General features: G+C 35.5%; 4 protein-coding genes and 1 long non-coding RNA gene across 10 annotated transcripts; 2 read left to right on the top strand and 3 right to left on the bottom strand.

The window, feature by feature from the left end:
* The first annotated feature begins 2,562 nt into the window (after positions 1-2,562).
* LOC133880822 (serine/threonine-protein kinase SRK2E) lies at positions 2,563-9,368 on the top strand. Of its 2 annotated transcripts, XM_062319789.1 has the most exons (9): positions 2,565-3,187; positions 6,051-6,125; positions 6,217-6,318; positions 6,399-6,452; positions 6,546-6,638; positions 6,949-7,041; positions 7,995-8,099; positions 8,179-8,277; positions 8,731-9,368. In XM_062319789.1, the coding sequence occupies exons 1-9, from the start codon at positions 3,011-3,013 to the stop codon at positions 9,022-9,024; spliced, it is 1,092 nt and encodes a 363-aa protein (XP_062175773.1). In that variant the 5' UTR covers positions 2,565-3,010; the 3' UTR covers positions 9,025-9,368. The 2 variants fall into 2 exon arrangements, with proteins under 2 accessions (XP_062175772.1, XP_062175773.1); XM_062319788.1 differs by having other exon boundaries at positions 2,563-3,187; positions 6,399-6,638.
* A 3,971-nt stretch (positions 9,369-13,339) lies between these two features.
* Positions 13,340-15,869, bottom strand: LOC133880910 (uncharacterized). 3 transcript variants are annotated; one of them, XM_062319868.1, is made up of 4 exons: positions 15,629-15,869; positions 14,491-14,919; positions 13,938-14,201; positions 13,340-13,358 (listed from the first exon to the last, which is right to left on the bottom strand). In XM_062319868.1, exons 1-3 carry the CDS (start codon positions 15,731-15,733, stop codon positions 13,965-13,967), a joined length of 771 nt encoding a protein of 256 aa, XP_062175852.1. In that variant the 5' UTR covers positions 15,734-15,869; the 3' UTR covers positions 13,340-13,358; positions 13,938-13,964. The 3 variants fall into 3 exon arrangements, with proteins under 3 accessions (XP_062175852.1, XP_062175853.1, XP_062175851.1); XM_062319869.1 differs by having other exon boundaries at positions 13,358-13,479; XM_062319867.1 differs by lacking the exon at positions 13,340-13,358 and having other exon boundaries at positions 13,610-14,201.
* Positions 15,870-17,676: 1,807 nt separating this feature from the next.
* Positions 17,677-25,305, bottom strand: LOC133882605 (probable N-acetyl-gamma-glutamyl-phosphate reductase, chloroplastic). 2 transcript variants are annotated; one of them, XM_062321811.1, is made up of 16 exons: positions 25,200-25,305; positions 24,929-25,068; positions 24,748-24,851; positions 24,243-24,383; positions 23,518-23,625; positions 23,238-23,324; positions 23,070-23,120; positions 22,877-22,948; positions 21,396-21,515; positions 20,617-20,677; positions 20,440-20,520; positions 18,984-19,063; positions 18,814-18,903; positions 18,500-18,628; positions 18,252-18,397; positions 17,677-17,949 (listed from the first exon to the last, which is right to left on the bottom strand). In XM_062321811.1, the coding sequence occupies exons 3-15, from the start codon at positions 24,799-24,801 to the stop codon at positions 18,290-18,292; spliced, it is 1,182 nt and encodes a 393-aa protein (XP_062177795.1). In that variant the 5' UTR covers positions 24,802-24,851; positions 24,929-25,068; positions 25,200-25,305; the 3' UTR covers positions 17,677-17,949; positions 18,252-18,289. The 2 variants fall into 2 exon arrangements, with proteins under 2 accessions (XP_062177795.1, XP_062177794.1); XM_062321810.1 differs by having other exon boundaries at positions 24,748-24,804; positions 25,200-25,304.
* A 593-nt stretch (positions 25,306-25,898) lies between these two features.
* LOC133881726 (kinesin-like protein KIN-12D) lies at positions 25,899-42,511 on the bottom strand. The gene is made up of 38 exons (XM_062320741.1): positions 42,318-42,511; positions 41,550-42,240; positions 41,174-41,329; positions 40,990-41,073; positions 39,270-39,389; positions 39,059-39,172; positions 38,878-38,970; positions 38,546-38,706; positions 38,375-38,449; positions 38,205-38,292; positions 38,066-38,124; positions 37,884-37,947; positions 37,718-37,783; positions 37,447-37,635; positions 36,627-36,731; positions 36,321-36,556; positions 36,045-36,114; positions 35,905-35,970; positions 35,632-35,676; positions 35,472-35,551; positions 35,248-35,329; positions 33,278-34,975; positions 32,705-33,160; positions 29,531-32,293; positions 29,338-29,445; positions 29,143-29,264; positions 28,966-29,053; positions 28,738-28,812; positions 28,320-28,562; positions 28,092-28,190; positions 27,694-27,768; positions 27,547-27,605; positions 27,349-27,460; positions 27,136-27,246; positions 26,840-27,010; positions 26,670-26,735; positions 26,384-26,494; positions 25,899-26,200 (listed from the first exon to the last, which is right to left on the bottom strand). The coding sequence occupies exons 2-38, from the start codon at positions 42,237-42,239 to the stop codon at positions 26,063-26,065; spliced, it is 9,138 nt and encodes a 3,045-aa protein (XP_062176725.1). The 5' UTR covers position 42,240; positions 42,318-42,511; the 3' UTR covers positions 25,899-26,062.
* Positions 26,866-29,519, top strand: LOC133881727 (uncharacterized). Of its 2 annotated transcripts, none has more exons than XR_009902584.1 (2): positions 26,866-26,974; positions 29,195-29,519. It is a non-coding gene; the product is annotated as an uncharacterized LOC133881727 (long non-coding RNA). The 2 variants fall into 2 exon arrangements; XR_009902583.1 differs by lacking the exon at positions 29,195-29,519 and adding an exon at positions 27,067-27,137 and having other exon boundaries at positions 26,888-26,974.
* Positions 42,512-60,948: the final 18,437 nt, after the last annotated feature.

Below are 60,948 nucleotides of genomic sequence, written 5' to 3'. Positions count from 1 at the left end.
AAGAAACAAAAAAACACAGAAACAAGCCACCATAGCCTAACAAGGCTAGGGGAACAACAGCTCCACAACCATAATGGTTGGGAGAAAGCTAGCCTCCACTGAGAAAAACTCAGGAGGAAACAAAACCTTAGTCCAAGAGGACTAAGGGGCAAGACCAAAGACGGGGGGAAGGAGGCTGGCCTCCCTCCCCCAGCAATGACGAGTTCTCTCTGTTGTCTGCAAGTTACGAGACAGAGAGAGAGAGAGAGAAAAATGTTTATTCCATTGGGTTTGTTAAGTGTTTAATCTCCACTTAACTATGAGCCATTACATAATTTTTAGTCGTACTACCTCCTCTAGCACTGAATTTTTTGTGTGTATATGTAATTTGATTCTATTAACAAAGAAAAGACTAATAACATTTCTAAGGAGTTGGAGCTCCAAATTCGTGGATCTTTAGAAAAAAAACTTTCTAAATGAGTGTACACCACAAGAAGAATGTGCTAAGTAATTATCTTAAGGGAAAAATACATGTATGATATACCCCTCTAACTACTATGCCATGCACCCCTCTCGTCCCCTCGAATTTTCAATTGCTATAATGTTTAACCAAACTATCATTAAGTTGCAATGTATCCCTCCACTAAGAAAAAAAAATTTAAAAAAATACAATTGATAAAAGATTTAGAAAAAATGAAAAAAAAAATATATATTTTTCCTAATATATTTTTGTCTTTTATTATTTTTTTTAATTTTTTATCGCGGGTATTTTGTCATTTTCTTTTTGTACGAAAGGGGTACATTGCAACCTAATGGTAGTTTGGAGGAACATTGTAGCAATTGAAAGGTTGGAAAATATTGCAAATTACATAATAGTTAGAGAAAGTATGCGTACTTTTTCCTAATTTTAAGTAGTTCAAAAAATGATGGAAAAAAAAACAAAACAAAAAACTTGTGAACCTTTGGTGGAGCAAGGGTGTAACACATCTATCCCATATTAGGAAAATAAGTAGTTCACATTGAAAGTAGATAGTTTGTAAGAGATGCTCATAGGTGCCAAGTCCCACGTTATATATATACTTACTTGGTGAAACTGGGCTTAATAAGTGATTCCAGAAAAACTTCAAATTGACTAATCCTTATGGGGTGATAACGTAGATGTAGCTAACATTTTTTTTTTTTTTTTTTTTTTTCTGAATCATTATAAATGGGGTTGGCACCACTAGGTTCACCACTGCCTATTGGTCCATATTTTGGGGGCTCGATCCATAGACGTGGAAAGAGAACTCTTTCTCAACTCGATTGGACTATAGTTTTTCGAATAATGCTAGAAACTACATGTTTATCCTACAACAAGTTCATAATGCACATGTGGCTATCCCAACCAACCCTCATTTTTCTTATCTTTTTTTCTTTAAAAAAAAAGAATGACGGATCTTAGAATTGGTTGGGACTATCGCATTAACATTGTGGGATAAAAATATAATTTCTAACATTACTTTTTTTTTTCTTTTTTTTTTTTATGGCTCAATTAACCTAAAAACTTATTTTGACATAAACAATACTCAAGGATCTTTGGATGTTTTAGAACGAAACAATGAATAGTTTTGCAGAGAATCAACCACTCCTAAAATATAAAAATAACTGAATAATTGGTCTCCACCCTATTAATTCCAACCTTGTAATACACACGATATCAAAGTCAAGATTTTGAATATCATGAATGAAAAACGACAGAATATTTTATGCACTAAACTAACCCAACAATAAAAATAAACCCTCTCTTCCTAACGGTCAAGTCTAGAATGAGTAACTCTTTTTTTTTTTGTTTTACAAATTATGTACTAAATAGTAAATTCCCCTACTATTACCAAACTTTCTCTTCCTCACCGCCAAATTATGGAATGGGCGACTATTTGGTAGACGTTGGAGTTATAAACTACCGGTGAACCCTACTCAATCGGCCTCTACACGAAAGATAATTCGGCTATCAAAATAAAACAATCTTAAACAGAGTAAATTACTTTTTAATCCTCTCTTTTCTCCTATACATTCGTTTTATATTACGTATTTTCATCTCCTTCTTGACCGTTGCTACTATTTGCAACTGACCGATAAAGTTTTTTTTGTTTGTATTTACATATTTACTAAGAGTGAAAAAAGGAATTATCTTCTTATCCAGAAGGAAACTTTATTTAAAGCTATTTCGTGACCTGTGAAGCTTATCCACAGCAAAGCCTGTGGTGCCTTTTGGCAGTAACCTTTTTTCCCCCAAAGATTCACATCCCCCCCAGTATCCACGCTTCTGATTATAATAAGCATAAAAAGAGATCAGGGTGGAGCTCTGTTCTGTTGCTCCTACGCAACGCAAACAGGGACGTTGCCGAACGTGGACGCATTATTATTTCGGTTAAAAAAAAAAAAAAGGATACGGGTGACACGTGAGCACATTCCACGTGTCTTGTTAGCAGAGGAGAACGACACCAAAAAACCATAGAACCTCCTGTGTTTCGCCAAAAGTGCCGGGCTGTTTCAGTCATTTCCACCAACAATTTCACTGACTTTAAGACGATAAAGTAGATCATTGTCCAATGTCCACCCACATACTCCCCCCGGGCAGCTTTCCCACTAGACCGGCAAGTTTCAGAGAGACTCATCAGAGAGAAAGAGAAGGGGGGATCACGAGCCATCTCTCTTTCTGAGCACCCCAACAAGTGTGGTGTTGTGTGGTGTGGTGTGGGGTGGGTGAAGTTTCACGGGCTACAACCTAACTCCCAGTCTCTTTCTTCACCCACCAGCTTTCTCTTCAATCCAGCGGCCCACGTCCAGCCACGTCGCCAGCTCCACCGCCCATCTTCCAGCTCGATCTTCGATCAGGGTTTTGGGGGGTGTCTCTGAACCACTGGTGTTGCATATCTTACATTCCCGGAAGAATAATATAATGCGTGAAAGAGAGCTTGAGCTTGAGCTTTTGCTTTAGTTCGGAGTTGTGCTTTTGGGTACAAAGGGTTTGAGAGAGAGAGAGAGAGAGATGGATAGGTCGGCTGTCACGGTGGGGCCGGGCATGGACATGCCGATCATGCACGATAGTGATCGGTACGAGCTGGTTCGAGATATCGGGTCGGGAAATTTCGGGGTGGCAAGGCTGATGAGGGACAAGCAGACCGAAGAGCTGGTCGCCGTGAAGTACATCGAGAGAGGTGAGAAGGTTAGTGTCCAAAAGTTACTTTCCTTTTTTTTTTTTTTTTTTTTTTTTTTTGTTCTTTTAGTTTATTTGTGTTGGCATTTGAGTTCAGTTTTGATTTGTCTAATAGAAAATGTAAGGGTTCGAAAGCTTTATTGGGTGTTTGGTGCTTGGGGATCAGTTTGTTCTCAGCCTATCATTCCATTACTGGTCTTTTGGTGGTGGGAATTTTTTTGAGCTCTGTTCCATGTGTTTTCTCGTGGTAATTGAGTGGATTATGGGGTTTTTGGGGCTTGAGCATCAATGAGATTTGTAGTGGGCGTTTGATTTTGTTTAATTCGATATTTACGTGTTCACTTTTGAAAGAATTGAGTGCTTTATTGGGGTTTTTGTGTGTGTGTGTATCTTTGAGGGTCTATAGGATTTCAGTATAGCGCCTGATTTCCTGGTTTTTTGTTTGTGGGTCGTTAAATTGAGCAGCTTTGTTTTTGTTTCTTTGGTTTTTTATGGGAATTGTGTGGCTATTGGATTCTTCATATTTTGGGATTGGCGGCTTTCAGTTTATATTCCAATTACTTGATTTTCCTTGAAATTATGTCAATTTGGTTTCGGTTGCATTCTAGCGGTTTATCAAATATTTGGTTTTGAAGATTAATGGGTCCTCTATTAGTGGTGCATGCTTTATGGATAAGATGAAAAGAAAATATATTTATATATGTAACATTTTTAAATTAGCACTGGTTGTCTAACATCTGAATTGATGTAGGACAGTCTGAGCCTGACCTCGAGCTTACAGCTCGGTCATCCCGAGCCATATAGCTGGTCGATTTTCTGACGTAGCTGGCAGATTTTCTGATTTAGCAGTTATTTTCCTTTATCGTCAAGATTTAATTTTGGTATTATTTTTTTTCCTAAAATGGGTTTCCTTTGGCACCAAGTATTTCCATTAATTTGGAAATATCCTTTGGCACCAAATATTTCCCTATTATGTTTATTTCCAGTCTCATAGATTTTATTCTTTTGTAGCCGTAGGGTTTTTACTATAAGTTTGGAATAATTGTATTGGAATAAGGAGTTTTGATGATCAATCCTATTTTTAGACCTTTACTTAGCAAAATAAAATAAGGAGTTTTGATGATCAATAAGAATACAGTTTTCTCTTTCAACGTGTTGTTGAAGTGTGTGCATTGAGAACACAGTTTTTCAATCACGTCTATCGTTTCTCACTACATCAATTGGTATTAGAGCCTTGACTACCCTGGTCTGATGGCAAACGACGAAAACGATGGCAACCACTCTGGCGGCGAAGAATGTGGAGTGCAGGCCCTTCGGGCAGAAGTCTATGCTCATGACCAGTGGTTTGATGGTGTTGAACGCTTATTGCGGGAGATGCAGCAAACTATTGTTAAACTTGGGATTGACGGCAACAACATAATCGCAACCGGGATCGCGCCCACGAAGAGGCTCGTGGCCATCCGGGTGGAGATCGTGGCCTTGAACATCGACGGAGGCACCAAGCTTTCGAAGAGGTATCTAGTGAAGACAAAGATGACCACTTTTAGGAGGAAGTTGACGGCAGAAGGAGACGGGAGAATACCCATAGCTTTCGGGTCAAGATTGATCTTCCATGTTTTAACACGCGTGTGATGAACCAGGTCTTGAAGCCCTTTATCGGTAAGTTTGTCGTGGTATATTTTGATGATATCCCAATTTACAATCAGAGAACAGAAGAGCATATGGAGCAGTTGCGGGAAGTCTTATTGGTTTTACGGGCCAACAAGTTGTATGTCAACCTGAAGAAATGTACTTTTCTAGCAGACAAGTTGTTGTTCCTCGGTTTTATTGTGGGTGTCGAGGTCATTCATGTGGATGAGGAGAAGGTCTGAGCATTCGAGAATGGCCGACCTCAACAACGGTTGGACACGTCCGAAGCTTCCACGGGTTAGCAACCTTCTACTGAGGGTTCATCAAGAATTTCAGTCGATTGTGGCTCCAATCACCGAGTGCATAAAGAAAGGGCAATTCCGATTGGGGGATGAACAAGAGGCTAGTTTCGCAGTGATTAAAGAACGGCTATCCTCGGCACCTGTCCTGGCATTACCCAACTTTGATAAATTGTTTGAGGTGGATTGTGATGCCTCCATCGTGGGAATAGGGGTTGTGTTGTCACAGGAAGGTCGGCCTGTCCAAATAATTAAACGTCAAGGACCTTCAAGGAATACAGTTTCTCAATCACGTCTATCGCTTCTCGCTACATCATGAATAAAAGAGCTGTTGTTATTATCAAACAGAAAGCAATTTGAAAAATTCCAGTACCTTATTTTTGAGTTTCAATTCTGCAAACCTACTTAGACAGTGTTATACAAGGTTGCATAAATTATGACCCCGTTACATTTCAATGTGTTCCCAATTGAACTGGCCATGTCCAAATAATTAAACGTCAAGGACCTTCAAGCTGATCTTATTTAGTAAATTAGTGGGATAAAATGAATTAATATTTTCTTGCATTTGATGAGTCTTAACCATCTCATGTTTATATTCTTCTGTAGATCAGTCTTGGAAGTTTCAACCATCTGATTTGAGCATTATTTTTTATTAAAAGATTGATGAACTTCTAAAACTATCTCCTTAATAGTACATACAGTAGGAATGTAATTGGTCAAGATCTTATTGTTTATATTGTCATGGAATCTGAGGCCAGATTTCTATCCTTTAATTAGACTGCTGGTTGAAACTCTGAGTCAGTCCCTTTTCTATAGGCTACAGACCATCTTAATATGCTTTACAAAGATAGGGACTTGTCATGCTTGACGTCTTGGACCTCTCGTGCTTTTGTGGATCCCTGTTTTGTATTGTTGTTTACCCAACATTTATATTGCGTCAACAGATAGATGAGAATGTACAAAGGGAAATTATAAACCACAGGTCATTGAGGCATCCCAACATTGTCAGATTCAAAGAGGTATGTTGGATCCCAATGGATTCAATGTTTTATCATATTTTCTTCCATATGGACTATTCTGAAATTTGGTAACATTATCATGTGACCATAGGTCATATTAACACCGACACATCTAGCTATTGTGATGGAATATGCATCTGGAGGGGAACTCTTTGAACGGATATGCAATGCTGGCCGGTTCAGTGAGGATGAGGTTCTTATCCAACGTGTTGATTTCATTGATGATGGTGCCACTGTATTTTTCTTTTAATATACCCTTCTGTTGTGTTGCAGGCACGCTTCTTCTTCCAGCAACTTATATCAGGAGTTAGCTACTGTCATGCAATGGTATGTGAATTAAGTTTTCTATTTGTAATTTACGTCGTAAAACATACCACTCTATGTCTGACTTGGATTTCTTTCTCTGTATCTCTTATGAAGCAAGTATGCCATCGTGACTTGAAACTAGAGAACACATTGTTGGATGGAAGTCAGGCTCCTCGTTTAAAGATTTGTGATTTTGGGTACTCCAAGGTACTAATTTTCTTTCCTTGTTTTTACCTGTATTTTGTATGATGCTGGCACCTATTTATTATTGGGAAGTGCTTGTTGCGTTTGAAACTGGACGCTTCCAGAAATACACCATAGGCGGGTAACTTGAATGTTTATATGCGTATTGATAGGCATTTCTTGTGGTATTTTCCTGCTAGTGAGTAGTAAGTCATTAAAATATATTTGCCTCTTTTTTTAGTACATAGCATTTTTCTTTTGGTAGTATCTCTTTGTTCGTTCCATCCTTGGTTGTCAATATCCACTATTTAAGACTCTTGTCTTTTTTTCTCAGTCTTCGGTACTGCATTCACAACCAAAATCAACTGTTGGCACACCTGCATATATTGCCCCTGAAGTGTTGCTTAAGAAAGAATATGATGGCAAGGTAATATTATTTCTTATGGACACGGCCTCTTTAAACTGTGAAATTCAATTCTTTCCAACTAAAATGTTTAATGATCTCAACGTTCTATTATTATATTGTTTGTCAGGTATCTCTAGCTCTTTCCAAATGCAACCATTTATGAAGCTTTATAACTTCATTATCATAGCTTATCCAAATTTGCGTTGTTATTGTTACTATTATCTTAGCTTACAACTTGTATGTTGGTTTCTGCAACCATACATCTTTGCGTCATGCTGCAATGACAGCATAAGGTTAACTTGTTTGTATCTCAGTCTTCACCATTAGTAAATTCAAAGTTTTGAGTTACTTCAACAACCCTATAATGAGTTTCATTTATGTAGTATCGAATTCCTACTCGGACAGCCATGACATCTCCGCTTGCATTTATAGAGATTACAACTAGGTTCACCTTGGCGAAGATTTTATTGGTTATTAGGCCATCTTTCAGATGGGAGTTTGGCCTTAGATTTGGCAATTAACTGCCTTTTTCTTTCCAAGAAAGTGTTTTTGATTGTTAAGTAACAAAGCGGACTATCAGGCTTTCTAAAGTTCAACTTTTTCACTATCTAATGCAGCCAGGCATACAGGGAAGTAAATCCGAATTGTTTTTATTACCATCCTAAGAACTGGTATCTATCACTGACTTTCATACAAACATTCAGTAACAAATAACCTTAAACCAGAAAAGAAATAAATCATTTTGCTTTGAAATTGTTTTCCTCAAATTTGCTGATTGATTTGCATGTTTGCTCAATATATAGTTTCTGCTGTCCCCAGAGTTGGGGTAGGGGGCTGATGGCGTGGTTAAAGTAAAATGCTAAAGTAATGTGCCATAATAAAACTGGATGAAGTATATAATTTTTATTCTACATTTTGTGTGTTCAAACTATCAATTTAATATATTTACTAATTTGCTACTTAAATAAAAACAGATTGCAGACGTGTGGTCTTGTGGGGTGACCTTATATGTCATGTTGGTGGGCGCATACCCTTTCGAGGATCCTGAGGAGCCTAAAAACTTCCGCAAAACAATTCAGGTAATCTATTGGACCTAATTATAAGTGAATGTATTAGCTCCACTCAAATGCTTGACTACATAATTGGATGTGTTTGCAGCGAATTTTGAATGTCCAGTACTCAATTCCTGACTATGTTCATATATCTCCCGAGTGTCACCATTTGATCTCAAGGATATTTGTAGCTGACCCTGCAAAGGTGAGTTCACTAAATACATGAGTTTGTGTGCATCTTTTTTTTTTTATAAGTAAGAAGAACTTTATTAAAGAAAGCGTAAGGCGCTCCTAAATACACAGGAGGTATACACAGGAATAACCAAAGCTAACCCAAAAAAACCACAACACCAAGGCCCCAGAACACAAAAGAACCAAGAATAAGACATGCAGTTTCAATATTACACTGAGATCTCTAAAAGCTTTTGTATGTATGTATATGGGGAGAGCAGGTTGGAGGAGGGTATTGTGGGTTTTACTAGGCTTGTCTCATCTGAAATTATGTAGAAGTATAGGCTGATTTCCTGTGTAAACAATATAATTTTTCTGCTTTGTTAATCTTGGTGCTTTCTGTTCCATACCTTGCTTTGTTAATTAAGGCTTGAGAAGAGAAATATTGACTTCTAAGTTACGTTCCCATGAATTCACTTGGCAACAGAGGATAACCATTCCTGAGATAAGGAACCATGAGTGGTTTTTGAGGAACCTTCCAGCAGATCTCATGGATGAAAAAACAATGAACACTCAGTTTGAAGAGCCTGATCAACCCATGCAAAGTAATGATGAAATCATGCGGATAATTGCTGAGGCTACCATTCCTGCAGCAGGGAGTCACAGCCTCAACCAGTATCTGACTGGCAGCATGGAGTTTGATTGTGAGATGGATGAGGAGCTGGAATCTGATCCTGACCTTGACATTGATAGCAGCGGAGAGATAGTGTATGCAATGTAATGCTGACTGCTGCCTGCCAAGAGTTGAATAGACCCATCTCCTGGGTTTTCTTTGTTGGGGGTGTGGAAGATTAGAGGAAAAGCTTTTTTCATTTTCTCTGCAATGGAGGATTATGGGTTTGAAATTTGTACATGTCAATGAGGATCTCTTCTTATCACTCCTCCTTTTGCTCTATGTATCATCTTTTCCAGGGATGTGCTACTATTCATCTGTATTTTTATGCTTCGCCACTTTCATATATATGTATTGCCCGTGTAACTGTAATTGTCATGTTTGTGGCTTTGGCTGTCTAGTAGTGTCAAACTCATGCTATTTCTTATTGTGTTTATTGGGTGATTGGCTAATTCTTTTTTCCCTTTGAGCTTAAGTGAGTTACATGCTTGTAAGGACTCCATCACTACTTTTCCTTTGGTCATCTGTACAGGAAAAAAGAAAAGGAAAAGGATGAACCAAATAACACCAACGCCCTCAAACAAATTCCAATCGAGACATGGAGAAAACAAAAACACATGCAGAGATCGTAGAGATCCCCCAAATTTAGAGTTTTTGATTCCTGGATGTGGAAAAGAACCTCGTCAGGTCGGATGTGGAAAAGCAGGTAGCAAATTCAAGAAGACCCCAAAACCATGACCAAAGGCTTCAGAAATCTCAAGAAGTAAAGAACACCGTTTTCTTTGTTCCCTAAGCTCAAGCTTGAATTCCCATTTCTGAAGCCTGGACCAAAGGCAGAGGTTGGTGTTGTTAAAGAGCAAGTGAAAGAGAGAAATAGTGGTTGGTGAGAATAAAGGAGACGAAGACAGTGACGAGGGAGAAGACGGAAGAAGGGAGAAGAGAGAGAGATTGTGAGAAAAGAGAAGAAATGAATAAAGAAAAAAAATATGTAAAAAGTAAAAATAATATTTTAATGATATAGAAAAAGATTACGAAAATTTATTGCCAAGTAAAAAGTAGATTCATTTAGCACGTAGTTTAAGAGCAATTGTGGCATGCAACAGACGTGCATGGTGAATCACCATATAGTAGTAATCGAAAGCACATCCAGCCAAGTGAAATGTTTGGAGATTGGGAGCTGAAATTTTCAGTGATCTACTGCCAGAGGATTTGGCAGTCCAGACTAGAAAAAGGTCGTAGAGTTTGTCCATGCCAGCGCGCTGCTGAATGTAAATATCGCAGAGGTCACGATCACTACCTATAATCGATCGCTAAAATTTCAATAGACGAGCTGGTGATGGTCATCCTCTTTATCCCCCTTATTTTCTCAAGCCTCAAATATATCTTGAGAGAGTTGAAAGATGAAAGCAATTATCCAATATTATTGCACTCGTTTTCGATTCCAACGGAGACTAATCTAAGTTCTGGAGCTTTGTAGAAAAATATATGAGGAGGCCAGGTAATTTGAGAAAGCCATTGGCGACATCGGCGCCCTTGAGGAACCTTAGGGAATCACAACCCAGAAGAGAAAGTGGCAAGGCAAAGGGTTCTCCCGGGTGAATGATTTTAAGGCAAACTTAATTGTATAAGTTGGAGACAATATTTATCTAAGAGATAGATTAATATTCGCCTTACCAACAAAGAGTTCAGTGATAGTGGTGCTGGGTGCAAGGCTGGATTTGCCGGAAAAGGTCACCAAATCTGAGACGGCAGATTTGTGGCGGCACTTTCTGGAGGTGGTTGGTGGAGAGAGTCTGAGCGGTTAGTCGAAGAGCTCGGTATGACAAAGATCGGCATGGCAGATAGACCAAGGCCGGTTGTGAGGGGCGGAACTCGTCTGGGTCTATCGTAGATTGGAGCCGTGGACAGCTGGAGGCCAAAGGAAGGAAGACGGTGGCGGAGGCAGAGAAGGTTTCGGAGAAAATGAGGTTGAAAGCCACGACAAACCAAAAAACTGAATGGAAAAATAAAGACAAATAGCAGAATAATAAAATAAAAACACAATGAATTTTACGTAGTTCGGTTTATGACCTACGTCCACAAGGTAAAGCCAAAATGGCTACATTGTTGCTCTTATTCCTCGATATTTTCACAATACATTAGACTCCTATTTATAGAAGAATTTGGATAGATAAGTATGGTAATCAATCAATGTGATTTGATTTGATTACCATCGAATAATTACAATAAATTTCTAAAATCAAATATCCTAACATACACAGAATATATTCTAACATTATGGTCCTTTTTTATCTCCAGCAGATTAGCTCCTCATGAGGTAAAACATTTTTTTTTGCTATAGTGAATAGCATCTTCTTGTTATTTACTGTAGCACAATGTTCAAGTTTTTTTTTTAATTATTTCTCTTTCATCTTTTCTCTCTCCCTTGATCGCTCAGCCTCCAAGCAGCCAACCAACTAGCCATGACCACCCTCCAAAACACTCAATCTGCCTCCACGCTCCCTTCTCTCTCCCTTCCTTAAAAAACGAGTCTCTCGATCTCACGGTGGCAAACCAATATTATTTAGGGGAATGATTGATGCACTACTAGTAACAACGTATGCACTACCTCGAGATATATTGGAGTGGACCTACACATTGGGTCCCACCCCAATGTGATTTGAAGTAGTGCAGAAGTTATGCACAGGAACGGAGGGAGGGGGGCTGGCAGGGGCAATGCCCACCCCCCAAATTTCCTAAAAAAAAAAAAAATTAAAGGTGAGGAAAAAAAATAATCTAAAAAATTAAAAAATATAAGGTAAAAATAAAAATTTAGCTTATTTGGCCCCTACCAAATTATTTTTTTTCGACCATTGGCCCCTGCCCATAAAAATTTCTAGCTCCATCCCTGATTGTGCACTAGTTGTATTTCTAGCATTTTCCTATTATTTATTAAAATAAAGAGTAGAATAGAAAATTTCTTAGAGTATATATAAAAGGAAAATGCTCAAATTACAACAAGTGCACTACAAGTGCACAACGTACACCAAGGCACACTAAGGGGGACTCACATGTGTGAGCCTCACCCCAATGTGCCTTGGTGTTGTGCACTTGTAGTACATGTATCATCTCCCTATATAAAAATAGCAATAGCTAAAATAGAAATGTGTACTTTTTTAGTAGCTATTTTGGCTACTACTTCTAGAAATGCTATGAGAAAAGTCTTGGACAACACACTGGCAGTAACTTCTTTAAAATTAGTGTCACCTTACTACCTTAGAGCCAATAAAACTAGGATATATATCTTGAAAAAATATAAAAATGAAAAAAAAATTAAATGTATAAAATAATTCTATGGATGATGCTGTTGTTAGATTCTGCCATCTTCCGAACCAAGTCGTTCACCACACTTTTTTTCCTCTGGATGAGGGACCTTGCGAGATTAATGATCAATTTGGTTTTGCGATTTTAAAATGAGTGATTCTCAAAAGTAATTTTTAAAAACGCAGTTATATGTTTGGTAAAATCGTAATTTAGCATTTAAAATCTCAATTTAGCCTTTAAAATTATACGTTTTCAAAAAAACATTTCATTACCTGTAATTTGAAAATGCACATTTTCTTCATTTTCATATCGCAATTTTTTAAAAATACAATCACAAACGATCCATTTTTTACAATTTAGTTTAAAATAACACTTTTATCTATGAAATCGCAATGTCAAACACACCCTAAGACAGACATGTGTTGGGCTAAATGACTCTGGATAAAAAAAAAAAAAAAAAAAATGCCGAAGCCTTTTTTCTTTGATGCCTTTCTGCCTGAAACCATTGGAGGAAAAGATGAGTTTGAAATCTTGTGAACTCGGCCAATTCTATTCTACACAAATTTTCACGCCAGCAAACGTCACTTCTTTTATTTTTATAAGCAAAAGTGTCGAATTTGTATACGAAAGAATGGTGCTTCTTGTATACTAATATCATAAATTTACAACGGCATTGGATATGCATTCAGGGAAAGATTTTTGGCATTCTTGTCAATTAAAAGAACAAAACAAAAAACCAAATTCCGAAGCCAAGGAAATGTGAATTCCAAACACTGTAGAAGAGAATCCACATTTCAAATAAATGGCACTTGGGAGGAAATGTGGATTCCCACAGCTTAAATGCAAACAAACAAGATAAATCTTTTAGAATTCTTCATTCAGGCACAGCATCATTACTTTGTTGGCCCCCCAAGCAGGCTCTAGGCAGAAGAGTAAACAAATATAAAGCTTGAGCCAAGTATGGGTTCAGTTAGTGACAAAAGAGCCTCAAAAAAATTGACATGTAATCTGTTATTATATATGATTACATTATTTATTATGAAAATCTGGTTATGTCAATGTGATTACATTATGAATTATGAAATGCAACATCATAACAAGAACAAGATTCACTTCTTCTACTCCGCAACAGAAGCCTCCTGCAAGAATTGAATCACACATAAAGGTACACTCAGAAACCCTGTCGGCTCAGCCAACATATCTTGTAATCATCAAGACCACCCTAAGCACCATCGATCTTCAAATCGAAGCTGCTTCCGACTTAATTGGTTTTTTGTGAGAGAGAGAGAGCAAGCTTACATCAGCACAAATAAAAACATGAATCGTCATCCAAAGTTAAATCACGTGATATGTATACCATCTCAATTCTTGCCAGAACTTGAATCATAAATTTTGTCCAAGCATATTTGCATTATAAGATTATAAGGTATAACATGTGCTAGCATAAAAATGTTCTTCATGTATTATGTGAAAACAGCTGGATTGTAAAGTGAATATAGCTTAGTTTTATCACAAATAAACATTTCTATGACAATAATAAAACCATTTTCCTTTGTAGCTAGTTAAAAAACATTTCCCCTCTCAGATGAGGAGGCATGGGGTTTTACCCCATGTGTGTTTTGAGGGCAGAACCACTGCATCATGTTGTGGGATATAAGGCATGTTGAAACACCATAAACATACTCGCTCCATCTTTTGTCTGTCCAAGTAACAGATACCTGATCCATATATTCTGCCTGCAAGAATTAAAGCTTATTTGGTTCAGAGTGACTGCTATTCGTGGAATTCTGCTGCGATGCCGTTGTTAATTCCTTTTGGGGTCTTCTATACCACAAAAATGCAAACCACAAAGTCCTCCATAACCCCCCGTTTGCAAAGTGTGGAATAAATATTCGCCCCCAATATGGGTAATATGGTCCCAGCAATTTGAGAAAAGTGAAGAAAGCCGCTATGGCAATCAAATGCCAGGGAACTTCTGCATCCTGACAATTAAACAAACAGGAATTATAACAAACACAAAATATCTAACTAGACTTTTCACTTGCTTTGTCCATAGAAAAACAGACTTTTGAAATGCTCTCATAAAGAATAACATCCACCCTAACCAAGCCTACTACCGAGAAATGTTGCAATTCCTGCATCAAAGTGTATTTGGCCTTTTGATGATACCAAAAATATATTGGTGCTAAAGAAAATGAGACTGAGAAAACTTGTTGTAGTCAATATATCAGAAAATTAAACAGTTGATTAATGCTAAATATACATTTTCACCTTGAGAACTGAAGATAGATCCAGTGCTGTCTCGCTCAAGACCCCAGCAACAGCAATCCCGATGAGAAGTGGAACAGGGACAAGAAAAAGCTTCCTTTCATGCGCACAGTAGGACATTTCACTAAGGGACGTAACTGCCAGTAAGGGTACACATAAGTATTTGACAACTGCCAAGATAAGGTCAAGGATGAGTTGAACGAAGTTCTCCAGTGCTCTATTCCAAGGGAAGCTCTTGACTGATTGAGGACAATTGTCCCACAATTTTCTTGCCTTGTCCATTAGATGTTTCAATTTCAATTTCACAGGATCATCTGACTGGTCTGCAGACATATTTATTGCACATGATATCCGGGGCCTAGTATTCTGAAATAACCTAAATGGTTTAACACTCACACTGCAGTTCTGCCCTTTAACATACTGCGATGACCCCTGCAACAACAAACTCATTACACTAAGAATTTTAAGAAAGCATGTAAACCCAACTCAACCCATTGAAGCATTAAGTCCTAACTAGTTCAACTGTTAATGGAGATAGCTTCAAGGAAGAAATTCATACTGCTGAAAGACATGGAAGCTAGTCATTTATTTCCTCACCCGACATAGTCGTCATAGACATGCTTCTCCATTATATGAACCCTAGACTGGCAAATTCAGCTTCAACGAAACCCAGACTAGTTCTAATTACATATCACTTGGGCAAGTTGTTACAAATAAATAGTTCATTAAACTCATTACTTGCTAGAGGCCAGATTCTCACCTATTAGGTATCATATCCTCCTTTTCTCTTCTTTTTTTTCCCTTCTATCTCTCAAAACCAATAAGGGGGAAAAAAAATAATCATTAAAAAAATAAAAATAAAAATAAAAAATAATAAAATTCTAATCAAGAAACCCGATAAATTCAAAACAGAAAAATAAATAAATAAAGATAAAGAAGTAGACCCATTTTAATTTTCTCTTAGTCCCGTTTTCTAAATCCACCTTTCCAAGCAACCAAACACATCCATTGGAAGAAACATAAAGAAGTAGACCCCTCAAGACAGATTAAAAACCCATATACTATAAATTCCTACAATAAAATTCTACGCATAAATCAGAAGAAAAATCGGAAAAATAAAAAAAATTATAGAAAGCTTTACCTTGAACCCCTGAAGCAAAGGAGAGTGAATTCTGAGAGCCATTTTAGTGGAAGCTTGGAGATGAGTGGAAGCAGATAACAAATGTGAGGGATAGGGGGTTGTCATTTCTGATAAACAAGAAGCCCTTTTGGCAAATACAGGAACTTGAGTGATGGGTTCGTTCAAAGCGCCATGACTGAGTCTTGGAGGATAAGATCTTGAAACCCTTTTCAACTCCCAACAGTCCTCCAGGAAAACGTTAGAGTCGGGGAGGGTTTAAGCTTTAAGGTGGTAGAGCAATGATTAGGTACTGGCGTCATAGTCCGAGCACCGGTGTACCTTCATCTTAATTAATTAGAAATATGAAAAAATTGTATTATTATTTTAATTTGGTTGGCTTAAATTACAAATCATTTCATATGATATAAAAAATAATTATACTATTCTTTTGATATGTGAAAATTACAAATTATTCTTTGAAGTCATTTTTCGTCTATAAACTTAACAGAAACCATTAAATTGTCACACGTCAGTCCATTTAAAATACGACACATTTCACTCTTAATAAAAAAATATATTAATATATTAAAAATTAAAATAAATTATATATGTATATTTAATGTTATATTATTTAAATTTTTAAAAATAATAAAATAATTTATTTAATTAAATTTATTATCTTTAAATCATAACTATAAAATAAATGCAATCTATTTCCTTTAAAATGAGGTGAGCAATTCTATTTGTAGGGCATGAGAATAAAAATATTTGGTTTTATTTATTTTAAGAGCATTTTAGCTTTAGGAGAAGATTCTAGATTTTTGGGATTTTTTAAAGTATTGAATATATTTCTTTTGACAATCTTGACTCTGTTTGCCTTTTGGAAGAGAACAAAAGTTTACAAAAAGAAATAAAGGATTCTAATTTTTTATTCCAATTTTTTGTTGCTTTTCATCTCTGCTTTATAATTTTATAATTTCCTCTTTTTTTTTTCTTTTTTTTTCAACATTTTTTTTTCATCGTAACAATACTAACAGATATTAAAAGAGAATGCGATCATTTCTGGTATAATTTTAGGATTAATTTTCTCATAAAGAACATTAAAATTCAAACTTTGAATTAAGGAGATGATAATAGAAACTAAAGTATGTAAAGGATCATGAATAGGACAGTAGTTCTTTGTTTTTCTTTTCTTCTTCTTCTTCTTCTTCATTTTTTTTTTCCCCTAAGCAAATAGGACAGTAGTTTGAGAGAATGAAGAACAATTTGCTTTTTTTTTTTTTATTTTTTTTTTTAATTGGAGTAGAATGAAAATTAACAAGAAAACTTTAAACCATTGGTTTAGCAAATTTCAACTAAATAATAATACGCATCATATCATATATCTCGTACTAATTAGAACTATATTTTTACGTACCACGGGCATGTATTTAGAATTGAAAGAAACAAGATGTATCCTTTCAAACTACCATTCAATTTATAATGTTCCCTCAAACTTTAAAAAGTTGCAATGTCCTACCAATTTGCCAAGCCCTTTCACTCAACCCCCTTTGTTAGGGCTATTCATTAAATTCAACAGAAAATGAGTCTCGTGAGATACACGTGACTTAAAATGACAATAATTGCAAATTAAGGAGTAATTTAAGGATAATAAGTATAATTTTCCCTAAATTGTGACGACACTCAAGAGTAATGTCATACAACCTGAACTTATAATCTTTTGTTTTGTGTTTCACATAAGATGGTTTTTTGTCATGACCGATAAGAATTTGCAAAATCCACCTGACCCGAACAACCTAAAATATAGAACCCACATGCCCAGAGCAAGTAGGCCCCGCAACCCTCTTGCGGTCTAATAATAATGAATCTCAATCTATAACATATTTTTCTGCCAACTTTGGAAGCATAAATTCTTGGGGATGGGAGATTGATGCCTGGTAAATTCCAAGTGCAGACTTACATATGTTATCTTCTGCCATTCATATCAGCTTAAGTCCATGCTTATGAATAAATCCTGCAATCGTCATTCATTTTCACCCTCCTCTTCTTCTACTTCTTTTATTGACACAACATAAACAATCGTAAACTTAATTTCCCTCAGCTTGTCAATGTCCACAACTGATTCTTACAGCTCATTTGAGATTGATGGTAAACTCTCATGGAAGATCAGTTTAAATAACAACTGATTCCCAACAGTGCTGCAATATTATTATGCCAGCAAATCAGCCCATACATTATTTATGATATAAAGACATGGTTCTAACAGTATGGAACTTTTGTATTACAAAACTCTTCAAAACAGAATGCAACTTTTGCTGAGAGATATTCTGCAACATAATTTCCTGCAACAATCAATGCAATGTCACTGGTCAGCCTATATATGCCAAAACTATAACATGCATTCATCTCCATATGAGTTAGAATAAGAGCTTTTAGAAGCCCTGCTATGCATTAGGGGTGGTGCCAGTGAGTAGAAAGATGAGAAGCCTGAAGAACAAAGGAGAAGCTATGGGAAAGAAATGATAGCCTATGACTTGTACATTTTTTACACGATCGAGTTTAATGACAAAAAGACGTGTCAATCCCCACTGGGTTTAATGGTGATAAAGAGATTTCAGAAGCAAAGAGTTGAATTTAGACTCACATGTTTTAACTATTTCTGAAGTTGGAAATAGTAAGTGCTTAAGGAAACAAGGGCTGGTATAGAAGCCCTGTATTTTCTGGATATCCCATCATCACGTTCAGATTCTGTAAAGCTTGACCGGAAGCTCCCTTCACAAGATTATCAATCTGCATCAATGTTCTAAGAGCTTAGCTGATGATGATCCGTAGGATCATAGATATAACAGAAATGGAGAAATTTTAACATAGAGATCATGAATGCAAACATACAACTGAAGTAATTATTGCCCTTCCTGGAATTCGATCTGGAAAGACATTCATTAAACAATAATTGGATCCTCGAACATTATGAGTGTGAGGGACTACTCCTCTCTCTAACAAAACTACAAACTCTTCATCCTGCAACCAAAAAAAAAATTTAAAGGAAAATGAAAATCCCATTGATTACCAGAATAAGCAGACGAGAATATAAAAACCAATAAGCAGAATATACACATCAAACCATGTACGTTCCATGCTCACCTGGAGCCTAGTCCTGGATTAGACAAGTATGGAACCACTTGAACAACAGTCAAATAATATACCTGATAAGAGATCTTTAATTGGTGGTATAAATCGTCAATTGTTACACCAGGAGCCATTTCCACATATATAGTTGATTGCATACCACGGTTCTAGAAGACAGAAGAGGTATAAAATAAGTCCTTTGTAAACAAAAAGAGTTACAGAAGATTAAACGTGGTGTAATAATCACCATTGGCATTAGGTGTGGAGTGAAACTGATGGTTATTTTTGAATTTGCAGCCTCAGAGAGTCCCTGTTCAATTTCTGGAACTGAAATTCATATAAAGGTTACTGCTTCATGTTATCAAATAAAGAAAATGCACTCATTCTAGTGCTTAAAGTCGCTAATTATCTCATAGAGTAATCATCAAAACTTCTGAACAATTAAATACTTTTGATTCGTCCAAATAAATAAAAAGCGAACAAGATAGCCAATTCAAAAGCATAAAGCATCAAACTGAAGATTGAAATCAACCAGCAACTTCCACATAAAGCCCACTCACCAGAAGGATTCATTTCAGTCAAGCAACAAATATTTGCTCCAAAAACGAGAAGACACTATCAGCAACTTCAATCTACAGTACCCAATAAAGAACACACTAGCCTCCATTCCCTTAAAGTAATCCTTAATTTTTTCTTTGATTGGGGCATTTTTGAATTGAATCAACCAATTAATTCATGACAGAAGTTAGCCTTAATTAGGACTTCCCTGCATTAAGGGAAGATAGTGCCAAATCCAACTCTGTAACAGAACTGGTATGCATAGCAGAAATAATATCATGCAGTTTATCAGAGCGTTCTTCTTGCATATGTGAGATGCAAACTGCATAGATCTATGGGGGGAATTTTCCAGGTCATCAACTTGTCACTGAACAGTATTCCCCTAATCAGCACTTGTCATTGAACACAATGGTCAAAAGTTGGCCATGTTCTCTCCTATTAAATTATGAATGCCTTTTAGATTGCCCAGATAACACTTCTTTATCTTTAGCATATTTCACTCAGCTTGTTCTAGATTAATAATATCATTATTTTCAATCCATTGCACTGACGTATCAGCACTCAATCGGCAAGTTAGGATCAATCAACACAGAGAAGTAGATTAGAAACTAAAAACAGAAACAAAAAACGGTGTATTACACTACCCACCTATGCTTTAGGTTGAAATTGAGTTGTCAATCTGTGACTTAAAATGTCAGATCTTTTACTATTTTTCCAACCAAAACCAATAAAATTCGCATATGCAAATCACATGCCTCAAAAAGAAAGCTAAGAAAACACAATTGCAATCTCATTAGAATCTGATATATTAAACCCATGATTCAAAAGCAAAAATAATTGAACTTTAAGAAAGTAAAAAAGGCAGCTTTTTCAACCACAAATTTGCAACTTGAACTCAACCAGCACCACATGTGGATAAAGTGTAACTCTCCCCTCCCCTACCCTCTAGCCCCACCACAAATAAATAATATATATATATATATATATATATATATATATAGAGAGAGAGAGAGAGAGAGAGAGAGCAAGGCACCAATAAATGGATTTTTTTTAACAAAATAGGTTTGTCTCTTCTGCTCCAAGTGTAAGACATGAATGTTCAAATACTTCAGATGCATATTCCAAATTCTAAAACAAAATCGTACCATGACGATGCCTGGTAATTCCATAAGAGTAAATGCCTTCAGAAATTTCAGTGTACAAATTTGCCTCCTTGGCACCACGTCCTACATTATAAACCAGGTAAGGAGTCATGGAACAATGCATTGAGAATTCCTAGCAAAGAATTTTGAAAGGGAAAAAAAAGGTGAACAAATCCAAACCTGCTCCACTCACACCAGATTTTGCGTCAATAATAATATTCCTAAATTCAATGAGATTAGCCTGCAAACCGAAAGGCATGCAGAAAACCATCAAAACTGTAAGGCATAAAAGTGACCAATGGAGCCCTAACCAGCATCAGGATAGTGACTAAGCAACTGGCAATCTTTCATTTTTGAAATGGGTAGTACAGTGCCATAATCTAAAGAATGCACCAAGCATGTCCAAATTAAAAACAAGATATCAAACCATGTGCTATTAAAATACTTCAAGCATCCATATAATCAGTCAGTCAAATATGTTAAACTTGGAGGATGGATTTCACATTAGAATCATAGAGTAATTAGTGCAGCCAAAGTTCATATAATAATTAGTCAAATAAATCTCTAATTCGATTATCTCCAAACACCTTTCTTGAAGTTTAAACTTTATTTAGTTTATTCAATTCGATTGAAATTATCTTTTGTACATTAATCATTTTTTCTTCCTTTCTTTCTTAAGGAAGCATGTGTTTTACCTCTTCCCTTGCTATCATAGAAAGATCTAAGCATATCTACAACCTGTGCATAAATTCAATTTATCTCTGAGATACATTCTTAAGTCTTAATTTCAAGCATGAAATCTCAAGCACAATTCTCACAAGTTGCTGATGTATTTAGCAGTTAAAATAACCTCAGCATACACTAATCAAAGCACTGCACATTAATTTAACCATCACCAAAGAACACAATGATCCATTCAACACACAACATGGAGTAAACCCAGAATAACGGACTCAAACCTTAATCAAGGGAACAAGAGGAAGCTGAATGGATGTTGGATAACAACCAGGATTAGCAACTAGACGTGCACTTTTGACTTCATCTCTCAAAAGCTCTGTCAAACCATATACAGCTTCTTTCTGCATCCAGGCAATGAATTAATCATTTACATGAAGAATAAAGCAATGAGTAAAAAATAAAATAAATCAAGAATGACGATGCCAAGATTTAATGTTTTGATACCCTTTCCAGACAACAAAAAGGAAGAAAAATTATTAAAAAAAAAAGAGAGGATAACTTAATGAAAAAGGATTAATCATTGCCAATTAGTTAAAATTTGGGAGGCAATATTTTCCTTTTTGTTTTATATACAATTTCATTTCATTAATAAAGTGCAGAGGGGCGCAACCACAAGAGAACCCCTATTTGGAAGGCAATTCTATCAAGAGGAATCCTCAGTGAGCTCAATTTACTTCTAAAGAAAATTTAGGATAAAGAAGTTCCCACTTCATCTTGAGAAAAAGATTTTCAATAGAGGGTGATAAGAGAGTCTATGAATGACCATCCTCCTTCACTGCAAATACGTCATGACAATAAAGTACATACACAAAAAACAAATATTGAACCGGCAAGTACGGAAAAACCATAACTAGGGGGCTGTTTCATCAATATCACAGAGCTGGAGAATCAAAACCACCAGCCAAATTTCTCTTGACCAGCATCCAATATTCAACATAAGGTAAAGAAAGTCAAAGACGAGTACCTCCAAATTTAAGAAAACAACATTTATACAATCACAAGTTTAGTTTTGACACCTAAGCTCCGGCCTTCCAAGTACAATTGAAGAGAGAGAATTGATTCATATTCTTGCATCACTGAACAGCTGTAATGGCCCAGGAAAAAGCGCTAGCCACATCTATGCTATCACCCCAAAAGGACTAGTCAATTTGGAGTTTCCCTAGTATCTCTTATCAAGTCCAGTTTCACTAGTAACTACGCAATGTGGGACTTAGCACTCATGATTATCTTTATAAACCACTAACTCTATGTGGGATATTTCTCATCTTTTCAATGTGGGACAAGGGTGTTACAAACTCCCCCCTTTAAACCTCTAACGTCTTCGTCAGGGCCACGTCATGCGGTACTCCAGTACCATATGATCTGGCCTTAATAGGTGGCTCTGATACCATTTGTAATAGCACAGAGAAAAGCACTAGCACCACAGAAGAACTAGTCAATTTCAAGATTCCCTACAATTCCTTATAAGGCTCAGTTTCACCTAGTAACTAAGCAATGTGGTACTTAGTACTCATTACTATCTTTATAAACCACACACTCTATGTAGGCTTCTCCTCATCTTTCCAATGTGGGACAATGGTGTTACAACAGACCTCATATGCATCGCATTCACTAAGGAGGAAAAAATTTCCAAGGGCATAAATATTATCAACACTTATTTTGAGTTGCAGGTTTAAAAGACATAGAAGAACACTGTCAGTACCTGCAAATCTGGTGCTCTGTGTGCCTGACCATACCATTCTTCATATTCAGATATATCTCGCAGCCGGAAGTCCTGTGGTATCATAATGTAAGACTTTCACACAAGCAAAACAGCTAGTTCTGAATTCACCATGGGATGCATCTAAACACAACTATGACCATGCGGGAATAAATTGTGTCAATGCAAAGCTTACTGCAGAAAGATCAACAATCTTCAAACCCTTGGGAAGGGCTTTTATGATTTCCTGTGAATTAACAGATAATCATACAAATTAGTGAAAAAGAGATTAAGAAATGCATTTCCACTTCAAAAACCTTCATCAGCGTTGTTGAATAACCAATGAAAAGGGATTAAAAGAAACCTGAGTGGTCCCATGTGGCAAACAACAAAATACAGCATCCACATCAGAAAAGTTGGCATCCTTGACAGAAACCATATCTGGTAAGTCCTGCAAACATAGAGGAAGTCAAGTATTGTCCTTCCATGACAAAGTATTGAAAACCATGCCATAAAGGAAACACTCTCATCAAATTATTTTGAACCTCCATTATTCAACTTACAGCCTCAAAGGTACTGAACGCAATCATACCACATGAAATACACAAAAGATGTATTTTATGCAGTAACGGAAAGAGTCATACTTGTGAGACTAAATGAGGGAATACTGATCCAATTGATTGGCCAGCTTTTCTATCAGCGGTCATCAGAGTGATACCAAAGTGCTGATGGTTTGCCAGCAACCGAACAATCTGCAACAAAAAAAAAAGGATCATCCAATTTCACCAAAGTGAAAACAAGTAGGAAATGGCTAAATTTGTATTATTAAATTGTTTAACCCATCTCAAATACGGAAATCAAAATTATTAGGTAAAGTTGTTAATTCTGCCAAAAAAAAAAAGAAACTCTCTCCAACTTTTGTTAGATCTTTTTTAAAGAATTCAGAAGTTCCATCTTGGTGACCATCTGTGTTGGCAGAATAGAATATGTTTTAACAATATCATCTTTCATGTACCAGTACGTACTTGCCTTATCCTTATAAATGCCAAATTAAAAGAAAGCTTACTTAATTTATAACAACAATATACCAGGAAAAAAGAAAGTAGAGAGAGAGAGAGAGAGAAGGAAACCTACTAAAGCTTATGCAATGGCATTACACTTCCAAAATTAAATATTAAATTAGCAGCATATATTAGTCAAAACTATTCAAGAGCAAGCTCTCGGGTCAGCATCTCATTTACTCCAATAGCATATTTTCAAGTTAACTGTTTTAGCTTCAAATAGCTCCATAACAGACACAACATAGACACAGAAAGAAACAAAAGAACCAGCATAAATATGTCTAGGAGGTGTGAGTGAGGCACTATACCTCAGAACCAGTGTAACCACTGGCTCCAAGAACACCAATCCGAACTTCCTTGTTTGCCTTCTGCGTTTTTGTATTCACAGCACATTTTACAAGCATCTTCCCTTCTTTTGGCTTGTTATCCTTTGAAATCTTTGATCCGTCCTGCATTTCAATTACATAACTTAGAAAACACAAATTCAAGTAAATCAAAATTCCCACTAATTCCCAACCTTCAAACTCAATAATTTCTCAAAGATATTAACTTTCCAACTAATAGACTGAAATGATCGTAAAAACAGAATTTAACATTTTCCCCTGGTTTGGCTGCTGAGAAAATGGACAGAAGAAAAAGGTACAAAATTCCATTTTTTTCGTACCTAAAATTAAAAATTGACTCAAATAAGCCATATGCTTGTATCGGGCTTACTTCATTGTACTTCGATATTCAAACAACAGATCATTTATTTTCATTTCTCTTACAGTCTTACTACATTATCCCGGGAAACAAACAGAAAGCTGTACAAACCTTCCAAAAGCACCCAGTGTCAAAACAAATCGAACCGAAGGTTGCGGTGCTCATTTTCTGTCAGAAACAGCGAGTGCCCAAATCAGAAAACAAGCTCCTACAATCTTAATCACAACACAGGTTTACATATTTATACACACATGTATATATGTACGTATATGTGGGGATAAAGAGATTTTACCTTTATGGGATGCCTTGAATTTGATGCTCAATAATTTGAAGAGTGGCGTTTGATTAGGGAGAGAATAAACTGTACTTTTGGGTTAGTACAAGTGGAGAGAACAAGTAGAGAAGAAGATCAATGGCAAAGCCCTAGAAAATCTGGCAGTGGTAAAAATAGTAAAATTAAATTAAAAATTAAAAATTAAAAATTAAAAAAAAAATCAAACAAACCTTTGGAAGTAGTGAAGGGCTGGATTAAGTTATATTTTTATAATTTTACGACTAATTACCTTTTGGGTTAAGTGGAAATGCGTAGAAACTAGAAAACCATGGATTGAAATTTGAAAGCAATGTTGAATGACGTTTGAGGTGACTACGATGAAGATAATGTTGCTAATATCGTGTTTAAGAATATTATTAGTACGATTCTCATTTTTGGTGTAAGTTACAAGAAATAAAATTTTAAAAAATTAAATAAATAAATAAAAATAAAAAATAAAAAACTGAAGAAAACCCATTATTGTGATATCATCATCTTTTTTTTCTTTTTTTTTTAATTAGGGCAGAGCCTTGTCTTGGGGCAAATATTGCACCAAATGGGACATGCAGAAAACACCCCTTCAGCACACCCAATGGAGGCATGAGTCTTTTTACACAGGGACGGTCATCCGGCCCCTGTGAGCCTTTTACAATATAATAATAATTTTTTATTAAAAAGTAAGCTTTGATGTTACTTTTTAATAAAAAATTATTATTATATTGTAAATGGATGATGGGAGACGGATGAGTGTCCCCATCAAGCATTTCCCGCTATATATAGCCCACCCTTTCATCCATTACTCAACTTTGTAGCACAGCAAAACCCTTTCACTTTTGCTATCACTGGGCTCAGTCCTCAGCCACGGAAGCCCATATTACCAGAGAACTGTACCATTGTAGACTGTAGCTATAATATGCATGCTCTCTTCCTTCCAGAAGCAAATACAAAATGGTAAAAAAATATACTGATTTTCATTAAATTGTAATTATAATATGGGAATATTTACACGACTACAAAAGAATTGATATACAGCTTCAAACAGCTATACATACAAAAAATAATACATTATTAGCAAAAAGCTAACAACAGCTCCCCAATTACCGCCATGCATGCTTATCGATCTAGAGCAGAAAGAAATACAGCTTGGGATTGCCTTCTTGGAGTTCGACAATTCTCATCTGTCCTTGAGTTTATTGGTGAAGATTGTGGCATGAGCTCAGTCAATCGAATTCTTTCGTGGCTAATTCTGTTCTGTAGAAAGAAAGTAAAAGGGTTAGCTGTTTTTATTAGTTCCTGCATATTTATTATCCTCTGCATATCACTTGCAAAGTACTTAAAACTGCAACAGTCTGCTTATACTACTACTTGCTAAGAAAATAAGGTATATATGTTCTTTTTAGAAACCAATTGGATTAGAAAACCAAATGTGTTTACCTTATTCTTCAAATCCTGCAATTCTCTTTCCAGTGAAGTAAATCTATTTTTGACCTCCTCCACAGTCTCTTCAGGGCTAATATTGGGTGCTCGTTTTGTTATTCCAGCGACCTGAAAGTTTAGAATAAATAATGTTAAAGTATTGATTAAGTGATTAAATTTACCTCTTCTTATAGTACAAGTGGTGATTTAACAAGATAATAAATCCAGAATGTGTTTTAGCAACTAAGTCTTAGTCCATGGTTTTCATTAATGAGAAGAAATTAGCAAATCACTTCTCACATACCTTTAGAACACTGGTACACAAGCCCAATAACTTCTGTGCTAACTGCACCTTCTCCTCCTCAGTTTCCTGCGACGAAAATCCAGTTGACTGTTTAGCCTTCAACTCTATTTATTGGTTGAGCATACCCACATCTCTTTGTCTGGGTGTGTTGTGTGTGCATGCTTACTAACCTTCAGTTTGATGCTCAAGCGTTGCTCCTCATCATAATCAGTATAGGGATTCTTTCCCATGGAACCGCGGAACCGAGCAAGCTCTTCCTTGACACGTGAGAGAATAACCTCTGTTCGCCGCAGCTTGGCACTAAGGTCTTCATTCTGAATTTTTAGCATGTTGTTTTCTTCCTGTTGCATTATTGAAATCCCACAATAATACATGTTTCCATGATGTTCAAAAACAGGCATGGCCAAAAGGCTCTAACCTACAGAACATGATAAAACTGAATTCTAAGTAATTGACAATTTCTTGCCTTGATTTTTGCATGATGATGAATGCGCTGCTGGAGGTTTTGCTGCCCGGACAGCTTCTTTACTTCCCCTTCAAGTTCCATCACCTTCTGCTTATGATTTACATTCTCCAGCTACATAGATTAAAGGGAGTAAGGCCAAAAAACCGAAAGGAAAAAAAAAAAATCCACTCTTTACAAGAACCATATCTTTTCCAAAATAGATAATATTGCAACCTTCAACATTTCATTTTCAGTTTTAAGTAACTGGTCTCGCTGCCGATGTTTTTCCAATGCAATTTGTATAGCTACTACTTCTGACTGTTTTCGATCAATTTCTTCCAACCATCTGTAAGGCTCATACAAACTTAGACATTGTAAAGATTAAAGAAACTAATGATTAAATTCAGTAGTCTTGAAGTAACAATTGCCCACCCTCGCCTTTCCTCAAAGAATTCATTAAGCTGCTTCTTTAGCTTAACTACCTCCTGATCCTGAATGAAGGACGTAATTCAGAATAACAAAAGCTCATGAAAAGTGAGTAATTGAACCTATTTTTAGCGATATTAAAAATGAAAATACCTTATCTTGAGACTCTAAACTATGAAGTCGAACCTTCTCGGTTATCTTCTGCACTTGCTCATTATCCAACAGTGACTAGCATTACAAAATTTGAAAGGTGAGATAAGCAGAATTGTGGAAACTTAAGAATAAAGTATATCTGGAATAGTCATTACAAAATTTGAAAGGTGAGAAAAGCATAATTGTGGAAACTTAAGAATAAAGTATATCTGGAAGTGATTTTTTGATTGTTCATTTTTCTTTATTTCCCTCTTTTGGAAGTGGTGCTATTGCGACTTAACCAACTTAAAAAATAAAAATCAAATCAAATCAATTTAATAATCTCGATACCACATATAGTCTGAGATACAGTATATAACAAAAGACACCACTGAGTGGAAGAAAGGATTCAAATTTACCACATAATTCGTCATATCCAACTTTACTCCCAGTAGGTCTCTAATTACATCATGGGTCATGCTCTCAGCAGCAGCTAATCTGGCATTCAATGCAAATATCTGCATTGCCCAGTACAAAAAGTGACTTATCATGGAAAAAATACAGAAAATGAATGGCCAATAGAACAATGCATATCTTCAATGTCTAGTAGAATTCGCAGAATCCTCATCGGGGAAGGGAAAGGCTACCTCTTTCTGTCGGCTTACTGCCAAAAATTCAAGCTCTTCAACATGCAGCTTTGCAGCAGTAAGCTCCTCATCCTTCTCAGATTTTATTTGCTGTGCCATGCCCAACCCGATGCATTTGAAAGGGGAACCAGAGCCCCTAGACTTTGTGGCATACTTCTCTAACTTGTTTGATGAAGAATTCATGACATGGTTGGAATGTCCTTCGGGCCTGACTTGCTCAGCCATGGCTTCCAATGCCTTGAACTGTTAACGAATTTCACAGTATACATAATTGTGGAAAACTCCAGGAAGAAACAACAAACTAGTCCTACAGAAGCTACACCACTTTACAACAAAAAAAATTCTAGTTCTATTAGATGCCATCCAACTTCCTTACAGGAGCAGAATGAAATCTAACAAATCTTAATTGCTGGCATACCTTTTGCTTGTATTCACTAGCCTGTGCTTCAGCATGCAAATTTAGCTCAGATATGTGTGCTTTGAGTTGGCCAATCTGTTGGATAATGACAAAAGTATAAATTTCTAATGCTAAAACCACATTAAAGACAATTGTGTTCGAAGTCAGTTTAGAAAACTAGGTTTAATTGTCGGGGGCTCAAAACAATGTTATAGATAATTGTCCTAGAGGTGCAATAGAAAACATCACCTCTGCATCCTTTTCTGCTATACCCCTCTCAAGAAGTTGAGCATGCGTTAGGGCTTCTTGAAGGTTTTTCTCTTTCTGATCTAAATACCTATAATGTAAGTGATAATTCAGCAACCATGCATAATCTAAACAAGCATATTTACGTCCACTTGAATATTTAGGAATAATTGATTTGACCTTTTCATGTCAGAATCAGTATTTTTAACATTCTGCATTTGATCTTTTATAGCATGAAGCTCCAATTCCAGCTCTTCTCTTTGCAACCGTTGTCGTTCGGCTTCTTCTTTAAGAATGTTAACCTTCAAAGTGGGGACCAGTGAGGCATGATAACAATAAAAGCACAAGAGGAATTTGTAATTAATTCAAAACTACCTTGTTCTCCAATACATTTACAGTACATTCTAGCTCTTCAACAGATCTCTCTAATAACTTCACCTCGGCTTCCTTGTCCTCAGCGTAGATCATTCTTGATTCAGCTACCTGAAGTTGATGTAACAAAATAGTATTTGGGACATGAAAAGCAATAAAGTATTTCACAAAGTTTGAGTGTTAAACTATATTGTACCTGTCGAGCTTCCATAGCAATCGCTTCATTTTCGTCAGCCAGCGCTTGTGCCCTTTCAAGCTTTTCTTTCCAACTGTGCACCTCATCCTGGAGAAGATCCCTCTCACTAGCAACTTCACTCATATTGCTCCTAAGGGATTCAATCAAATCATTCATTTGGCCAAGAGCATTACTCATTTCTGACAGTTCCATTTCCAAACTCTCAGTTATATTCTTTTTCTCTGTTAATTCCTCCTCTAGATAAGTTTTTGCTGCCAATGCATCTTCAATATGAGCTCTCAGCTCCAGATTTTCACTGGAAAGCAGTTTTAGAGACTCGCGTTCTTTTGTAAGATCCAACTCAAGCAAAGAGATTACGTCTATTTTGTCCTGCAACTGAGCTTCAAGCACTTGGCTATTAGAAAGAGCCTGATCAAGCTCACCTGTTTTTACAGCAAGCTCATCTTCTAATGCCTCCACAGAACCCACCATCTCCTCAATTTCGTCTTTTTGATCTTTGTTATTAGAAGCAGATTCTTGCAACAAACTCAGATCAAATAACAGTCCTTTTAAAACATCATCCTTTCTCAATAGCTCAGCATGGAGAGTCAAATTTTCCGATACCAGCTCTTTAGCATGGCATTCCAAGCAGTCAAGCTCTTCTATGAACGTAGATGTCCTCTCTATGTTTTCTGATGTCTCTTGGGACATTTTATCCACAATTGAAGAGCTTTTTTCATTCAGTATGTTAAGTAATCTGCTACCCATCATATCGACAGTTTCCACTGTATCAACCCATTTCATAATGTTCAAGCTCAAGATAGAGAGGACTCTGTGCTTACTTTTCTTCTGGAAGCAAAGTTCATTTCTTAAGAAAGCATTCTCTTCCTTCAATGAATTCACATTGTTATCATAATTTTGCCAGTCCCGGCTTGTCGAACATAAATCCTCAAGAATAACAGATTGAGAATGTTGGAGTTCATTCAATTCAGCATTTTTCATCTCCAGATCGGTCTGTAGTCTGACAATACGAGTTTCCAAAGAGAATATTTCAGTTTGCAACCTGTGATTTTCCTTATCAAAGACGTCAATGCGGTTCAACGATGATTCCAAATCAGAACTTTTTTCCTCCAAGTCTTGAAGAAACAACCTGTTTTCAGCCTTCAACTCCGTTATCTCACTTTTCAATGATTCATTCTTGTCCCCCAAGCTGACCGTTCTGCTTAGCTCTGCAGTTTTTATGTCCAACTCATTTTGAAGTCTGCTTGACAAACTTTCCAGCATGCAAAAATCCTTCTGCAACACTTGGTTTTTTTCATCAAGGGCAGAAATTTGACTGGAAGAAACTTCTAATGCTGTTTCCTTAGTTTTGAAATCTTTCAGTAGATTTTCATATTCAGCTTCACGTGCTTGAAGCTGGCTCAACAGCCTGACCTTTGTTTCCTTGACTTCACCAAGTTCACCTTTCAACCTATCATTTGAACAAGCAACATCCTTTAGCAGCAGAATGTCCTGTTCATGAGCCTTGTTTACATCCTCCATCTGTGAAATTCTTAAATTGCTCTCATCCAGCTTTAACAACAGGTCCTTCCTCTCCATTTTTGCCTCTTGAATTTCTTTTAGTAGAAGGGAAACCTCGATATCCTGATCGAGTAGAAGCTTTAGTTTCAACTCTGCGTCAACCTTGAGAAAAATTGTTTCTTTCTTGAAATTCTCAAGGACTGAACAACACTTTCTAAGGTGTCTTTCTGCATCAGCTTTCTGGAGAGCCATCTCTTCTAATTCTGAAGCCAAAATAAGTGACTCAAATTCTTTAGAGCACCAATCTACCATGAAAAAATCAGCCCGAGATTCGAGGACCTCCTCTTTATATTTTAGCATTTTCTCCTGATTCAGAAGGTATGCCAAAGCATCAGTGTTACTCAGGTCCAACTCCTTTATCAAAATCGCAAGCTGAGATCCCATATAATTAGACCTTTCCAACATCAACTCCTCTTGGAGCTGAAGGTCTGATATTTTTTTCTCAAAGGAAGTTACCTTGACACTAAGCTCCCCAGTTTCCTCTTCTTTCCTTGAAATTTTATCAAAACTGTTCTTGATATCAGCCAGTAGTTTCCCTTTAAGGATTCTACACATGTCAAGCTCTCGTTTTGACTTAACATTGTGTTCCCTCAAATCAGCCATAATAGAGTTTGATTCACATAGACCATGTTGAAGTAAACCATTCTCTGCATTCAGCCCAGTGACTGTTTCCAACAAAATTCCCATGTGACAGAGGTGTAGCACTGACACAGCACTGTCCTTCACAATTATTTGAGACCAAACATCCTCAAGCCATGAACGCACCGACTTTGTGGAATTTAAAAGCAGAGACTTCATGCAATGGAAGTCATAGCCTAAAGACATGAAGTTTTTGTTAAATGTAGTCTGGAACTCTGTGATGATACCCTCAAGCTCCATAACCTGATCCCTTGTTTCTGTCAAATGTGAGCCAAGCTGCTTTTCAAGGTTTTCATACTGCTGATGCTTCACATCATTGATGGCCTGCAAGCTCTGAACCTCATCGATTAATAGACTCCTGTCATTGACTAATGTGGCTTCCATTTCCTTCAGCCTTTCTATATCAAGCTTCATTTGTCCATTTGCTATCATTAGTTTATTGATCATAATATCTGCATCTTCAATAGTATCTTGGGCCTCTTCAAATTTGGCAATGATACAGGAAGCCTCCGCGGCTTTCTGGGCTGCAACCATCCTTGCATCACCAACTTCAAGTTCAATCAACTGCAAGAGCATGTTAGGAAAAGGTTGTTTATGTTGTTTGGTTCTCAAAAATCGAGAAAGAAATTAATGGACACTAAATCTAGTATGTCCAACCGCATGAAGTTTAAGCAAGAGAGAGAGAGAGAGCAGAACAGAACAAGGAAATTGTGCAAGTCCAGATTATTACCTTATATTATCAGTATAAAAATAAAAAAATAAAAGAGGTTAATTTTTCTTTAGAGACACCCCCCACCCACTTCCCAAAAAATAGAAAAATAAAATAAAAAATAAAAGAACAATACAAAGTTGATAAAGGTGTGTGGAAGGGTATTATATGGCCGTTTCAACATACTCCAACTCAGGAATGAAATTTGAACAAAGCATAAACTATAGGAGAGAGTTTTGAGATAATAGATATAGAAAAACTGTTACCTCTTTAGTCTGACACCATTGAAACCCAGCTTCTTCCACAGTTTGCTCAAATGCATTCAGCCTATGGTTGAAAACTTCAATCTTGAGTCTAGATTGCTTTTCGAAGTTACTCATAGCTGATTCCAGTGTCAGTACCTTACTTATAAGAAATTGCATGCTTTCCTGACTTTGTTTCTCATATATCCACATCTGTTTTTTCTCGTCGTGTAGTTTCACCATCTCAGCTTGCACCTCCGTCAAGCTTTCAAGGGCAAATTCTATTTCCTTTTTCAAAAGTATAATGGTAACATCTCTATTACACACATCCTTGCAAATGCTTTTACATCTTATATTTTTCTCATCATATGAATTGTGGCACACACTGTTCTCCACTTTAGAATATTCAGATGTATCAACTCTCTGGTCTTCAACAAAATTTAAGTCTATGTCACAAACTTGATTTATTTCAGTGTCTGTCTGCAACAATTCCAGATTAGCAGTTATTAAAACAAACACGGTAAAAGACTTCAACTACCACATAGATGTGAAATAACCTCAAAGTTAAAGCCGTCTACCAAAAGGCAAGAAGCTTACCCGTCCTTCACCATCTCCATTACAAAATTCTTGTGAATCATCCCTAGCAGGACTTCCACAATGCTCCACATATGTGCTCATGCAAGACCTGAGTGTGGATACGCCTGATTTTAGCTCAGCAAGTTTCTCCCTTGTCATCAAAATCTCATTCTCTTCAAAAGCTTTTAGCTTTTGTTCCATAGCACAAGAACGCTCCTGCTCCTCAGAAAGTTGTTCTCTTAGTTTCGTAAAGCTCCCCTCCAGCTCTTCTACTTCCCCCCTCAGAGACCATATCTGCTTCTCTGATTCTTCAATCTTACCAGCTTGATCATTGAGAATGGCATCCTTTCTCAAGTTCATCTCTGCTGATTGACTAAGCTGGAAATCATTGTGCTTTAATGCATCAACATAACTAAGATTAATTTCTGATAATCTATTGACAATCACAAAAGCAACTGTTGCGCAAACTGATGATTTTTCAATCTGATCTTCTGCCAGTTTAAGTCTGTCCTCCAGCTTTGCTATTGTAGATGTCTGTGTAATCAACTCTGACGTCAACTGGAGGATTTCTTTCTCCTTTTCACTGCACTCCTGCTGGTGTGCTTCAGTAATAGCCAGTGCTGCTCCTCTCAAAGACTTCAGCATGCACTCCACACCACTTTTTTTATTGTTTGCATCCTCTAAACATCTTCTGAGTTCTTCAATCAATAATTCCTTTTCAGAGATGACTCTAATCATCCTGCCAACTTGGTCGGATATCCAAATCCTTTTCTGTGGAAAGGAACTTGATATGAGTTCAAGCTGATCAGAGGCATTGATGAGTGCCTCACGCCCATCAGCAAGAACTTCTTCAATCTCACAGGTCAACAGTTCCCATTCTTCAGATAATGTTATCAGTTCCCTATCTTTCTCTTCTAGCTTTTGATTCAAGCTTTTGTTATCTTCAGTTATGAGGTAGAGCTTTTCCTGAACCTCTTTCAATTCAGTCTCCATAAGTGTTGCAGCCCTTTTCATCTCCATTTCTTTCAAATGACTATCTTGAACTTGGTGCTGAAGTACCCCAAGTTCTTCCTGCATACAGACAATCACTTCAGCAGTCTCAGCCTCAACCTGCCTGCGAACTTCATCCATCTCTTTTTCATTGGACACCTGATGTGCACGGTCACCTTGGTACCAATTATTCAGTCTCCTGGCCTTTTCAAGAGAGGCTTGCATCCTCTTCAATTTAACCTGTAAGGGGGAGTTGTCACTCTCTGTATGGGTTGAAGGTGAGTGACATCGCAACTCTTTAAAAGCAAGCTGCTCCTTCAAAGCCATAATTTCAAGTTCATGTTTACTCAAAAGCTGCAGATAATGACTGTTGGTAGTCCTCAGGTCCTCCATCTCATTAATCGATAGAATTTGCTGTGACTCAAGAGCTTCAATAACAGACTTTGCCTGTTCCAATTCACTTTTTGCATCATCATACTGTTTACTTGTCAGTAAAAGTTTTTCTTTCGCCAGCCAAAGATCTCTATTAAAGCACATTGCCCTTTCCTCGATTTCATGACAAGACAACCTCTCTTCTTTGATAATTATCTTTAGTATATCCAGTTCCAGCTGCAAATTCACCATTTCTTCTGCGTGTTTTATCAGCAAAGATTCATGGCTCCCATCCAATTTCTCATTTTGGACTGCCTTGAGCACCTGATCGTCAACAGCTGGACCTTTTAATGAATCCTGAGAAATTTTTCTACCACTTATTATTTAGAAGACACAGATGGCATAAACTAAATCACGTCCTGAGTTAGCAAACAACAAAGTGCATACATATCTATTAAAAGTAATAAGGGACAATCTACTGGTAATCATATACAATCAAAAAACTAGGCTCATGAGAGGTCATTTTATCAAGATTCCTGTTATAATCTCTCATCATGGCTTTTCTTTTTTCTTTTTCCATAAATTTATGTAAACAACAAAGTAAAAGATACACTTAAAAACAAAAATACCTTTGTTGTCTTAAAGATGGCATCATGTTCATGGGGTTCAGATCTGATATTCTCGAACATAGCGCGTACATCATCTAACTCCCTGCAGAATATGGGGGAAACAGTTTGCATAAAAGATTAGGAAAGTTACTGCAAGATCAGAGGCTTCAATCTGCAAACACAAAGCTAAACAAAGTTGAAAATGGGAGAAGATGAACTTGGGTAGGAGGATAAAACTTTCTCACCTTCTGAGTTTTGCATTATCATCTAAGCAAGAGTTTAATTGGCGCCTGCATTCCTCTAACTCGCCGAGAGTGTTTTTCAACTGAAACCAATGAAGAGGAAATGTGAAATTAGTAAGCACTAAAGGGGAAACATGTTACACATAAAGAGAGAAAGTGCAACCTCCAGGTGGTGAAAATCATTTGCTTTGCTGATGCATGTAGTTTCCTGTATAGAGAATAAAAATAATTATGGGGGTCAAAAACAGCAGGAAAAAAAAAAGGAGAAAGAACTTAATTCAAAATTTCTAGTCATAAATTTGTTTCTTCATAAGAATGAGGTGAAGGAAACCACTTTGCAGCAATTTCCGTCCTATGTCCCATGTTTCTGAAAATGAAATTAGGTGCCTAAGGAATGAAACACAAAAAGTTAAATAAGGCAATCAAAACTACCAACCTTTGGTTGCATACTAAAATTTGGATCATTATGCTGCTTAGAGTTCTCACCAAGCAATTGAAGCAACTGCAAACAAAGGCTTTTAGTTTATACAGGTTTCCAAAAAACATACCACAGTTTGCATTAGATTCTATAAACACCTGATCCCGCAGTGTGGATACTTCAGCCAACAGTATCTCTCTCTCCCCTTCTTCATAGAACTCTTGAAATCTATAAATGGCAAGATAAAGAAACTAATTTTAAAAAAAAATGGTAAAGAGCATGCTGTGTCGTTTGTTCTTGAAGAAACTAATAATACTAATCAAAACAACAACAATAATAATATCAAAAAAAAGAATAAGAGAAAATAAAAGAAACAACAACAACAACAATCATAACAATAACAATGATAATAGTAGTAATTGCAAGTATAATACCTTCTAAGTTGGTCTAAAAGCCTTATGTTCTCCAAAGCAAAGCGAGTTACTTCAGGATTTCTATCAACTTTAGCTTGAAGCAGCTGAATCTCCTCAGATAGTGCTCTATTCTCTTCCAGTAAATAAGCGTCTGCAGGAATAGAATCTCTAAGAAGTGACTCCATTCTTTGAATTTTGTCTTCCCGAAACCTGAGCATCATTTTACTACACCTGGTGTCTTCCTCTCTTTGACGAACCTAAGAAGCAATAGGTGCTGATCATTAGACCACTTTTGAAAGGGAATATACTCCCAAAAAAAAAACGTACCAAGCGGTTCAACTGTTCAACTTCAGCATCAAGTTGCTTGATAGAAATTTCTACCATCTGCTCCCTTCTCAAGGAACCAGCAAGTGTTGTCTCCATAGATTTCAACTGATTTATCATTATGCAGTGGTATGTTATAATCAGTAATATAAGGAAAACCAAGTTCATTGTAAGTTTGAGATTGCTAAGGTCCACTTGAAACAGCAAATGAAAGGAAAAATAAGCAGAAGAAAGTGAGGGAATCTAAGAGTTAATTTCTACCCAGGATGCCTATATATGGCATGCATAATCTATCATGTATTTCAAACCAAACCGCTTCCACTTACTCAAATCTTTAATAATAATAATAATAATAATGACAATAATAACAATAATATATTTTAAAAAATACCACCAACAAGAAAACAAATGGATAAAGACAAAGAACAACAAATTAATTACATTCTCCAACCATCACATATCTATCCTTCTAACTTTTTGTATGCACAAGTTGTTAGATTATTAATTGAATCATTAAATTCACAATTTCCTATCAGTTTAAGTTTTTTGGGCAACTACCAATTTAACATGGTATTACAATAAAGATCATTGTCCGAATCCTGACTCCACAGTTTTACTTCTCATTTCCGTTGAATATTCCACTGTTGGATCTCACTTATTAAATGGAAGTTTGAACTCACAAGTAAGGGAGAGTGTTAGAATATTCTTTAAATGATTAAATTCATCTTCTTCTATCAGCTGAAGCTTTTGGAATAATTGATGTTTAATATTAATGTCATATCAATTTATTGGACTATTATAAGCCTAGCATAGCAATATATACCTGTTTGGTAGACATTCTAATGATGCCCTTGGATTCATACCCAAGTGAGTCATTAATCCGTTGTTGATCCATGTTGTGTATGTTTGTTGTACATGCATTTTCTTCTTCTTTTGTTGTATCTTTGACACTTGTCAAACCAAATGACAAAGATCTGGAGACATTCTGACGTTTAAGGATAGAAAGCTCTTCCTGCTCCAAAATCACCCAATGATTTTGAATACAAACCATTTGACACTTAAAAACTTACAACTAAACAAAGATTCAGTATCACCTTTAGAAGTTGTATCTGGTGTTGTAGTGCAATAACATCCCCTGTAGAATCTTCATTCACCACAGCCTACACCATGAATGATAAATATATATATATATAGTCAACAAACGTATGGATGCCTTTGAGAAATTTGACCATACTGAACTGATAACAGAAAGAAGTTTACATTGTTTTGAATAAGTTTTGCTCGCTGAGCAAACTTAAGAGTGTTCAGTGTTTCGGCCGCACAACTGCAAGAAAATAGAGACAAAAGAATATAAGAAGGAAAAAAAAAAGGGTCTATTTCACTTTCTAACCAAGTGTCTAAGTTGAAATGAAAGAAAATCAGTTTAAAGCATGTGAACTAACCAGATAGAAGGGCTGACATTTGCAATTATCATTGTCTTTGAGTTTCCACCAAGTGAATCCTGCATTTTTTTCCAAGTCTAACATCATGACCAAGGAACATAAAACTAATAAAGGCAGAGGAAAAGGAGTTACAAACAACCTGAAGAAGAAAGGTTAGCCTTGAATCTCTATAGGGAATATGTCTTAGCTTCCCATTTGCAACATCCACTAGAACCATTATCACATGACTGCAAAATGCAAATGCACATCCACATTATTAGTAACAAAGGGCTAAATCAGAATGACATGATAGGTGTTAGATAATAGTACCCCAGAGTAGACAATGACTTATTAATGTTAGCAGCTTCCTTCAAACGCTCACCCTCTGCACCAGAAGTTTTCTGCCTATTTATGGATGATAAATAGGTTAGCAGGGCAGATCATCATTCAATTGTATGCTGAAGTATATATAGTTGAACAAGCTTAGGTATGATGCCTTACCTCTCTGAACCAGCAAGATCAACTAGGTTTAGCCTTGCAAACCGTAGGTTAGTTGTGGAATCTTTTTCCCATCGACTCTCAATTACGCATGTAAATACACTGTGTGAACGACTACTTTCTCTATTCATATTTGTAGCTGCGACCCTCCTATTTGAAGAACCCTATGGACAAAAAACCACAAATTACCTTGTTTGAGAAACCACAATATTAAAGAAAGAATGTACATTTGTACACGTGTACATATGCACACATGCAACATGCACATACACATGCACGCGTGCGCACACACAGAGCTGCCTCAAACTGAATATTGTAGTTCAAAGATTAGTAACCTGAGTTAGAAGCCCTAGAATTTCGCTCACAGTCCGAACTTCAAATTCAGAGAGATTTTCCACATAGACACCTGTCTTAACATCCTCCCGGAGCTATTAAAATATGAAAAACAAACAAACAAATGTTAAGAACAGGATGAAGGAACGTACATTCATGTACTTAGAAAACTACTAAACTTACCATCAAATTGGTAGATGAGGGATCAAGGAGATCTGTAATTTGTTCATTGTATATCTCTAAGAAAGAACACTTGCAAGTGTAGTTTAGTTTTTCGTCTTTTCGACTTTCCTCTTCCTAAAATAAGAAGAATGATTGAGAAACATATACTGACCAAAATGTACATGCTTAAGAATATTTTAAAAGGCACAGAAGCAAAAAGTGCAAAAATTACCGCTTGGATCCTTGCAAACAAGAATTCAAAAATGCGTGGTGTCATTCCACGATGTGGACTAGGCTTGACTTCTAAATCATCAATCTCTCCAAGCATTGTATGTGTCTTCCCACTTCCTGTCTGCATGACCAAAATTGCACATTTATAATGGGTTTTGGAATTTAAAAAAACAAAAAGAATGTTTCATTAATAATTGAAACCTAAAAAATAAAAAAATAAAAATTGTATCTTATTGGCTTAACTTGTTATCGTTAAATTGAAAACAATCATTCAGTTCCAAGAAATTAAAAGAATACTGGAGCATGTGCCTACAGTCCAGATGTTTATTGATTGGAAAAAGTGACTAAATGACGCAGAATTTTTCTGACTACCGGTATTAACAGAAAAAAAAGAATAAAACAAAAAAAAAAAAAAAGACTAGAGAACAAAATGGTCTTCAGTATTTTTCTCAGGCAGATGTCTTACGGAACACCACGATCCTATATTGGGAAGATGAGTAGTTCATGTAGAGTGAATAGTTTATAAAAAGTACTCATGAGTGCTAAGCCACGCGTTGCTTACTTACTAGGTGAAACTGGGCTTTATGAATGATTCTAAAGAAGCTCCAAATTAACTAGTCTTTTTAGGGTAATAGTACAAATGTGGCTAGCACTTTTTTCTAAGTTGTTACAAATGGTAATAAAGTCAAATTGTAACGTCATGTGGTCATGTGGTACTGGAGCACTGCATAATGTGCCCTGATGAGGACGTTAAGAATCTAGCGGAGGGGAGATTTTAACACCCCGATCCCATATTGGGAAGATGAATAACTCACTTAAAGTTGGTGGTTTATAAAGAAACTCACGGGTACTAAGTCTCACATTTCTTACTTACTACGTAAATCTTAGCTTTATAAGTGATTCTAGAGAAGTTCCAAAGTGACTAGTCTTTTTAGAGTAATAGCGCAGATGTGACTAACTTTCCATAGGTCATTACAAATGGTATCAGAGCCAAGTTGTAATGTTACTGTCAGCACCGCATGACGTGGGAGGAATTTGTAACACCACAATCTCAAATTGAGAAGATGAGTAGCCCACCTTGAGTAGGTAGTTTATAAAAGACAATCATGAGTGTTAAAACTAACATTTCTCACATTGCTTACTTATTAGGTGAAACTGAGCTTTACAAGTGATTTTAAAAAAGCTCCAAATTGACTAGTCTTTTCGAAGTGATAGCGCAAATATGACTAGCGCTTTTTCTTAGGTCGTTACATTCCCACCCTCTTATACTTTCAAAACCTATAAAACTCAAGCAGCTAGGACAAGAGGAAATTTAGGCCTTCCTAGTGTCAATTATATGCATTAGCATGTGCGGCTACGGTTTGAAAAATTAGATAGTCACTACTTATGGAGATGTGTACAGATCAAACTGAAGATATGAAAATCAGTTTGGGGGTAAAATTAGGGGGCAAGTCATTAACACTCAATTACCATGACAACATATCCAACACCTATTTTGGGCAATAGCAGAGTAACTTTTTTCTACTAAACAATCAAGTATGCAAACCTCCATCTTTTGGTGTCAACATGCAATATCGCCGTAATTAAACCACTCTAAAAGAGGTAGAATTCTAACCTAGTGTCAAGACATACAGGGACAGTACATATATTGAGTTACCAATCACATATAGAAGTTAATTGGCACGTGATGTTAGCGAATATCCTATATTTTGGGGAAATACCTGGCCATAGGCAAACATACAGCTATTGTACCCGGACAAGCAATTCTCTACCATTGGCAGACCAACCATTCTAAAAAGTGTCTCCTGTAAAATCATCAATAAACAATAGTAAAACAAATGATTTTAGCAAAAATTAATTAATCAATCACGTATATCATTCATCTTTTGTTATCTGTAATCAGACCTGGTCCACTGTTTCACATGCTACATGGTCAAAAGTAAATCGATTTTCTGGTTGCCCTATCCAAGTAATTGTTTGAGAACTTTCTTGCTTCAAGCACCTGTTGTAGCCATTTGTACTCTTTTCCATGCTATTGAGAGGACGGACACGTATAATAACCTTAATAAATAAAAGATCCATCAGCATAACTTTCAAGCTATTAGTTAAAATTTTCAAATTCTACAGGCCCAATTCAGTATTCTCCTCAATTCTCATAAGACGATAACAGAATATTCAAATATATCAGTAAATTAAAACACCATTTTTAACAGATTCAACACACTATGTCACACAAATGGGAAACCATGAAATTTGAAATGGGACTCCAAATGAAGGTTACCTGTACACTGTGTTCCATCCAGAATGAAGGCTCTTCCCTGAGCTCAAAGTAAGGCACTTCCACAGTATTAACAACCGTAGGTTGACCACAAGAAATCGGCAACCCTTTATACAATGCAGCAAAGTTCCCGGCACGAGCACCGGCATTTCCATCAACCCTACTCCGAATCCCCAAACTCGGAGGTTTACTAACACTCTTACCCGGCGTGCTTTGCGTCGAATTGCTCTCAGAATAACCCGAAGGAGCCCTTCCCACCGTCCGAGTGGTTCGAGGAGTCATACTAACCAAACCACCATTTCCAGTTCCAACCCCTCCTCTCACTTGCACAGAAGAATTGCTTCCATCGTCGGGCAAATCACCGGTTATAGAACCAGGATCGTGCTTTTGAGCCCACCCAAAATTATTCTTCCCCGAGAACCCAAAGCCATGCTTGTCTGGTGTGCGAAGATGCAATGCAGGATCCGAAGCTTTCCCCTTGGCCTTAGTTGGAGTCCTCTCAATCTTACTCCTAAACCCCACTTCTTGCTCCGGCTTAGGGTTTTCAATCGGCTCTTGGATTGCATTCAGAGGAGCCCTCAACGAGTCAGTTCCAGTCTGAATCCCCAACGAATCCCTAGGGTTTACGGGCACATTCTCAATCTCCTCGCTCTTACCGGAATTCCGGCGAAGGAATTTGAAGTCTCTCAGCATTCTAAGAAGAAATTGGAAGTGTTTGTTAAGTTATGGGAAAGTGAATCCCGTGGAATGTGAATGGGAGTGTGTGCGTACCTGAAAGAGGAAATGGAAAACAAAATTCCGAGACGTTGAATTTGTTGATTTCCTGAAATTGCTTTGCTGAAAACAGAGCTGAGCTTTCAGGTGGTTTTCTCTCTAGGGTTTGCTTCGTGGAAATCTAGTGGTAGATGTGGATTCAAGAATTACGTCTTCGAAATCTCTCTCCCTCTCTCTCTCTCTCTCTCTCTCTCTCTCTCTCTCTGTAGTTTCTGAGGCTGTTTGGGGTTTTGAACTGTGAGAGAGGGATTTTCAATGGACGGCTGAGATGTGATCTGGATTTGAAAAAGTAGAGACATCGCGCGGTTTTGGGATTTGAACTGCAAGGGCTTTTTGGTCAAAAAGGGAATGTTGAGGGCATAATTATGAATCAATTTGAAATTTCAACGGCTAGATGCCGATGTGGCTTTTTGAGATGTGGACCAATCAATTTGAAATATTTTGATTGCACATGCCACAAAGTATTTAGCCGGGAGGGAATTGGGATCAAATGCGTTCGAGACCAGAGTGACCCAGGCCTGGAGTTGGCTGTAAATTTTGTTCCAATTTTATTTTATTTTTTTTTATGGTAAATAACAAAAGCTGCATCTTCTCCGACACGGGTAATGGCTCGTTTGATAAAACATTTTAGAGGATATTTTTTACTTTTTTATTGTGATGACAAAGGTAAAAATAGTTTGTGAATATTTTTTTGTTTAAAGTTGTCTCTTAATGCTTTTACTTTCTATTCTTTTCTTTTCTTTTTTTTTTTGCTAAAATCAAAAAATTGTCATTAAAGTGTTGTCAAACAAGCCTATGTGTCTCAGCTATTCGAAAAATACAATTCTTTATTGATAAATGTTTGGTTTCATTATCTTGCCGATCGTTTGTTCATCTTTCGTACGAGAGATATGCAAATCCACCATTAAATATGTAAAATGCACATGTGAGTCTCGTTAATTTAATGATGAATTTTCAAAAGAGATGTACAAGATAATGACACCAAACACATATCTTCTCTAGATTATAATAACAACTATGTTAGGTTTATCAAAAAAAATCATTTTATTTAATTCATAGTAAGCACTGTAGAACTATTTAATAATACATAACAAAATCCACTTATATTTTCTTTGATATTTCTTTAATACCTATAGTATAGCTTTATACATATATCTATATACATGTTAACGTCTATAAGAGATATGTTCGACTCCTTATCTAAATATCATTTTTGGGAAGAAAAAAAATCGGTTCCTTATTTAATCTTGAAGGCACCTTCGGCTTCTACAATTAACATAAGAAAACTCTCTAACTTTTTATTAAGACTTGCTGACTTTTTATTTAACTTGTAAGGCACATTCGATTTCTATAGTTAACAAAGAAAAACCTTATGGCTTTACATTCAACTTTAGGAAGACTTTCTGGTTTCTTATTTAACCTACTAGAAGGCACATTCGGCTTCCACAGTTAATATAGGACAACCTTCAGGCTTCATATTTAACTTAGAAAGACCTTTTGGCTTCCCAGTTTTATTGTCTTTTATTATCATTAATCAACAGTATACAATAACATGTCTCTCTTGAAATCATTATTTTATTCTCATAATCATCTCCTTTCATTTCGCAAATAATTTCAACACATATAAAAATAATTGAAAACATATAATCATGTTATTCATAAAATACTGAGGCTCATGTAATTTTAATAATCATACTCAAAAGCTTTATTATAATTCAGTAAAAACAGTATTATTTCCCAGTAAGTAGTTATACTTACAACTTCGCAAATTGTCTAAACGCTCTTCTTGTCTTTGATAACTCACTGCAATTTATTGTCCCCACGCATGACAGTATATTAGTCTAATATTAATTTTAGAAAGCTAATATCTAAACTATTGATTATTTTTCTTATACACTATCTAAAAATGAACAGCATAACGACATATATTTAAAAGTAGTTATACTTACAAACCCAACATGTTCTATTTTTCACATGAGTTCTATAGTGCATGAGTAATCCTCTAGATTTTATTAGGACCAATTTTAACTTAGAAATATAAGTAAGCATTAAGTCACCGACTTAAAAAAAATCTAGAAATCCAAATCTTATTCTAAGAGAACAATTACTAATCTGCATATTATATTTTATTTTATTTTATTTTATTTTATTTATCTACTAGTTCGGATGGAGAATTATCTTCCAAACAAAACAAGTTTCCCCAACTCACTAGAAGCTTCAAACATTTCTACAATTTTGGATGGTACGAATTGTGCACAATTTTTATTCTTTTTATTCTTTTAAAACAAAACTCTTGAAAATTCCCAAAGTTCCAAAATTTCATTTCTCTTTGAGCCTAGTTTGAACTGTCAACTTCTCATATCAAACTAAGAACATAAAATTAGATATAAAATACATTTTTCAAATATATTTTATCTAATTTAACACCAATATTTATACCAAAATATTCTTAGTTATCCTAATAAATTCCATGGGTGTTACAATACATGAAAAGATTTGCTCTATAAAAAGGCCTAGGATAAACCCTAGACCCTCTCCATTCGGTTTTCAGCCCACCTTAGACTTAGAGAAAGAGAGAGAGAGAGAGAGAGAGAGTGCTACTCTTTGGTCTCTCTAAAGCTTGGAGGATTCCTACCAAGGATAACCAAGCCTTTAATCTCGTCTTTAATATGCGTTTTACTGTTTAAATCCATGCTTCAACATGCTTAGTTTTTTGTTTAAATTAAACATGTACTTTTGATTAAAAGAGTTTCGTCTTTATTAAGTTTTTACATAAGAACATGAAGATTAATAATATGGTGTAAATTTTCTAAAGAATAGTAGTAACATCTTCACTGTATATTTTTAGACTACTTTTTAATGACGATTTAACAAATGGATTAGTTTTAAAATAGATAAAAGTTATCACGTTTAATATTTTTGGAAAAAATATAAAAATCGACTCACATGACGTATGAAATATTTCGTTTGTAATGTGTTCAAACCTCTATGTTCTGATGAAGTTGGATTATTGCATGAGTATAGGTATTTAGGTGAATTTATAGTTTCTACTAGGGGACGAATGATAGACCTAGTTAGACGATCCTTCGAATATTGAGGAGCGAACGATCGTTACTATCCATAATAGGTTTATATGTTTTTTTTTTTATGAAGGATTAGAGTTTTTACCACATGATCAAGGCTTTACGTGTAAGAATTATAACTTTTAGCATGTTTATGCCTAACATTAGAATGAGATTGTAGTGAATTGGAGTTAAGATGTCTGAGATTGTGAACAAGCAATTAAAGTAAGTAATTGATTACTTAATTGTTCATGTTTGATGTGCGATATGTCAACAAACTGATTTTTTATTCTATGTCATATGCTTACTTATTTTTATAACATGTTTAAGATTGCTTCAAATAGACAAATGTTTATATATGATTTTCTTAAATAAATGAACAATACTTGTCATATGACATGACCATGGGTCATGGGCTACCATTATAAGACTTGACCCTATGGTTAAGGTGATGTACTTTTATATTTGACTTTAGATCAAATGGTTGTTTTGTGACGGGTGTACCATGTACAGATGGGTCACCATTACGCCTTTGTTAGTCGAGGTCAAACTCGGTTTGGTTGCTAATATATAACAGTATGCAACAATATCTGGGGCATCGATATTGTACTATAGGTCCCTTAGGACAACGCCAACCCTACTAAGAAGGGGTTAAAGTAGGGTTGACAATTTTTGACACGATCCGCGAACTCGACAGGAACTCAACACAAATTTGAGGAGTCTAACTTGTTTAATTAAATTGGTCAGATTATGATTGGCATATATAGTCTTATTCTCATGTTTCGACACGATCCGGACCCGACATGTGATATATTGGCAATCAATTTTGACATGACTTGCGAATTCAACACGACAATACAAAATTAGAGGATTAGGGTTGAGGGGTCTGGCTCGTTTAATTAAATAGTTCAAGTTAGAATTGATTTATGTAGTCTTATAGCATGCTTAGATACAATCCGAACCTGACACGCGTACACAAATTGTCACTCATAAGTTAAGGGTTTTAATAGACTATATAGAGAAAAGCTACTACTAATGCACATTGTGTGGCAAGGCTATGCTCAAAAAAAGGTCATAACCAATTGAAGATAAGAAATGGTTCTTTGGACAAGGTATTCACTCCATCCTTTTACAATAAATCAATTATTCTTTCTAATTCTAGAGTTTTCAGCCTACTTCGTGGTTCACTTGTGTAACGTTCAAGAAATTATTTAATAGGTCGATTACGATTAAATAAAAAATAAATGGGATTAGTGTGGTTAGTAATATCAAATTGTTTTATTTTATGGGCTAATATAGTTTAGCAAGGGTAGCCCAAGTAAAAAAGAATTAGACTACCTATTTGGGCCCACGTGTGAATTACAAGTTTAGGGTCCACTATTCTCTAATCTTCACAAAAGCTTGAAGGGCTTATTTGGTATTCACTCAACCTTGTCCTCATTTTGGTTGTACTCGGGCTCAGTAATTCTAATGCTTGAAGGTTTTGTTCTTTGACTTTTCCTCACTTGGTGAGATGGCCACGTGCACATGTTTTAAGGTTTGAAAGCCCAATTTCCTCTCTCAATTTGGTTCACACGTGAATCAGCCCATCTCACTCTCTCTTTCACACACATTTCACACTTTTGACCTATCAAACTATTAAAGAGGGCCAAAAATATTACTTTTGTTGAAATATTCCTATAGTATTTTTATTTTTTTAAAAATTAAAATAAAAAATTTAATAAAAAAACTTTTTTTTTTTTTAAAAAAAGAAATTTTAAAAAACTATTAATATAAAACTAAAAGTTCAAGAAATTAAAAACTTAAGAAATTTTAAATTTTAAATTAAAAGAAAAAAGAAAAAAGTAAAAAAAACAAGAAGAAAAAGGGTGGCTGCAATTGAATTTTTTTTTTTTTTTTAACTTTTTAGTTATATATATATATATATATATATATATATATATATATATATATATATATATATATATATATATATAATAACACGTGTTTTGTAATTTAGGCCAACCACATGGATTAATTTTACATTTATTCTTTTTTTTTTTTTAGTTTTTAAGAGAATATGGGTATTATAGGAATATTTTGACAAAAGTGGTCGTTTTGGTACACTTTGGTAGTTTGATGGGTCACATTAATATATTTAAAAATTCTTGGACTATTCTAAAATCGGTTGTTAATTCAATGGGTTTTTTTTTTTATATTTTTCCCAAGAAATAACATAACCTCGCACGGTGAACATATACAGTATGTAGCGTGAATAGTGTTTTGCACATCGCATCCAACCGCTTTTATCATTTTATAATGAAAGAACAAAGCACGTTGAAATTGATTGTCATCTCATTCGTAAGAAAATTCAATAACTGGCTAATATCTTTACAAAAGCTCTTGGCCGAACTTCATTTCATTAGTTATTATCCAATATGAATGTTTTTAACATGTACATTTCATCTTAAGGGGGAGTTTCACAAATTAGTTAATCTCTGTTTCGTTTTCACTTTCTCACTAGGTTCTTGGTAATAAGTTCATTTACAGGTTCTTAAAGAAAACAATATGGGCAATGGATAAGTTTGTTAATTAAGAAACTTCAGAGAAAATGTCATAAATAGGACAAAAAATATGATTTAAAACTTAATAATAAGGCAAAAGAATAAATATGAATATTTATGAAAATAAATATTCATTTATTAAGAAGCGTATATAATTTTAGTTTAATAAAAAAGTTCAAATAGACCTTAAACTTTGAAACGATGGAAATTATGTCAAACGAATTCCGTTTTTGTTGATTCAAAATCCAGAACACTCGTCTCGAAGTCCTCTAGTTACCTTCCAAATTTTATAATTTTTGAACTCCGTTAGAGTGCGAAAATACCCGCAAAAAATAATACCCACCCAGACCATGTGGAACAGACTAGCAGCCTACGCCTACATGTACACGTTGAAGAAAAAGAAAAAGAAAAAGAAAACCCAATTCTCATACACGTTCGGTCTAGCTATTGTTTTGCCAAGTTAAAGTTTAGTTAGAAGCTAATTACTAGTTACTTATAGATAGGAGATATTAGGCGGGTGATGATGGTTTTCTCTCCCTCTTATGCAGCTCAACACCCACGTAGAAGCACCCCATCCATCGATCACAACCCACCCGAGCAGATCCAACTGTCCAAAGAAGGTACAGTCCCTTTCTCGAAAAAGAAGAGAGGAAGATATCTCCAGGATTTTCCCCTTTTTGTAAGCTCTCTCTTGCTTCTTTGTTTTCTTCTCTATGTGTATGTGTATGTGTACGTGACCGGCTGTGTGAGTAAAGAAAAGAAAGTAAAAGACAAGATTGGAAAAGGATAGAAGAGTGGAGAATTCTCTGGAAGTTCTCCACTGCCCTCTTTCTATCATTTAATTGGAAAAGGATAGAAGAGTGGAGAATTCTCTTTCGGTCAACAAGGTTAAAAAAATGATAAAAAGAACCAAAAACATAAGGAAAGAGAAATAATAAACAAAAACAAAAAAAAATAAAAAAAATAAAAGAAGATAAAATATAAAAAGAAAAGAAAGGATAAATTCGTACCTAGTCCCTTTAATATTTCAAAATACCATTTTGAGGTATTTAAGTAAGTTTCTAATTAAATGTTTTGATTTATTTTATGTAATTTCTAAGTTATTAACTTTATTTTAATATTTTATGATTTTACAATTTTTATTATGTTAAGTATCTAATGTTTTAAGTTGTGCATGTTTTAACACGGTATTCCAAGTGTCGTATTTAAGTAATAAATCACGCCGTTATAATGTCCGAGTAAAAAGTCACTATTTTACAAAAGCACCATTACGCAGCCCAAATATTTTAAAGTATTTTAGGTGTTATTAATACTAATGTCGTTATGCTGCTCGGATTTTATAAGAATAAATAAAGTTATTATTCTATTCACTTGTTTTGAAACATAAAGCTCATTATTTATATTTGGTAAGTTATTATGTTTATTTGAGATAAAAATAAATATATATGATTTTTAATGTTAAAGTTTTTATAATGCCATTTTAACTAAAATGGTTATTTTGGTCATTATTTATAAATGATGTTATAATGTCCACATGAAATCTGTGGCATTACAATTAATCAATTTTATATGCCGTTATAATGTCTAAATGACATTATATTAATTAAAGATCAAAAATGGAAAAAGAAATATTATGCTTATGGATATTAGTAAATGCCGTGATAAATTCCACATAAAAGATTAGTAATAAAATGTAATTAGACTAATTTTATATGCCGAGATAATGTTTAAGCAAAAGTAGAGATTATTTTAAGGATTAAAGGTTAGAAATTAGAATAGGATTAAAATGCATTTTTAGTGAATTATATTAATTCACTATTTGCTTGTATTATATATGCATATATTGCAGTGATTATATCTGTGAACATTTTCACTGAAGCCAGAATAATTACTGTGAGTATTTCTTACTCACTGAGGATGATACGTGTGGTTTAGTTTTTAGCAATGTAGTGATTGCTGTTTTATTTAATTGTATGCGTGATGTTTGGCATTTAATATGTTTTGATTGAAATTATGTATATGATGTTGTTTGCATGAATATACTATGGTATGATATGAGTTTGTTAATAAAAAGACTGGAGGTTTACGTACCAAGGCGTCAGTGAATTGAGGAGATCAACTGATAAACTGAGGTTTAGGTTCTAATGCATCAATACTCTGATAAGACTAACGGATAAACCAAATGTTGAAGGAGTGAGATAAGGTAAGTAGGTAGAGTTATGACTCTGGCATTGGAAGTATGGTTCAAGTAAAGGAGGTATGGCCCCAGTAAAGGAGATATGGCTCAGTATTTAGTGGTAACATATGTCACTAATAATGTGATAAGTAGAAATATGGCTTTGAGTATTAAAGAGTTAAGCAGGATTGTATGTGGATATAACTGTCATCATTTGGATGCATTGTATATTGTTAGATAAATCAGTGTGTCACTATGTGGTTGATGACTGTTGACTCACTCGATCACAGCATGAAATTGTGGTGTTAACCACAATCACATGTCAGTTTTTGCAGGAATGAAGGAAGCAGCCGCTAGTTTATGTATAAGGATGAAACCTTCAATTTGTATTAGAATAATATATGGTTGTGTAATATTAGTGCCGCCTGTGGCACGTATGATATCATTTTTGAATGTAATTATTGTATCAAAACGAAAGGTTATTATTTTATATTGAGGTTATTCAGTCAGCTCTGATGTGTCATTGTAAAGAAAAAATATATATTCCGCTGCCAATGTTTAACTTTGATCATGTCGTAATGTCATGTGAAAATCGAAATTTTCACTTACGTTTTTTTTTTGTAAAAAAGTGGGGCGTTACACACATAATGCAATAAATAATAATATTTGAAAAACCTTTTTATTAATAACAAGTGCAGGAACTTAATAAATCATAAAAAACTCTCTTTGGTGTGCTCTAAAGCACTATTCAAAATGGGTGAAATAAAAAAACTTATCATGATTAATTATTCTATCCTCATCTAATCTATTATGCATATTCGGCCACCTATTGAGAATCGTCATTTCTTAAAAATATAGAAACAAAACTAACGAGGAAAAACTCAATGAGTATTCCTCAACTAATTTGAATATCGATTGAGTAAAATAATTGTTGGGAATAATCCTACTCCAAGTCGAATTGGGGTAGTAGTCCAAATCTATGTTCAATAAGGACTCCTTGAAGAATATGGTCAACAGTCTAACTCCTAGTCGAATTGGGGTAGTAGTCCAAATCTTTGTTCAATAAGGACTCCTTGAAGAATATGGTCAACAGTCTAACTCCTAGTTGAATGTGGATGGATTTCTAGACCAAATCAAATTCCAGGCTCTCCTAGTTTAAGTGAGAGTAATAAACCTAATTCAGGTTTACTACACTTTTTTGTCTATAAATAGGCTCATACCCCAAGTATAAACGACAGTCTTATTATTTTATGCATTGAGAATGATTTTCTCTCATAAACTAATTTAGGCATTGGAATGAGACTTCCGGAAGGGTCTCTTAATTTAAGTTGTTTTGCAGTATTCTTAGGAGTGTGAAGAACATTGAAGAACATGCAGTTCACATCGTATCAGAAACTGTCCCAACAGTTTGGCACTGTTTGTGGGAACGATTATTCGTTTCTCATAAAAAAAAAATATTTGTCATGGTGATCAACACACGTTTTGGAAACCAAATCATTTAGCAGGGTAGAGTTCGACCGGAGCTGGTTATTCAACCTAACCCGAATTCAAGAGTTGAGAACAATTCACAACCTCCACCATGCGATAGAGACCAGGATCGCATAACAACATTGGAAGCCCAGATTAAAGCCTTAACACGGCAGAGTGTAGAGTTGTTACTCAGAATTCCGGGACAATCTCATCCCGAGGTGAACTGGGATGAGCATGAAGAAGAAGAGCGCAACAACCACACTAACGGCCATGATCGTCGGGAGGACAATCACCAAGAAGATAATTTTCGGGAGGATAATCACTGGGAACAAAGGAATGGAAGGGCCAACAGTCATGGAGACCGACGGGAAGATGTAAGAGATCTGAGCAGAATTGTTGCTTAGTTGGAGAGAAGGTCCACGTACATGGAGATGGAAAGGAAGGACAAAAGCAAATCCATAGTGGTGGACAAGCTCTTATTGGGTACTGGTTCACCCTTCACCAAACGGGTAGCAAACTACCGGCTACCCGATAAGTTCAAGGTCCCTCAGATCCTGAGTTATGTTGGAGACGAGGATCCTCTTGATCACGTGGAGAATTTTCGAGCTCATCTAAATTTTCAAGGGACACCCGATGAAGTGGTGTGCTGGGCCTTTCCTTTTACTCTCTCTGGGAATGCCTGGGATTGGTTCAGGAAATTGCTACTGAATTTTGTTGATTAGTTTAAGGAGTTGTGCAAGATATTCTTAACAAAGTTTCTGGCTTTGCAAACACGGAAGAAGCTCTCAGGATACTTATTAACATTGCATCAACACAACAATGAAACTCTTAAGGAGTTTATGGCGCGGTTCAACCGAGAGAAGATGGCGGTTGAAGATCCAACTAAGGATATGGTTTTCGCTGCCCTTTATCAGGGCATTTCACCCAAGGAGCCTCTGATGAAGAAGTTGGCCCGGAAGCAACCAAGTACCCTGCAGGGCCTGATGGATAAGGTAGAAGAATTCATCAATCAAGAAGAGACGCTGAAAGTTGTAGCCAGTTCAAGGCTAACCCGAGAGATAGCGCCATAAAAGAAAATGAAAGAGTTCAGGAAAGCTAATGGGAAAGAGCAGAGCCCGGAAAAGAAATTCAATGACTATGACTTTACGCCTTTCAATGCCGGGATATCAGACGTCATCATGGAGATCAAAAGAGATCCGGATTTTCGCCAACCACAAAAAATACCAGGTAATCCTCCTTACAAGAATGAATGCAAATATTGTGATTTTCACAAACAAGCAGGTCATTACACCAAGGGGTGTATAGCCCTAATGTTTCTAATCGATCAGCTCATAAAAAATGGCAAGCTGGTTCGGTTTTTGGGAGAGCAAAAGAATCAACCAGTGAATAATAGGCCCAGAATCGTCGAAACTATCAGCCCCGGGACTAGAAGCCTTGGAATAATTATCCACGAGATTGTCCTCAACGAGATGAGAGGGATCGAGAGAATAATCCTCGAGAGGATATAGAGAGAAGAGAGGACTGAAGAAGCAGGAGTCCACGACGTAGAGAACTGAGCCCACATGAGATTATAGCCGAGATCAGGTAGTGAGGACCGTCGGGAGTCCCGGGCTAGACTCTTATTTTTCACATTTATGTTTTCAAAGAACAAGGTTATTATTTTTAAGCTCAGACTTATTATAATAAAGACAGAAGATTCCCTAGATTTCGGGAGTATGTATATTTTGAATAAAATAATAGAGCTGACTTAAGCATCGAAGTGTTCTCAATCTAGAGACCAAGAACCTGTTGATGTCACTTCTTTTACAGGAAGGAGGTTGGGAGCAAACCCTATTAAAAACAAGCAGACTAGAGCCCAGCCCGGAGACAGGGAGACAACACTGTAGAGAAAACAAGGATGTGACAAAACCCTAAGGTAAATTCAGAGAGACAACCCTGCAGAAAAAACAAGTATGGGGGAAAACCCTAAGGTAAATCTAGGGAGACAACCCTGCAGAGAAAGCAAGGATGAGAGAAAACCCTAAGGTAAATTCAGAGAGACAACCCTGTAGAAAAAACAAGTATGGGGGAAAACCCTAAGGTAAATCTAGGGAGACAACCCTGCAGAGAAAACAAGGATGAGAGAAAACCCTAAGGCAAATCCAAGGAGAAAATCTTGCAGAAAAAACAAGGATGAGAGAAAACCTTAAGGTAAATCCAAAGAGACAACCTTGCAGAAAAAACAAGGATGGGAGAAAACCTAAGCCAAATTCAGGAAGACAACCCTACAAAGAAAACAAGGTAGCCAGAGAGATGACTATCGGTTGTCAAGTAACTCCCGATTTGCAGTTAGCAGGTTTTTAGGAGGCATAGAGCCAACTCTAGATGGACCCTTAGTTTTTAGGCAACACCCGGTTTGCAGGTTTTTAGGAGGCATGGGCCATCCCCGGAGATAGGGATGAAACCCTAAGGAAAAACAAGAAGAACATCAAAGAACGTGTAGTTCACACAGTACCGAAAACTGTCCCAACAATAATATTTTATTTGAAAACTATTTTTTAAAAATTATCCATTGACTTTGAAAACTGTTTTTTCAAAGATACTTTCTTGTGAACTTGACGCGAGAGAAACTTTCTTTCTTTACTGTGGCCTATACATACTATAACGCATTGTATGTTAGGGTTATGCAATCCTTGGATCATGGTAATAATCTGTGGTCTTGGACGTGCCTTGGGCCAACCACATAACTCTAAGTGCACTCAGTTTGGCAAAGTAGGTAATATACTTCCCTTGAACGGCTACACTCCATATATCCTAACTCTAATACTGTGCTTCTTTTTATCTTAGGCCAAAACATTCTTATAAAAACAACCGCCATTTTGTATGCCCATATATATCTTATCTCTGCCTTAAACATGGATCAATGTCCATACAAAAGGGGTTATGATCGAATACACTCACAAGTCATGATAGTGTTATAACTATAAATCCACTATTGAAACATTATTACCGTGATCAGTGTTAATAAAGCAGTAATGATCTTTGAAGATATTGTCCAGATATCCATAATCACCCTGAATAAATATGTTTAAACAGTTACTTAATTTTGTTTAATTCTTTTTGGTTAAGCAAATGATTAGTGGCGGAGTTGGTTATGGTTAAAAACTGCAGTACACCCACCGTTTTGGCAATTCTTGGATGCCGTTTTGTGGTTTTGTAGCTAGCTATATAGGCTGGTTCTGGTTGGGGCCTTGCTCCATTATTATACTTGTCTTCTTATTTCTGCTTCATTATTATGCTTGTCATTTTCCCATAACTAAGGGTAACGTTTTGCTTGTTAAGATAACTTGATGCGACGTGGGATACTATTTTCTTTTTTGTTTGGAGAGAGAGAGAGAGAGAGAGACAGAGATTAGAGTCCCTCCGGGATATCCAATGGCCAAGCGAGATTTAAGCCACTTGAAGCTATTGATTTATTTTCTCACTTTCAAGGGAAAAAAAAATATAAAAAGTAATATCTCTATTCTCTACTTTATAACATCTTTCACTTATGTTAAAACACATGAGAAATGTTAGAGGTACCAAATCTTTTACTAAGAGATGGGTACCAAGATGATATGAAGTTTATTTATTGGTATCTGTAACATTTCTTTTTATTAATTGTTTTGATCATCTCCAATGAATAAGCTCCACATTATCTTGGTACCCATCTCTTGGTAAAAAATTTAATACCCCTTGCATTTCTCTAAAAATATACCATGAAAGCTCTTTATAGCAAGCTTTCATGAACTATTTTCATTTTAAAAAGATATAATTTCATAAAAATGTATCGAATTATATGTCGATTTGAAATAAGAGTATTGAATTATAAAACATCTTAAATTGGAGTATTCACGTTTTCAAACATCTCATTTAAGGGTATTCTATTAGGATTTGTTGTTAAATTCTAATGGAGTATGTACCCAAAATATCTTTTGGGTAAGAATTTAACGGAATTTGTAAAATACCCATGCCTAGATCTTTGAAAAAAATTTATAATTTTTTTTTTAAAAAAAAAAACACAGGGTTATTTTAGAAATTTTGACAGGATTTAACGTACAACAAATCCTAACGAAGTACCCTTAAGTGAGACGTTTAGAAACGTGAATACCCCAATTTGAGACGTTTGCTAGTTCGATATCCTTATTTCAAAACGACGTATAATTCGTTATCCTTTTTGTGTGAAGTTATCCCTTTTAAAAATTTGTTCTATATAAATGGAATTCTATAAGAAACAATGGTACGGGGATCTTATATATCCAAAGTAATTATCTGAAAATCCAACAAGATGATAGCAAAAATGTTGATAAAAGTTAGAAACTTTGTGTTTACTTGATAACGTACGGTTTTGAAAATGACCACACACCACGCACTTTTGGGAAAAGATTTTAAAAGAAGAAAAGAAATTAAGGTCAAAGAGCCTGTCCGGAATGATGTCGATTTTTAAAATTACCATTAATAATGTGTGATACAATAGAGAAGCTGATATAGTAATTTTAAAAGTCACGTCAATTTTAATTATATGAGTATTACATTTGGCATTTCTACCATCATGCTAACCTCAATATTATTTCAATTTTATAAGGTAACCGGGTAGGCTATAAATAGACGAAGTTAAAGTGGAGAGGGAAAAACCAACAACAAAAAAAAAAAACAAAGAAGAAAAGTGGATAGGCCAGGGAAGAGTTAGGCCGGCGGCCGGAGAAAGAAGAGAAGAAAATCGATCGTAGGATATTTTGGTGGGCAGTGATGGTGATCATGAAGAGGGTGGAGATGTGCATGGAGCTACTAAGATTGGCCATAGAGTTCGTCATCGTTGTAGCCGAAGCGGTTTGTGTAGTCATCCACCAGAGCAGTACCCCACAGCTAGCATTCCAGCTGGGTTATGGAAATCCTGTTCCTTTTGTTGCCTTTCTTCCTTAATCTTTTACGTACGTTGTTATCCTTTATGTTCTTCCCTTTTGTACAGTTTCAGGTCGGGTTCTTCGACCAGATGCGAGCGATTTGTAGTCACAAAGCTGAATTGATGAATTGATGAATGGATGATCATGTTTCATACAGATATACCCATCTAGTTTTGTGAATTTTGTGTGGATTTTTGTTGATATGATGTCGGTTATATGATTCCTGGGTAGCCTTTTCTGTGGATTATATATATCTTTTGCAGTAGAATACTCTTTAGATTAGTGCCTCAATGTGATTTGATTTTCATTTTGATTCGTCGCGATGATGTTGAGGATGTGACTGCATTATCCCTTAATTTTTTGTAAAATACATTTTGGTCCCTTAGTGTATAGGCTACTGTTAAATCGATGGATCCATTAATTTTAAGAATAATGTTACTCTTCGTACCTATTTATCACACTCATTTCATATCGACTGATGTGACCTATTTTAGGCTTCGTTTGTTTTTGCGTAACATGTTTTTTTATCAAAAAATGTTTTTGGACAAATCCTTTTTTTAAGAAAATTCTCCGGTGTGGTGCGTACGAAAAATCACAAAAAATTATTTTTTATTCACAATATAAAAATTAAAAAATTAACCTAATAATTTGAGTTCCAACAATGGTCTGACAGAGGCTTTTCAGTGGTCTGGCATTGCCAGTGTGTTGCTTAGTAGTAGTCCTACGATGGCTCGGTAGTAGTCTTGCATTGGCCAGGGAGTGCCTCAGTGATGCTCGGGGGATGGCTTGGTGGTGGTTTTAGGGTGGTCCAAGGTGGTTCAGGGTGGCTCGGTGGTAGCTCGGGTGCTGACTTGGTGGTAGTCCAACAGTTTGAAAAGGAGAAACTCAAACACGAAAAATGATCTACAAAATTTTGAAATGAAAGTCATTTTCCGAAGCTAAAAAAGTTTTTTTTTTTTTTCTTAAACCGAAAATATTTCTATTTGACTATTATTTTTTATCGCATCAAATACCAAAAAATACGAAAAATATTTTCTATTTTATTTTATTTTTACAACGAAACAAAAACAAAGCTTTAACTTGCTTTTCATATAAGCTACTTTTCTTTAATATGAGATCGAGCACCTCCACATGCAGCACATGCTTATCTTAACCTCATTTACTTCCTTAAAATAGGAAAATCCCCCACAAAGTGACGTGCAATAGATTTCCTAAGGATTCTCTAAACTAATCCAAAACCAAAATCTTGAATAATCTTATAACTTCCCTTTTCATTATTTTTTTTAAAAGGAAAAAACGATTCCCTTAGCTTCCCCCTCTCTCTTTCCCTAATTTAATTTCTCTTTTTTATTTTTATTTTATTTTTTTTTATTTTTTTATTTTTTAAAAGGGCTCTTTCCCTAATCTTGAGTCCATATACATCCTGACGATGCCTTTCGTAGAAAAAAAAAATGATGAATAATACAACAAAGTTGAAATACAAACAAGATGATTGTCCTTATGTAGAGCAATTCGGACTGCTCACATGAAACCATGAGGTTTTTTTTTTTTAAAAAAAAAAAAAAAATCATATTCAAAAGTAGTTTGTTTTACCAATATTTAGTAAACTGGCAGCCACCCCTAAGCACCTATTTTTGAAAAAAAAAAGAAAAAAGAAATAAAATTTAAGTTTTTCTTTTTTAATTTTTTTTTTAATTAAAATGACACGTGGCAGAAGTATTATAGGCATATTTCGATAAAATTGATATTTTTTAAACGTTTTGGTAATTTAGAGAACTAAAATCCAAATGTTGGTAGTTCGAAAAGCTATCCGTAAAATGGTTGATAATTTAGGTGACTAAATTATAATTTTTTCAAGATTTTATTTTTCAAATTAGACTGGTAGAAATTTGGTTAAGAGGGTAGCCGAGCTACTTTTATTTTGGTCAAGGGGTTGCCGAGCTTACCCTTATTTGGCCAAGGAAATAATTCTATAACCCTTGGTTTTTTTGATTTAAAAAAATAGTTTTTCATTTTTTTGTATAATTTTTTATTTTATTTTATTAATGATATTTTTGTCATCATAAGATATTGATAACTTTTCAAATGAATTGTAATTTAAAAGGGTATGCGAACTTTTCTCAAAGAAAAAAGCACCCAAGAACTTTTTATTGTATGATTTGTTTTATTATGTTAATTGTTTTCTTTTAACTTTGTTTTTAATTTTTTTAGATGGAAATAAATTGAATGTAAGTTAGATTAGAATGATAATGAGGACAATGATGAGCCAAGAGAAATTATTATTGAAAATTAGATGTGAAAATAGTCGTTCACAAATATAATACGGAATTTAAAAATTAATCATCACACAAAAATCACAAAAAATATGGAAAACAATGAATCAATCAACACAAGTAATTTGGTGACGAAGTTAAAACTTTTGGAAGAACTTTTCAAAGTAAAACCACTCCCCTGCAACTAAACCCAGAAAATAAATCTACTACAAAAGAATAAGAAATTACAAGATATTCATACTTACAAAATCTTTGCAATTGACACTATTGTACTAGACAAGCGGCCTACTTGTCCGCTACCGCAATAGTTCTCCTAGACAATTTTTCTACTTGATCTCCTTTACCAGAACTCCGATAAACTTTAATTGTTGTTGATGAATGGTTGTTGTTTATAACAAAATACTCTATGAGATGTACAACTGACAGCATAAACACTTAAACTTTTTATCTTAGAACATGAAGAAAAATACTATTTTTCTCTAAAAATATTTCCCCAAATCCTCCAAAAATCGTACTCTAAAGGCTCTTAAATAGACTTGGGAAAGTAGCCCTACAATCTGAAAGTCTATGGTCCAAAAATTGCAGATTTTGGACTCTCTTTAAGCCCATTTGGACCCCCTAAACGTTGGAATTGGACAATTTTCATGAAATATAAAATTGAATAATTTTGAATTAGACGTCCAACGAAACCAAGTTTGACTTCATCGGATTTCGGAATCAGACGTTATGATTGTTTTACTCCAGCTAGATCAATGTTGGAACAACCGGTCTGAATTTAAATATGATGGGAAATAGAACAACCAACAATAAAAAAAACTTACTTAACCAAAAAAAAAAAAAATTATAAAAAAAACTGTAGTTTGAACTGAAATGGAAATATGAATTTTTATAATAAAAATTCCTAAATTTTTTTGTTTAAATTCAAATTACATCAAATTATTTTGGGCACCGAAAAGCCAACACTCAAACATAACAAAATACAGCTAGTATTATAAACCTAGCTAACAAAATATTTTGTTTGAAGAAGAGGTTTTATAATATTATATGCAGTATGCCAGGCAAGTGGGTTTTGGTGTAACAAAAAAATCATTTGCAACCGGAGATGATGGGAAGTTAAAATACTTCATCATTGTATGCGTTTATTAGGGCATGTCAAAAAAAAAATCTTGTTAGGCTAAAACCAATGGAGAGAATGGGTTCTAAGGCAAAGATCAATGCAGAATTAACTAAAGACAAAAAGTTTATATTGTCTAATTTTGTGCTTGAACACACTCATACCGTAAGCCCAGACAAGGAAATATATTTTATGTGCCATAAGAAGTTAGACACTTGTGTAAAAAGAAGACTTCAAACAATAGATAAAGTTAGAGTCTGTCCGAGTAAGAACTACAAAGTTCTTGTTGTTGAAGTGGGTGTGTATGAGAATCTTTCATTTTGAGATCAAGATTATCAAAATTACATTAAAAAATTAAGGAATTCCTTGCTTGGAGAATGAGATACTGAAGTATTTTGTAACTATTTCATAAGAATTCAAGAAAAAAATGATTGCTTCTTCTGTGTGATAAACCTGGATAAAGAATGCCATTTGCGAAATGTGTTTTGGGCAGACACATGAAGTAGGGCATCATATAAATCTTTTGGAGATGCATAATATTTGATACAACATGCTTACTAATAAATACAAAATGTCATTTGCGCTATTTATTGGAGTGAAACATCATGGTCAATCCAAAATTTTAGGGAGTGGATTACTATCAAAAGAAGATACCAATACTTTTGTGTGGTTGTTCGAAACATGGTTGAAATGCATGTTAGGTTAAGCTCCTAATGCAATTATAATCGATAAAGATAGAGCTATACAAGATGCAATTGCGAGAGTGTTTCCAATAGTCAAATATAGATTTTGTTTATGGCATATCATGAGCAAATTTCTGCACAAGCTTAGATCACACTCTCAATATGAAAAATTTAAGGGCACTATATTAAATTGCATATACGACTCTTTGAATTGTGATGAGTTTGAAAAAAGATGGCAACGAGTAGTTGAGAATTATAATCTTTAGGAGAATGTATGATTATGTCAATTATATGGTGAACAGAATCAATGAGTACCGACATATGTGAAATATATATTTTGGGCTGGAATGTCTACTACACACCGATGGGAGAGTATGAATGCCCT

Source organism: Alnus glutinosa, chromosome 11, assembly GCF_958979055.1.
Source record: "Alnus glutinosa chromosome 11, dhAlnGlut1.1, whole genome shotgun sequence".
Taxonomy (NCBI): domain Eukaryota; kingdom Viridiplantae; phylum Streptophyta; class Magnoliopsida; order Fagales; family Betulaceae; genus Alnus; species Alnus glutinosa.
This window is presented reverse-complemented; position numbering and strand designations above follow the sequence as displayed.

Excerpts from the sequence above, each read along its gene's own strand:
- LOC133880822 (XM_062319788.1), top strand. The coding sequence starts at position 3,011 with ATGGATAGGTCGGCTGTCACGGTGGGGCCGGGCATGGACATGCCGATC. Across the intron at positions 3,188-6,050 it reads ACATCGAGAGAGGTGAGAAG|ATAGATGAGAATGTACAAAG; the intron begins GTTAGTGTCCAA and ends TTGCGTCAACAG. Across the intron at positions 8,278-8,730 it reads TTGTAGCTGACCCTGCAAAG|AGGATAACCATTCCTGAGAT; the intron begins GTGAGTTCACTA and ends ACTTGGCAACAG.
- LOC133882605 (XM_062321811.1), bottom strand. The coding sequence starts at position 24,801 with ATGAGCACCGCAACCTTCGGTTCGATTTGTTTTGACACTGGGTGCTTT. Across the intron at positions 24,384-24,747 it reads ACACTGGGTGCTTTTGGAAG|GACGGATCAAAGATTTCAAA; the intron begins GTTTGTACAGCT and ends ATTGAAATGCAG. Across the intron at positions 23,626-24,242 it reads GTGGTTACACTGGTTCTGAG|ATTGTTCGGTTGCTGGCAAA; the intron begins GTATAGTGCCTC and ends TTTTTGTTGCAG.
- LOC133880910 (XM_062319868.1), bottom strand. The coding sequence starts at position 15,733 with ATGACAACCCCCTATCCCTCACATTTGTTATCTGCTTCCACTCATCTC. Across the intron at positions 14,920-15,628 it reads CTTTGCTTCAGGGGTTCAAG|GGGTCATCGCAGTATGTTAA; the intron begins GTAAAGCTTTCT and ends TTGTTGTTGCAG. Across the intron at positions 14,202-14,490 it reads ATCTATCTTCAGTTCTCAAG|GATGCAGAAGTTCCCTGGCA; the intron begins GTGAAAATGTAT and ends TTTAATTGTCAG.
- LOC133881726 (XM_062320741.1), bottom strand. The coding sequence starts at position 42,239 with ATGCTGAGAGACTTCAAATTCCTTCGCCGGAATTCCGGTAAGAGCGAG. Across the intron at positions 39,173-39,269 it reads TGTTTGCAAGGATCCAAGCG|GAAGAGGAAAGTCGAAAAGA; the intron begins GTAATTTTTGCA and ends TTCTTATTTTAG. Across the intron at positions 28,191-28,319 it reads CAGTAAGCCGACAGAAAGAG|ATATTTGCATTGAATGCCAG; the intron begins GTAGCCTTTCCC and ends TGGGCAATGCAG.